A 72089-nucleotide genomic window follows, 5' to 3' on the forward strand; every position below is an offset into this window, starting at 1 on the left:
CCCCAAGTCCAGTCCCCCAAAAATCCCCAGACTAATTCTGTAAACATCAATACTAAATCCTGTAAACTAATTCAACAAATCCTGTCAACATAAAACTTTCAATTCTGTGTGGTTCCCAATAACTTCCACTTTAACCACCACTTTAACTACCACATTAACCACTTTAACTACTTTGACTGGGACCACTTCTAGACCTTTGACTAGGACCATATCTAGAAGATCTCTAATAGCTTTTCAAAACTAAAAACTAACTATAACTACATTAAAACTTTGTAAACAGAAATATGTAAAAAATATTCGATTTTTTTTTTTCAAATTTTTTTTTCGAAACTTTATTTTCAAAATTTTTATTTTCCAAAAATTTTTTTCAAAATTTTTCTTCAAAATTTTTCTTCAAATTTTTTTTCTCCTTCTAGATACTACTTTTAATTATTTTGAATTATGTAAACCTTACTACATAACTCTGTAAATAGTTTTGTTTAATCCTATAACCCGGTAAAAAAAAAAATTCAATTTTAAAATTTTTTCAATATTTTATTTTATTTTTCAAATTTTATTTTTTTAAAATGTAAAAAAAGAATTCGAATTTCTTTTTCAAATTTTTTTTTTCAACTAATTCTGTAAACATCAATACTAAATCCTGTAAACTAATTCAACAAATCCTGTCAACATAAAACTTTCAATTCTGTAAACAACAATACTAAATAATGTAAACATCAATACTAAATTATGTAAACTAATTCAACTAATTCTGTAAACATCAATACTAAATCCTGTAAACTAATTCAACAAATCCTGTCAACATAAAACTTTCAATTCTGTAAACATCAATACTAAATCCTGTAAACTAATTCAACTAATTCTGTAAACATCAATACTAAATCATATAAACATCAATACTAAATCCTGTAAACTAATTCAACAAATCCTGTCAACATAAAACTTTCAATTCTGTGTGGTCCCCAATAACTTCAACTTTAACTACCACTTTAACCATCACTTTAACCACTTTAACTACTTTGACTGGGACCACTTCTAGACCTTTGACCAGGACCACATCTAGAAGATCTCTAACAACTTTTCAAAACTTAAATTTAAAACTTGACTACATTAAAACTTTGTAAACAGAAATATGTAAAAAATATTCGAGTTTTTTTTTTCAATTTTTTTTTAAAAACTTTATTTTCGAAATTTTTATTTTCCAAAATTTATTTTCGAAATTTTTATTCGTAATTTTACATCAAAATTTTTCTTCAAAATTTTTTTGTCTCCTTTTAGATACTACTTTTAATTATTTTGAATTCTGTAAACCTTACTACATAACTCTGTAAATAGTTTCGTTTAATCCTATAAACCGGTAAAAAAAAATTAATTTTAAATTTTTTTCAATATTTTATTTTATTTTTCAAATTTTTTTTTTAAAATGTAAAAAAGAATTCAAATTTTTTTTAAATTTACATTTAGATACTACTTTCAATTATTTTTGAATTCTGTAAACTTTATCACATGACTCTGTAAATAGTTTCGTTAAATACTGTAAACCGATATCAAGCAAAAAATATAGCTAGTACCATGTAGAAAGAGAGAGAATAGATATCAATAAATAAAACATATATGGCCCAAAATATATCACATTTCACCCAAAATTTTAAACCGAAAGAAATATCCAACGAAACTTTGTTCGGCTCCAATCTGGCAAGGATATATGGCCCAAAATATATCACATTTCACCCAAAATTTTAAACCGAAAGAAATATCCAACGAAACTTTGTTCGGCTCCAATATGGCAAAGATATGGCAAGTTATAAACTGAGTTTTACAATCTGACATTCTAATGTATATAGCGAACACGGTTTATATAATTTGGCAGGACAATACAATTGTAAAAGTAAAATTAATAAGATACAGTAACATAACAGAAATTTGAGAAATTACATCTCGAAAAAAGCATGAGAATATATGGATTTACTATCCAAAGGCTATTAAAAGTCTTGTTGTAGTAGTAGTATTTAGCCAAGTGAGCCTGACTATAAATCAATGACGCCTCCAACTCTCCTCCCTGTAATTCAAAATTATCTACATATTCATGTCACAAATACTAAAAGGAGTATTTAATAACTAATTTGGTTCCTAAATTGGTTATGAATCAGTTGGTTCCTATATTGTGTTCTATTTAATAACTAACAACAAAATGTATAGAAAAGGATAAAAGGAGTATAATTCAAGCAAAGCACCTGATACTGATAGCGAGAACCTTGGCAGAGCAAGGATGACTAAGATTAACAGTGTTGAAACCTCAACCCTGGATCGAAATCGGAAGCTGCTAACAGCCAGAGACAAGTGACATTCAAACCTTTTAAATGGATAAATGAAATTAATACAAAATTAATACAAAATTCTACTCCAAGGCCTTCTTTCCACTGAGCTGTTCTTTAATCTCACAAACGAAAACTTGCTGGTTATTTTCTAGTCCACGTACCAAATTCCTAATAAATTGGCAAGTTTCTATTTTATGCATAATACCATAGACTCACTCAAGAAAAACAATGAACCAGGATGAAGAATAAAATATTAAAAACTGAGGTTTCGGAACTAGTACTATTCCAGTCAAGTTTAGTAAATAAAAAATCTGCACAACAAAAAAATTACCAAGCCCTTGACTTTTAAATTTGGAATGGCAGCTCTTGGTGGGGCTCGTCAGTGCGTACCAATACAAAGGCCAGTGCAAACAGTGCAAAATTCGAGGCGAAGTTTATTCACAGTGCAATAAAGAGTGCCGGTGCAAACAAAATCTCAAAGAATGACGAAGTTGTAAGAAATCTCACAACGAGGAGCAAACTGCACCTGAAATCAGTCTTCAAGTACTACAAAGAGCAGTTCGGCAAATAATTAGAAGAGGTCAGTAAATAATTTTGAATTTCTCTCTATTTCTTGTACCAGACAGGCATGACCAAATTCGGTCCAATGTCCGGTTGGAGCCATCCGATCCGCATCAATATTCGTGCAGACAACTTCGAAATTAGCACGGATCAAGTGTGCATGAATCTTGATGTGGATCGGACAGTTCAGACCTGACATCCAACAGAATTCCCTAGTATGTATTGCTGAATTATGGTAGATTCTTTTGGTTAGATTTCAATCAATCAATATTGGTTCATTTGTCAACAAATCCTAGCACGTGCAAGCCAGAAAAGATCTAAGTTGTTACTTTTCAGTTCTATCATAATTACTTTTTAATTATACTTTTATCTTGCTAATAGGATTTGAGCAGCGATCCTTTAGCACAACAAACAGTCCTGTGCTTGGATTCACCTGCTACATACTTCAGCCATCTCTTCTATAACCAATCCTGCCTCCTCAAAGAAATGCCTCAAGCGGAGGTCTGACAAACGGTGATGTTGATCGGGAGGGGCGAAGCGGAGCCAGGCGAGGTCGAAGCCATTGAAGAGAACTTGTCTTGGAAGAGAACTCTTTGGCAACCGATAACATCCATTTTTTGTCTACCTCTGACGGGTTACCCTTGAAAGCCTCACCACTGATGCATCTACCTGATTTTAGAAAATAATTGTTAATAGTATAATCAATCTGTACAAATTTTTATGGAAAAAGGAATTGTTGAGAGAAGTACAGACCACTGCATACTTGATATCTCGTTGAGGCATTTTCACAAACACCTGATATATGTGTGGTGCTTTTATAAGTGTGTATTTGTCCCTCATTTGAAATTTGAAACACACCTTCAGTTGACAAAGAAGAAGAAGAAATAGCAATAAGATCATCCACCAAAGAGAAATACAATGAGATCACATCACCAGACGACTCGAACAACAATGAGTCAGACGAATCTCACTGTATCACCACTTCTCAGCAATGAGTCAGATGAACAACAATGACAAAAAGTGAGAATTAGTTGATCAAATACATGAAAACCGGAAAGCATAATTCAAGGTGGAGAAAAGAAAGGTGATCCACTGATGCTTCAATCGAATCTGATACTCCCTCAGCTGCTCAGACAAGTTCGATCGCGTTCATCACGCGCCTTAGAGTGTTGGTCCTGCTGGTATGAGGCAGCGTCCTCCATTGGGAAGGGTTTCCAGATAAGAACGGAGAGGAGAGGAGAGGAGAAAGTGAGAGAGGAGGGGTAAGGAGCTGTGGTTTAGGCCTTTAGAGGGGTTATACTCTCACCGGAGAGGCCGTCGGAGGTTCGGTGACTTGTCGGAGCGGTGGCCATTGGATGGGAGGTCGGGTCGAATCTCGATGGTCAGAATTTTGAGGAGAGAGCAACAGAATCGGTAGTCGAAATTTTGAGGAGAGAGCAAGAGAACGGGAAAAAAAATCAGAGAGATCGGGTTTTAAATAAGGAAGGTCGGGTAGTTAGAGTTCGACAGTTTGAAACGCGTGAAAATGGTGGGCGGGGATTTTCGGGGGACTGAACGACGGGGGATGATACCTTTTGGTCAACTCTACGGGTGAAGGCATTACTTTTGGGCCGCAAATGAAAATAAATCTACCACTAACGAATCCGGCCTAAGGCCCATTATCAGCCTAATTATTTTCTTTTGTAATCCCGGCCTTCCTCTTTTATACTATTCACATTTTAACTCTTTAAAATTTCAGAATCAGCCCAAGTCATGTTAGCTTTCTTTCAAATGAAACTGAGCACAGAAATACAGAATGAGAATACTGACGTCTTACCGGTTCCCAGAATCCCAGCATCGTAATCTCCGCCCGCTTTCGATACGCCCAAGGCCAAGGCTCCCGCGCCAACATATCCCCGAAAGCTGAAAAAAAATAGAAATTCCCACAAAACCCCGGTCTCCTTCTTCGACCCACACACCTCCACTCTCCACCACTGCCACCTCCAATGGCGAACCTCCTCCAACTCAACGTCCGCTCCGTCTTCATCCCTTCTCTCTCCTCCCGTCGCCACTCCCACTCCGCCGCCCCTCGCCGACACCATTTCCGCGTCGAGGCTAAAGTCCGGGAGATCTTCATGCCCGCTCTCAGTTCGACAATGACCGAGGGCAAAATCATTTCCTGGCTCAAATCCGAGGGAGATCGCCTTTCCAAAGGCGACTCCGTCGTCGTCGTCGAGTCTGACAAAGCTGACATGGACGTCGAGTCCTTCCACGACGGAATCTTGGCGGCTATCGTGGTCCCTGAGGGAAGCTCTGCTCCTGTTGGATCTCCGATTGCTCTGCTTGCTGAATCAGAAGCCGAGGTCGCTCTAGCCAAGTCCCAAGCCTCCAGTTCCAGTTCTTCAGTTTCAGATCAAAAGACAGAAGCTGTGTCAGCGCCAGTAGCAGAGCCGGAACCAGAACCAGCCATTTCGACTCCTCCAGTGTCGTCTCCAGTATCCTCTCCAGATGTGAAGGTTGCCTCAACTCATCCTGCGTCAGAGTGTGGGAAGAGAATAGTGGCTTCACCTTATGCAAAGAAGCTCGCAAAGGAATTCAATGTGGATTTAGCTACAGTGGTAGGATCGGGGCCCATGGGGAGAATTGTGGCAAAGGATGTTGAGTTGGCTGCAAGTTCAGCTGCCGTTAGTGAAAAACCAAAGGTCGGCACTGTTGCGGCAGCTCCTGCAGTGCAATTGGGAAGTGTGGTACCATTCACGACAATGCAAGCTGCAGTTAGTAGGAATATGTTGGAGAGCCTCTCAGTGCCTACATTCAGAGTTGGATATACCTTTACTACTGATGCCCTTGATGCTCTTTACAAGAAGGTAAGTTACTTCTTGGTTTTTTTATACCTGTCAAAAGTATACGAGCTTCTTTGTGGTTATGGATTGAGGTATGTTGTACCAATGCAGTAGGTAAATTCAGCAGGTACTTTCTTGCAAACAATTTATCCAGGGAATGAATGTATAACACAAGATGCCTGAGGTCTAGAATTCGACATTAACTAACAATTGGTATATTGTACCTGATAGTGGCACTCACTAGGTAGATGGATCTATCTGCATCACCTTTAACTGGTTCGGCCACAGCTTTTCATATTATCTTACGTCTTTCGTTGTTCAAACCATAATACTTGTCTCAATTAGGCCTCTTTCTGAGCAACTGAGAAAGAAACCCTACTATCAGATGATAGAGGATCATATGGGCCAGGTTGGGTCTGCATAACACCTGTCAATGGGCATGCATGTACAGTTGTACACTGAATGGTGAAATTCCAATTGCCAACTATTTGAAATCAAATAGCATTAGTATATTGTTTATCTCTTCCTTCCGAAAATATTAAATGCTGGATTTAATGTTTGTTGATTTGATCTGATACAATGCAGATTAAGTCAAAGGGGGTAACGATGACGGCACTCCTAGCGAAGGCAACTGCAATGGCACTAACACGTCATCCTGTGGTGAACTCAAGCTGCAGAGATGGGAAGAGCTTCACGTACAATAGCAGCATAAACATTGCCGTGGCTGTGGCCATGGACGGCGGCCTCATCACACCTGTTCTTCAAGATGCTGATAAGGTTAAATTCACTATTACCCATCATGGCTTTGCTTTCCTTGGTTACTGATGGATATTTTTGGGTTTTTATCTTCCAAAATTAGTTCAGCATTTTTTGTACGGATGATGCTAAGTGCTAACAGCTAAATGTTGGAACAACGGTTTAATCTAGGATACTAATGAATGTGGGATTGACACTTTGGTATATTTCCTACAATTGTACTAGAATTTAAGAAATGTCCTTGTTTATTTAGCCCCAAAAAACAGTTAAAAGTGATGCATCTGAAAAAATGTATTAGGGAGCACAATTTTATTAGTTTATGGCTAGAGTAATTATTTAGGTATATAATGTTTCTTAATAGTACATTTTGGTTGTGGTTGTTGGATTGGATATTGGTTTGACGTTTACCTAATGTTTTGAATAGTGATTAGTGGGCTGTCTGTAGTGAGGTCTCAGTAAAGGCTTTTGCGGGCTATGTGGGCTATAGTGGCTGTGATATAGTGGTTTACACTAAGAAAGATTTACCAATGGTGGTATATAAACCATGTATGTCATAATAAGTAATCTAAAATCACACAAATATAGTAAGAGAATAGAAGGAGGCTAGTAAGATGGACTGAGGGAGAGGTGGGTTTACTCCGGCCATTGTGAAATTGATTATTAGATTGGTTTAGGTGAACTCTGTACAATAATTTGATGAATATGTAAGCTCAAAACTCCATCTGTTTTCCTTTCATGAATATTGGACTGATTATAAGTGCACCAAAGGCTACTTTTATATATCAATATCCTATTTTATTATATCAACCTAATTATAAATTTGAGCATAAAAGCCATAGAGAAAGCTAAATTAAAGGGTAAATTTCGCTGGAGGTCACTAAACTTTGTTATTTGTCACGAATTGGTCACTCAACTTTGATTTGTCCCTTTTGAGTCACTCAACTTTGTTATTTGTCCCAATCAAGTCACTCAACGTTTTCCATCCAAATTTTTAACGGAATATTCCTATTCCGTCCAAAAAATTAACGGAATATACCCATTCCATCCAAAATTTTAACGGAATTAGCATATTCCATCCAAAAAACTAACGGAATTAGCATATTCCGTTAAAAATTTGGATGGAAAACGTTAAGTGACTTGATTGGAACAAATAACAAAGTTGAGTGACTCAAAAGGGACAAATCAAAGTTGAGTGACCAATTCGTGACAAATAACAAAGTTTAGTGACCTCCACCGAAATTTACCCTAAATTAAATATAAAAAAAAATGACTGTGATTGCATGTAACTTTTCATATTAAGTAAATTACTTCATCACCAGCTGTGAAGAACTTGCCACCCAGTGTTTGGAAATACCTGGGCTGGGTTTAGGTCTATTTGGTTTCAAGGAGGTAAAAAAAAAATGGAAAATTACATTTGAAGTAGAGAATATGGTTGACATTATAGAATGTATTATTTTCATCGCAGTAATTTACGTCCTGTGTGCCGTCTGTAGGTATACAAAAAAATACTTTGGCACTAATGACATACTATAAGTTAAATACCATTTGCAAAATGACATGGATGATGGTAGTGCTTATTCTGTGGTCTTTTGGGATTTGCAGCTTGATATATACTCATTATCAAGGAAATGGAAAGAGTTGGTTGACAAGGCCAGGGCTAAGCAGCTCCAACCTCAGGAGTACACCACTGGTACTATTTATTTCTTCTTTTGCAAAAGAACAGCTCTTGTGTTTGCTCAACATGTAATTTCGGTAGAATGTCCTTGTAAACTTTTTAAATCCTTTGAAACACTGAAAGCATCACTAATGCTCCTTTCCCAAAGTGAAATCCCAAGCTACCGTCATCTTCATTCATGGAAGCAAGAATGATGATAAAGGGCAGTGTTGGTCCTTTTTTTTTAAAAAAAAAAAAAATTTGAAGGAATATATATCTGGTTTTTCAAAAGGCAGATATGTTTCTAGGTTTATTGACTTGACTTCTTATTGATATTTCTCATGTTGGCATGGGGATACTAGATAGTAATGCTTCTTTATTTTGTAAGGATACTCCAGATATTGCTTGAATTATGCTGAGATGAATTACCACACCTGATATAATATAATCGGTAATGTAAGCTAGTCTTCTAATTATTTTTCAATGTTGATAGGTACATTCACTCTATCAAACCTCGGGATGTTTGGTGTAGACCGGTTTGATGCAATTTTGCCGCCTGGCACTGTAAGTGAAGTTTCATAAAACTTTTATCTCCAGTAAGATCCTGCTCCATTTTTCTTAAAGAAATATATTCCAAATCTCCTATGTTTATTTTTATAATTGGGCCTATTGCAGGGAGCAATTATGGCTGTGGGAGCCTCACGACCAACTGTTGTCGGTACAGAGGATGGCCGGATTGGTGTAAAGAATCAGATGCAGGTATGTCGTATCCTATGCCACAATTTAGGTCTTTGTATAAGTTTATTGGGCATTATACCTGTATTACCTATAAAACAACAAAAGTTCTTCTCTAAAAATAACTAAAAAACAACAAAAGTTTGGTATATATGAAATTGTCTGTTTAAATAAAGACTTAGCCGTTTGTATGGACATCAGCTTTGTACAAATAAAAAGAACTTGTGTCTTTTACCTGCTTTAGCTTTGTCTGAACCGGAGTTTGGTTTTAACCTGGTTTAGCTTTGTCTAATTCGTACTTTACCATAATTAATTCTTGAATTAATCAACTTCATTATAAATTGTGCATGAAAAATTGCAGGTGAATGTGACAGCTGACCACAGGGTTATTTATGGGTCAGATTTGGCTGCATTTTTATACACCCTTTCCCAAATAATTGAGGATCCAAAGGATCTAACTTTTTAGGATGCTTTTGCATTCTTTCTCTCAGTATAGAGTCCTAAATGGTGGGGATATATGTATGGTTCTTATTTATTTTGTACCACCTCTTCAGTCTCCACTCTTATTTATTGTGCTACTTTTCTTGTAAACTTCGTTCCTGGGTCCTCTGTATTATCATCTTTCTTCATTGTGATGTTTAATCTGATTTGCCATTTTTAGGATCACCAATTTTGTTTTCTGGATTGAATAAAGATATAATAAATGGGTATTTTTTTGTGGTCGTGGAGTTTTGACTTGCTAAAAGGCAGTCGGGGACATCACTGTAGTGGCATTTCATAAGTGGGGTCTAGTGATTGTATAGGTAAGGTACAATTTAGTAAATTATTATCCAGTTTCTCTGTTTCCGATTCATAGTTTTAATCTTCAGTTTAGTTAATTTTGTAATGAATTTGGAAAAAAAAAATAGCTCTTTCTTTTTTCCCCTTTATCTTTTTTCGGAAAACGTCCTGTATAATAGAGCAATATTACATCAATTGTGCTTTCAGAATTTGTCAAAGGTTTAAATAGTGTTTATCGTGTCATAGCAGATTGATTAAAAAAACAGCGTTATGCTCAAATAGCGCCGCTATAGTGTTGATAGCGCCATAGCTTTTATGGTCTGCAAACGCTATAGCGCGCTATTTAGAACCTTGGAATTTGTCAATGGTGAGTAGTGTACAAAGTTTTCTGAAAAGCGTTTCCAATTTTTGTTTTTCATTGCTGATACTATCAGGATTCAGTATTTTTACCATTGGATTGTGATCAAGGAGCTTAAAGAGCTCTGTATTTCCTATATGAACATAAACGTCTTCAGCATAAGCATCAAATTGATGGTCTTCAAAATCGGGATTTGCTAAACACATTTTCTAAACATTAAAAATGATTCAATTTGCACTCCTAAATCCGGAGACAAGATTACTAAAATTAAATACATATTACAATCGGGGACCGTGGGGCATTCAATTTAAATTAGATAGCCAAGAGATTCTCTCTGACATGTTCTGATCCTTGTGAACTCGTTCCCGTCCCAGATTTTAGGCTGCTACAATACCAGTGGGACCTTAAAATCACAGATAGTGATGTCAGTGCGTTCTCTATGCTCTTTAGTGATCAAAAAATCATGCGTACGATGTGCAAGTGAACATCACAAAAATCCCAGATTCGGTCCCACATCAGGCATCTCTTGATTTTGGCACGGACCCAAATAAAGACGATGTACTTTGGATCCAGCCGTGATTCGAACCCTCTCCGAACCATCCTTTTCCAGTTTTCCCACTTTCTGAAAAGCACTAAACAGGAGGTAGCATTAGCAGTGACCCAAACCTTCTTCTACCTCTTCTTTCTTTTCTTTTCTTTTTATTTCCCCACAGCTTCTCCATCTGTTCGTTTTCAAAAAAGCATCATTAAGATCTATATCACAACCACTACTTGCATATCCTCAAATTCTACACGAAACTTCTCTAATTTCTCCACCTCGCAACAAAAGTTTCTTGAGGTTGTTATTTGTCTGGGTTGGTTCAGATTGTCATAGGTTCCACTCCTTCGTTTGTTCAGGTTGCCTTCCTCAAATGCCATTAGGTGATATAGACTAATCTGAAATATCAATAAAAACAATGTAGAGAGGTTTTACAACTTGAAGCAGTTTCACATTTGAGTATGATACCTAGTAAAGAAACACCTGAAAAATATCAGCAGCGAATCTGGTAGAGCTCAATTCGTAGTTTCGTACTGACATTTTATTGTCTTCTAGAACACTATTCTACTTATTTGATTTTAGTTAGGACAAACATGAGAATTTTGGGTTTGGATTTATAGCTTTAACATATTTTAATTTGGGTGATGTCAATGTAGATCTGTAATTTTCAACTTGCATGTTATTCAGTGGAGTTGTATATTTTTGCTGTCAATTGACCAGTCATTGTCATGTTATACGTCATTGGGTTCCCACATTTACCAGAAATTAAGATGATCAACCTTATCGAATGCATATCCTCTGCATTAACTCAAAAAGGAATCTTTTGAGTTAATGAATCTCAACCATCTGATTTTCAACGGAGCCAATCCGACCCCTGCTTATGATATAGGGGTCCTTTAATATTAGTGCGGATTTAGTCTGTATGAATCTTAAAGCAAATCGGATAGTTAATATTCATTAACTCAAAAGATTCCCTTTTGAGTTAATGCAGAGGATACGAATTCAACCTGATCAACTCAAAAATATAGCAAAATAAAAAATGAAAATAAAATCTGGGAATCAATATCTCACTTTCTTTTAATTCATTCATTACCAATCTACATGGATCACATCTTACCCCCAAAGCCAAATAGTGACAATAAGATCAAAAGCTATAGAGCTAAGTGCTCAAATTGTTAAACAACAAGAAAAGAAAAAGATTACAATTTGAAAAAAGTGAAACCCTTTTCTATCTAATGGATGCCATTCATGTGCTGAATTAATGAGTCCTCATGTGGTAGTTTATTTGAACGGCTTGTAGACCTTAAGGTCTTCAATGACTCCGGCAATGGACCCCACTGTGCCCCCTACAGAAATTACCAAACATGCAATGCTAAGCATTTGTAAGCAAATCCAACGGGTACTCCATTTTGGCACCTTCCTTTGCGTAATGTACATCTCCACCGGGAAAAACACGGTCAACGGCCAAAAACTAAGCGCACCAAGTAATCCAACAACATCATTGAAGAAGGGTAACAGCATTGAAATGACAGTTGTCAGAATAACAAAAGATGTGCGCCAAATGAGCCTGAATAGGCTGAGTTTGATTGGCCCTACAGAGAACTCCTTGGCAATGAACTTGGAATCGGGCCACCGAGCTATGGCATGTTTCTCAATGAATGCAAAGAGTGGTTGGCAGAAGACCTGGTACGCACCGATCAAATGGATCACAATTGCAGCATTGGCTATGTCAAGCAGCCAAAATGGGTTGTAGAATCCAAACCCTGTAAGAAGATTGCTTGGTGCCTCATCTCCAAAGGCAGCATAGCCAAAGCAGCCACAAAGGAGGTAGAAAGCTGTAGTTACTGCTACGCTGATCAGAGTTGCCCTTCTCATGACTTTGGACTCAGATGGCGGCGGCGCTCTTATTGTGTCCTGGGAAAAAAAATATGACACGATAATTGATTAGACTGCCAGTCCAGATTATGTTGAATTAATTTTATGTTAAAATTGTTATACTGTGAATTAAAGGCAATGTTAATGCTAAATTATTGTCATTGTTATTTCAAGTTTGTGTTACTTCAATACTTCTTTTGCTTGGTTTTATTATTGAAGAGAGAACAGAGAGAAAGCAATTACCTGAATCTCAATCAAAATTATTGAGTAGGAATATGCAAAGGCTATGTCGCCAAAAGCTTGTAGGCTGCGATATATTTTCTGAGCTTGTGTCACTGTGCCAATACTGACACCAGTAAAGCTACCCTTGATGCCTTTGTTTGCTGTTTTCAAATAAACATGAGATAATTTATATTATTACCATCTGATCAATCAATTATTAGTTGGTAAATTTTGTTAGTATTATCATCAAATTATCCAATTCATTTTTTATATTTCCCAATTAATCTGTTCATTAATCAATTATTATCAATTCATTTTTGTGTGATGGAATAGTACCTATCACTTGAACCATGCCAAGAGAGAGGCCGATAGATGAGTATGTGAAGGACATGACCGCAGCGACAATGGACAGCCACCAAATTTGATCAAAATCTGGAATTTGCGAGAACATAATTTCCACAACCCCAAAAATTATCATGTAAGGGACGCTTGAGACTTGGCATGGATTCTTGTGCCCCTTCTCATGGAAACAGTCTGATCTCTTGATAGCCCTGTTCAAGTGAACATAAGTTAAATGCCTAAATTTTCAAAATAACATTATTTTCTTTTTTTCAAAACTTGAATGTTTGAACTCACGTCATGCTAATCGAAGCAGCAATTGTGTATCCTATGGCCACGCCGAAGAGATTTGCGTATTGGATAAACCCACAAAGTTTCACCTTAAGACCACCTATTGATCAAAATCAAGTAAATACAAGTTAAAAAATGAAGTAAACTTAATTAAGACTATAATTAAACACAGGTACTTTGCAAAGATGATTTACCAAGGTTAGCTTGAACTGCATCCATGTAAGTATAGTTGCGCTTGCCAGTCATCGGGTCGCCAGAACGGTAACAGTCAGACAATAGAGTTGATGTGTAGTAAATAACAAAGGAAAAGAGGAACATGACAGCAGGGCCCGCAACCCAGCCGAGCTGTGCTATGGCCCACGCTAATGATAGCACACCAGAACCAATCACAGCAGTGATAATATGAGCACTTGCAGTCCAGACAGTTCCTAAAATAATAAGAGCTTGTAAATTTTCTAATTTTGGCTTCTAAGACCAGACAACTATAACATGAGTTGTCTTACTGTTTCCAGTAACTTGCAAATTATCTTTTGATGATTTTAATACTGTAATTAGAAATTTAGAACATATTGCAATTTTCTCTAAAATAAATTAAGCATAATCTACCAGCAAGTGATAAACAAAACTATACTAAAATAAAACTACTGTGATCCTTGGTTAAAATCTAGTAAATACAAATAAATAAAATTTACATGTATTAAGTATTAACAGCCAGAGAGAAAGATTAACTAAATATTTACCAGTTCTTTTCGGTCGACCGTCATCATCAAACCATTTTGAGTCGCATTGCTCGAGAGAAGAAACCTCCATGGGTGGTGGATAGCTCCCATTTTTGGCGTAATAACCGTTCTTTTCAGCCATCTTTTGTTTTTCCCTTTTTCTTTCAGAGAAAAAGTGTTTTTTTTTTTTTGAAAGAACCAGAGAAAAAGTGTTAAGGTGAAGTGAATTGAATACAGATTAAGCTCACAATAAATAAACTGAGACTTGAAACTGTGAGAGATAAGGAGACAAGGTGTTTCCTGGAAGTTAATGAACTAGAACAGGGGAGGTATCTTGGGATGTGAGGAGAGATGGATGACTATTATTGAGTGAAGGAGAAAAGACAAGCTAGAGAGATAGAGTGTATTGGATTGGCACTAGGTGACTGGGGATCAAGCTTATTTATAGACTGGGGAAGAGAGAAAGGGTGTTATAAATTATTAAAATAGGTAAAAAGTAAGGGAAAAAAAACGCACAGTGTACACGGAGGAGAGGTCAACGACAGAGGTCTAATAGCCAAATCAGTCTCTCTCCAGCCTCCACTATCTGCGTGCCACCTTTCATTACATGGCCTTATCTTTCTGTTCTAACAGCGTGGTGTCAAGTGAAGTACTGGCAGTCTGGTGCTACTGATACAGGAGTAAAGGACCACCTCGTGGTTAAAAACAGAGGTATAATTAATGGTTGTATAATTTCAGATGTATAGGTAGAGTAATTAATTATTCATGTTTATAAAATATGATGATTATAGGTCGAATTTAATAAGTTCTCTTGGCAAAAATGTCTTTGTTTGCTCTGTTATGGTTTTGCTTTTTCTGTAATATTTTTCTGACAAAGCGTTTTATTCTACACTGTATCTCTGGATCAGTGCAGGTCTTTTTTTTTTTTTTTGAAAATCAGAAAGAAAAATATATAAGATGAGAACTCAATGAGAGAGCAATAAATGAAACAAACGCCTTCCTCGGTTCCTCGCTCTCTTTCCTAAATAAAAATTAATTTGATTAAAACCAAAATAATTGAACGGTTTGAACATCCCAGATAGCTTTGTGTTCACCTATTAATATATATTTCTTATCTGTTATAACAATTATCAATTAAAGATAAAGATGTTATAAATATACATAAATGTGCACAAAATAATTATAGTTTAGTCTACATAGATAATAATAGTTAACTGAAATAACAAGAGGTGTGTGATAAAATCAAAGAGATAATTTCGTGATCATAAGAATTATCATTTTATTCCTCTTAAATATTGGTGCTTATAAAAATTCTCTTTTATTTCGCGCTTTATCTTACTACTAAAAATAAGTTCAAGGGACTTGCTTGCAGACTTAGTATCGTTTATACGAAATATATGAATATATTAAAAAAAAAAAAAAACAGTAGCTCACTTTGTATATTTTTCATACATAATATTTAATATCTAATATAGTGTATAAATAATTTATGATCAACTATAAATATTTTTCTAAATACAGCTAGGCTATGGTAATATGCATATTATAAATTGGCCCATGTTATGGCTCCATTTTTTTTTTTAAATTCAAATAGTTGATCTAAACAACCAAACCGTTAAATATAATCTCTATATAAAAATATTTTTGAAGAACAAATTTGTACTATTTTTTAAATAAGTAGTATTTTTTTTGGATAATCCAAAATTTCTAAAAAGATTGTTTAAAGATACTAGAAAATATAAAATTTGATATTCAAGTGCATTTTCACATAAAAATTATGATTAACGGTTCAGATTAATTATTAAAATTTTTAAAATAAAAATATATAGTATAGATCAAACCATAATATGCATATCACTCCAGCTTCCCTCTTTCAAATATATAAAGAGGAGGGATCCACTTACACTCTTTTTTGGTGACACCGGATTACACCCTATATTTTTAAAGACCAAGCAGTCAATCTAAATCGTTCAACATGATGGATATATTAAAATGTGTTTGCAAAATTTTACATTTTTTTTTGAATTTTTTTTACTATTTATTAAGATGGGTACAAAAATTCAATGGTCTGAAAACAACGATTTTGTAAAATACTTAATAAATATTAAAAAAATTCAAAAAAAATGTAAAATTTGATCTGGAAGCACATTTAAATATATACATCATGTTGAACGGTTTGGATCAACTGTTTGAACTTTAAAAATTTAAGGTGTAATTCGGTGTCATTAAAAAAGAGTGTAAGTGGATCTCTCCACTGGCGGATCCACATATAAATTGGGATAGGCAAGTGCCTGCCCCTGGATTTGAATTTTTTATTTCGACAAAATACTAATTGTTAAATGTGCCCACCCTTGGTCTAATGTAGTGCCTACCCCTGATCCGGATTAGTTCAATTCTTGAACCTATTCCTTTTGGGTTTTGGTCAATTCTACGTATTTCATTTTTTTTGGATCTGCGATACTCTATTTCGTAAATAGAATGAAAGAGAACAAGAAATGTTTAACAGTGGGATCTATTATTACAATTCTAAGGAGATGGGGTCAGCCGAACTTTTTGTGCCTTTTATTATTCATTACTTATATTTCGGTTAAATTTTTATCTAAGTTTTTACTTTGATTTGCTAATTGGCTAAGGACAATCTCACTTTGAATTGTGCCGAACGAAATTTTAATTAACTTAGGAAAAATATTTCAATGTTGTGTCCATCAATTTATGATTATAACAGATTTTATAATAAATATAGTTTAGAGATCGAGTTGCAATTTTGTATCCGATAAGTTAATGGGTTTGAACCTGATTAGTGCCCAACCCCGACAAAAATTGGGGGGATACATCTAATGAAAGTTGCCTACGGGCTGTTTCCCTGGATCTCTCTTCATATATAAATACATCTAATTTTTTTTTTTTGGGGGGGGAAACGGCCCGTAGGAAACTTTCATTAATTCAACGGTTTCAACCATTTGTTATATGAGCATAGTGTATTAATGGTCGGGCGGGTACGGGTGCCCCGGGTATACCCGGGACGGGTACGGGTAGGACGGGTACAAGGGTATTCGGGTACGGGTATGGTCGAGTATATTTTTCAAAAACCATACCCTACCCGTCCTATACCCGTACCCGTGTACCCTTGACGGGTAGGGCGGGTACGGGTATTCTTTTTTTGTTTTGCTGTTTTTTTTTCCGGTTTTTTTGTTGTTTTTTTTTAACAGTGTCGTATAAATGTTATTACGTATTTATAATTCGACTTTTAAAATATGAATAATTCAATATCAAATAGTGTGTGTATATATACATAAAATTATCAAGTCACATCTTTATAATTCCTAAATAATTAAAATTTGTAGCTTATATATATAAATTATTCTTGCCAAAAATTTGTATGTTTAGTCGGCTAAGTACAAATGTATTTATTTATTTCTTTACACGAGTCATTTTATTTTATTTTTAAATTCTCATTCTAATTATTATTGCAAAATCAGATCCGTCTCGTTCTCCCCTTTCCGAAAAGTCGAAGAACGCGTGAATCCGACACTCGTAGCCAAAGTTATAGATGTTTGAAGTTTTTCTTTACAGTAGAACTTTGAAAATTCATAACTAATTGTAGAAAAATTCAAATAAATTGAAATTTGTGTCAATTCTGTGTATTTTTTAATGTTATAATAAAAAGTGTTATGTAATTCTAGTGTATCACATTTGTGTCAATTAGTGATATTTGACAAATTATTTAGTTTCACTAAAACTAATATTTGAGTTTATTTTTGTTATCTTTTTTCTTCTACTCTTAAACTCAACATTTTCATTACTTAATTTGAAAATTGTCAAATATCACTTAATATTTAATCAAATAAATTCAAAACAAAATATTAGCAAAACAATTAATTTCCATCATTGAAGAGAGCAAAGACAGAGATTCAGGCATAAAAGTGAATTTTTTCATTTGAGAATTAGAATATTAAACTATTTTCAGATTAGGACAATTGATTTTGTCTAAAAGAACTATTTTATAGATCAAAAGTTGATCAATTTCTAATATTTTTTTAATTTTAGGATTTTTTTTTCTGTTTTTTTTTAACAGTGTCGTATAAATATTATTACGTGTTTATAATTCGACTTTTAAAATCTGAATAGTTCAATACTTCAATATCAAATAGTGTATATATATATACATAAAATTATCAAGTCACATCTTTATAATTCCTAAATAAATAAAATTTGTAACTTATATATAAAAATTATTATTGCGAAAATTTGTATGTTTATTCGGCTAAGTACAAATGTGTTTATTTATTTCTTTACACGAGTCATTTTATTTTATTTTCAAATTCTCATTCTAACTATATAGTTTCATAATTTATTTATATCTTGAAATTTTTAGTTTACATTTTAAATTGATAATATATTTTGTAAACGTTCATTTTAAATTGATAATATATTTTGTAAACATTCATTTATTTTTAATAGGTTAAATAAAATATAAATAAAAAATATCTTAAATCAATTACTTTAAAACAATAAAATATAAATTAAAAATCTAACCTATTTAAAATAAATCCAACATTTTTAAAAATAAATCTAACCTATTCAACATAAATCTAACATATTCAAAATTAAATCTAACCTATTCAACATAAATCTAACATATTGAAAAATAGGTCTAACATTTTCAAAAATAAATCTAATCTATTTAAAAATAAATCTAACATTTTTAAAATAAAATCTAATGTAACATATTCACAAAAATAAATCTACCATCTTTTTTTAACCTATTAAAAATAAATTCGAATTTCAAAAATAAAATCTAACCTATTAAAAACAAATCTAATTACTTCACATATTCAAAAACATAAATTAAAAAACCAATTTTTTTAACCTATTAAAAATGAATCTAACATATAAAATCAAAAAACAGAAATTAAAAAAAAAGAATTTAAAAAACAGAAATTAAAACAGAATTTAAAAAACAGAATTTAAAAAACAGAAATTAAAAAACAGAAATTAAAAAACAGAATTTAAAAAACAGAAATTAAAACAGAATTTAAAAAACAGAAATAAAAAAACAGAATTTAAAAAACAGAATTTAAAAAACAGAATTTAAAAAACAGAAATTAAAACAGAATTTAAAAAACAGAATTTAAAAAACAGAATTTAAAAAACAGAATTTAAAAAACAAAAATTAGAAAACAAAAATAAAAAAACATATTTAAAAAAAAGAATTTAAAAAACATTAAAAAAACAGAATTTAAATGGGTTGGGGGGAATTTTGAAAATTTTGAAAATTTGAATTTAAATGGGTACGGGTACCCGGGTAGGGTACAACGGGTAAACGGGTATGGGCACGGGCACAGGTACACGGCTACGGATATGGTCGGGTACGGGTATGGTCGGTCCGGGTATGGTCGGGTATTTGCCCAAAAAATCGAGTCCGGCCCTTTTTTTGTCCATGCCCGTGTACCTGAGTAACCGACCTATACCCGGGCTCGGGCACGGGTACATGGGCGGACAGGGCGGGCATGCCCTAGGCGGGCAAAATTAATCTTCTATATGAGCAGTGTACTGCCGTACTGGTCACTGGATCATACATAAAACTCATACCTAAACAAACTCAAACCTAGAAATTGCCGAGTCCCATGAGTGGTTCGTAATATATAAATACATTTAAAAATGAAATAAAACAGTGTAGTTATTATTTTTCTTTTACTAACAAAAGTTTCTCACACGTGTTACGTATAGGAACAAGCCAGATTCGCATCCCTGTTCGTAGGTAGTTAGGTTCAGGGGATTAAAAATTTAAAATGAACAGATCTGTCGAGCAGGTGAAGGAAGAATGAATGGAATTCGTATCCTCTGAGATATCTCAAACTTTGAGTGACTTTATGGAAAATCGCAACCGTTTAAATACGTTCTGCACGAATCTCTAAGCACACATAATACTGACCCCCTACATCATCCCCGAATAGGCACCGGACACGTCGGTCACGCAAAAGTTGAGATATCTCAGAGGATACGTACTCGAATGATGGTAGTATGGTACACGTGTATAGCCACGTGGCAAAGCCTTATTTGCACCTTACTATGCTCTTTTTCGAACTAAACTCAAAAAGTTATTTTGTATTTTTAAAGGCTATACAGTCTATGAGAGACCTTCAGTCGGGATTTTAGTTTACACGGAGAAAACCAAGTAGATTTATACTGGGAGTGGGAGTTGTATAACAAGAACCCCTGCGACAAATTACCATGAAAAATGTGAAGAAAGAGAAGATTTATAAATTAAATCATGATATGTTTTAAGAAAAATTACGCTAATGGCAGTTGATCTTAAATAATGCCTATTTGAAAGACATGATGGTCAAATTTTAACCTTTTGCTAGTTTAAAATAAAAAACTGATTGTAGACTTGTAGTTAAATTCAAATAGTAATTTAAAAAGTAATTGGTGAAGTGTTCAAAGGTATCTGAATCATTTTTTAATGGATTGGATTAATATCGATTGAATTAAACAAGTATTTCAATAATTATATATGTTTAAGTGTGAAACAAAGTAAATCTTGATTCCATTTTCAGAAATGAAAGACGTTTTTGTAATGAAATTGTTTTTATTAGTTTTAGATAGATAAACTATTATATCAATCCTTTGTTCCGAAATTTTTAAAAATACCATAATAAAAAAAATAAACCAAATAACGATCGATTTCTGAAAATTCTAAAATTATCCTGACCTTAACTAGCCGTAGCGGACCCCCGGACTGAGGAGCTCAGCCTCTAGATGCGGCCCCATAACAGATTTCTATAAAACACGTTTCTGGAGAGATAAATTCATTTCTCACAACAACAACTCTCTCTCCTGGATCAGAGATTCTGAACTATACGTTTTTTCTCTCTTTTTCAATTTTTCATTTTTTTCATTTTTTTCAGTAGAGTAGTAATTAATTTAGTTAATTTACAATTTTAGGTTTCTTTATATACTCAGACCAAAATTGCTGTTATGGTATCTGTTTACACTGGTGGTGAGATTTTAACAGGCCCTAATGGGGTTTTTTACAGTATCGAGCCTATTCTGTGATATTGGTAATCCCGGGCACTGATTTGGTGGTCCTGAAATAGATTATTGGTCAGAACCTGGAATTGAATCAGGGTCGATATGACCTTGATATTCAGGTCAAAATAAGCATGCCCACTGGTTCAACACAAACCTGGTTCCAACTATTTCCTGTTCAGAATGATGGAGTCTAGCAGGTACTGTACAACCAGACCCTGATTTTTCTTGGGGTGGGTACAAGGTAATTGAATTATATGTGGAGGTAAACCGAGTCTAGCTTCCCAACCCCCTTGTGAGGTTAATCCGGAGTGCTAGTCGGGTTAACTCAACATCCTCAAGTCCGGTCCCTTTCCAGATTGACATGCCTTCTAGTAGTCAAGTCACAGTTCAGGAGAACCGACTGTCTAGTAGTCCCCCCTCCCCCCCCCCCCCCCGGTCTGTCCCGAGCCCAGCCTGACCAAAATGCTAGTAGTAATTGGACCGCTCATTGAGATTAGCCTTGTGATCCGGATGAAACCGAGGAGACAGTGGATCCGGAAATACAAGAGGCAGAGGAAAATTAGAGGGATGTTGATCCTAAGTGCATGAGCAACCAAAGTAGCCAGGAAGATACCAGGCCTGTACTCGGGCAGAGAAAGTTCAAGGTTGATCACGGGTTTTGGATAATGGGTCGCGGATTTGAGCACCCGGTTGCAGCTTTCAATGACACATTAGGGTTTTAGGAAGCAAATGTGGGGTTGTTTGGTAGACATGCATAATTTGATGATGAATTGTCAGAAGGACAAACCTATAACTCAAAAGAGCAAATGAAAGCTGTAATTTGCAAGTTTCACATTCTTTGTAATAAAGATATTACAAATACGCACAACAACAAATAACGGATTAGGTTCAAGTGCAAGGACAGCAGATGTGGTTGGTACATATTAGTGAGGGCCACTGGTTACGGTACACAATAGAAAGTATCCAGGTGCCCAACAAAACATTCTTGTCACGTGGATGCGACAATAATAGATCATGCACATTTTTCGGCTGCTATGGTTGTCGATTGCATCGCCACGCACATGAGAAATGATGTGGATTTGAGTATCAATGTTGTCAGAATCGTTTGTGCACAAACGTACAACAGTCATATTATCGTGTTCTCATGTTCTGGCAATGTGTCGTCTTCAAGACCTCAACCCTGGTAGGTTTGTACATTACTACTACCACATCCACCACTGATCAACACATTGAGGGGTGAATGACATGTGTATGACAATTAGTTGGATTGGCCGAAAAACGAAGACTACTCGAGATGTGGCTGGATTTACTACATAATATAGAAGGAGAGGACACTAAGCTGGCCGAGATACACAGGAAAGACAAAACAGAGCTGCTCGAGATGCACAAGGTAGTTAATTCATCTTTTTAAATTCAATTTCAACTTTTAAAAAAAATATTGAGACTTATTAATAACAATATGTCTTTGTTTGACAATTTTCAGCTTGAGAGGCAAGCAATGGAAATTTATCTAGTAGTCAATTTTATGTTTTGATTGCATTGCTTGTTTTTTGTAGTATTTCCAAGAATATTATTTAGGAGTACTTTTATTGTAATGAATATTTATTTCATGTTTATTTCATATTTGTTAGGTATACCTTAAGTTAATTAAGCATAATATTATTATATTTATTGCTTCTTCATTTTTTAACCCAACATAATGACATTTGACACATAACGACATTTTTCTAAATCAAACTACTTATAACTTCTCAGAAAAAAAAAAAAAAAAAAATTCTTAACACTACTTCAAACTTCTAAATCGAATATAACAAAATCAAACTACTAATAACATCTTAGAAAAAAAAAGGGAGGGCCGCATCTAAGGGCTGAGGTCTCCAGTCTGGGGGGTCCGCTGTAGCTAAGGGCTGTTTGAACTTTGATGGTTTAGGGTTTAGGCCATCTCTCTCCATCTCTCTCCGGGGGTCCGCATCTAAGGGCTGAGGCTAGGTTAATTTTAGAATTTTCAGAAATCGATGGTTATTTGGTTTTTTTTTATTATGGTATTTTTAAAAATTTCGATCCTTTGTTCGTTGGATTTTTTATGCTACACTTTTTTCCTTTTTTTTCCCAAACTATACGTGCCCGAATTTATTTATAAATTTGCCAGTACGAAGACATTCGATGATCAAATTATCTAATGAATATTTATTTAGGAGTACTTTTATTGTAATGAATATTTATTTCATGTTTATTTCATATTTGTTAGGTATACCTTAAGTTAATTAAGCATAATATTATTATATTTATTGCTTCTTCATTTTTTAACCCAACATAATGACATTTGACACATAACGACATTTTTCTAAATCAAACTACTTATAACTTCTCAGAAAAAAAAAAAAAAAAACTTCTTAACACTACTTCAAACTTCTAAATCGAATATAACAAAATCAAACTACTAATAACATCTTAGAAAAAAAAAGGGAGGGCCGCATCTAAGGGCTGAGGTCTCCAGTCTGGGGGTCCGCTGTAGCTAAGGGCTGTTTGAACTTTGATGGTTTAGGGTTTAGGCCATCTCTCTCCATCTCTCTCCGGGGGTCCGCATCTAAGGGCTGAGGCTAGGTTAATTTTAGAATTTTCAGAAATCGATGGTTATTTGGTTTTTTTTATTATGGTATTTTTAAAAATTTCGATCCTTTGTTCGTTGAATTTTTATGCTACACTTTTTTCCTTTTTTTTCCCAAACTATACATGCCCGAATTTATTTATAAATTTGCCAGTACGAAGACATTCGATGATCAAATTATCTAATAGACTAAGAGTACCTAGTGTCTACATGCTACATCCGACATGACCTAACTACGGGTACTATTATATTGGGTCACTTCTCACTTGGGTGAATGGGTTTTGTGTCCGAGGAATCACAAAGAAAAATAAATAAATCAAGGTGAGTAGTGTGACTAATGATAGATGTGTACCTTGATTCAGTGCTCATGATTTTCAATGAGCGGTCCCTAATTAACCGAGCAAAAGAAGAATAAATCTGTTACATGAATCTCTGTTCAAACTCTGTTTTTATGACTATTCTTTATTCAGTTGCTATTTTTTTGACCAAAAATGAGCAATAAACCGATCTTTTAAAGATGCTGCTGGATTAAGAATTGCAAAATGCATGTACCGATTCCTTCTGTCGACTGGGTTCGAACGGACAATAAATAATACCAATTAAGTGTAGGGACCTTCTGTCCGTACCGATATTTTATAGTGCAAAAACGTCTGTTTTGATTGTATATTTTTTATTTTTTTTACTTTTAGTGTCTTGTCTCTTTTATAGTGTTCATTAGCCTGAAACAAAAAATCATGAGTAGCTCGATCGTTCGATTATGGCTCAGCTCGTGGAGTTCAAGTTTGTTCCATCGATCTCAGCTCGATCTAATAAAGAAATAGTTTTTTTCAGCTCATTCACTATGTAAGGAATGAATTAACTCGTTGCAAGTTGAAATAAAATTCCTTTTTGATTCGTGATCTATGCTCAGCTCCTATCATCAAATTGCCGAAATTTATGGTCTATATACGGCCGGATCATAGCATGAACGAACTGACTCGTTTCGACTCATGATTAGCTCAACAAAAATTAAGCTCGGGACGACTCATCCTGTCATGATCACAAATAGAAGCTTTTCCTAGCTCGATTTGGCTCGGCTAGTTGCCGGTTCTAGTGTTCCCTTCATAAAAAACTTGAATAAATCAGTGATCGAAGAAGGTTACATCGTTGAGAATAGGGGTATTCAAACGGTTCGGTTTTATCGGTTTTGGACCGAACCGAATTAGTTCGGTTTAAACGGTTCGGTTATTTCGGTTTATTGGATCGGTTCGGTTGGCTTTTCAAAACCGAATAATAACTTCGGTTCGGTTCGGTTTGAAAAATTTCAAAACCGAAATAACCGAACCAACCGAACTTTCATATAATATGAATTTGATCGTAACCACCCCAGTTTATTTTTTAATACTCCGATTTATTTCTTAATCAATTGCTTTAAATACTTGGTTTATTTCTAAATATCTTAGTTTATTTCTTAATATACCTCGGTTTATTATAAATCAATTGTTTTAAATAAAAAAATTAATATATTTCGGTTTGAACCGAACAAACCGAAATAAAACTTCGGTTCGGTTCGGTTCGGTTCGGTTCTATTTTTAAAATCGAATTATAACTTTGGTTTGTCAAGTTCGATTCGGTTTCAACCGAACCAAACCGATGAACACCCCTAGTTGAGAATGTCCCATAATTTAATGATTAAAAAATTCCTCAAACTTGAGCATTCTCATGCAGTGTTGTAAAAGATAGCCGTTTAGGCTGATTAATTTGTCGAATAGTTGTTAGTGGCGACAAAATTATTACGAAAATTTTCAACTAATAGATCAATTATTTCTGATTATGACCAATTATATTTAATTAATCACATGACAGTACCATATCCATCCGACAAACGCATACCGTTATTTACAACACTAGTGTCATGCATAAATTACCATTTGTCACTCTAAAAAGAGCAAAACAAGGCATGACTAATGTTTCTTGCTTCATTCTCTCTCCCTACATATTTTACAATGCGTTCATATCTATTCTCTGAGGTCCTGTTCGGTGGATGTATAGGAATGGGATTGAAAAAAAATTTAACTAATTTTTACTATTTACGTTGGAAAAAATAATTTTGTCTGAGTGAATTTTTTTTCCCCACGTGAACAATAAAAGTTTTGATGGAGCCGAACAGGAACAAGAGAAATGATAACATGATCGAATATCCTACAAAGGAGAGAAAGGAGAGAAAGGGGTGTCTAAACCCCCTTTACTGTTACAACGTTAAAATATATATCAAGATTGGTTCTACAGTACAACCGATCCAGATGACCTCTTATTTGGATCGGTTCTTAGTAATAACCGATCCAGATAGTGACTATTAGGATCGGTCGTAAAACCGATACAGATTTGTTTGGTATCTGTATCGCCCTGATCAGAATCGGTTGTGAACCGATACTAATATACGTATATAACCGATCATGATTCTATTTTTTCCAATAGTGGTTTCAAAATCTATTATATAGTACAGAAAATTATTTAGAAAAAAAAATATTATTTTGCAGAATTTCAAACTTCTGGTTCATCCAAAACCATTACCGTGGTAATCCGACAATTACAGATTGTGAAGTGTTTGTTATGTATTATTTTTAAGTTTGTTTAATTGTAGGGATTATATTGGATATCATTAATGTTTGTTATTTATTAAATAGTCCTTTGGGATTTTCGAACAATAAAAGAAAGTTTTGTGCTATATTATTGGCTACAGATATTGGTAGCGCAGTTTTAGTTTCATACAACGCACTGGTGATAGAATCAAAACATCACTGCAAATGATTTGTGTATTGTATGAAGCCAAAACTTTATCCATATTATTTGCTCATTTATTTTGGTAATTTGGAGAGAGAGAAAAATAGAAAAATATTTAAATGTGTTGCAAACACTCCATATATTTCTGTGTTAAATTTGATTAAATTTCAGACAGGAATTCCTACAGAGTTGAGTATCCCTTTTGCTCTAATATTACACATACAAATATGGGGTTCAATGGATTGGGCTTGTGGAGCAAGGAGAGGATATTGATGATATATTGGATGATTTGATGCAGATGCAGATTATAAAATATAAAGGATAAAATTGTTAATTTTTAATTCGTAAGTTAATTACTTCTAATTAATCTTTAGGTTCTTCTCTGACTAGATGTGTGTAGCTAATTGTACGTTAATTGGTGTTGTATTTTGATTTAATGTTTTTTGTGACAGTTTTGTGTGTGAGTTAGGGGCGGGGCCGCGGGGGTCTTTTTAACTTTTTGGAATATTAGTCATAGTACTAACTATATCAAACTATGTATATTTTATGCTGTCGTGAAGAAATAAAAGCAGATGCTCCACTCAGAATTCTATTTTAAAATAATTAAAAGTTATTTCATCTTAACTAATAACCCTATTTTTTTTTTCGAAAATGGAGTTATATTAAAAAAAAAATAAACAGTAATGTTAATCAAGAATCACATACCACTTAATGTTGGAGCTAATATTTTGAAGAAATATTTAATAAATCAAAGTACTGATCTAATCTTCTACAACTATTCTATATGAATTGAGTTTAAAAAAAAAAATCAACCAATTAATCAATCTAATAATTTTTACAATAGATTGCTATGAATACTAAGCACACCAAGATTTTATAAACAGTAAAATTAGAGCTAAGATTTGATGAAAAAATAATTCGAATCTATATATAAACAAGATTGATGCAATTTTTGTTAAGATTTGAGATAAAAGTAAATAAGAATGGTAGGGCCGTAGTCCGCATGTTACAAGATTTTTTTTGTTTTTTTTTAAATTGATCATATGTTTTTAACAATAATTGATCAACTACATAAATGCAACATTGTGTCGTGGGATAGTGCCTTTCTTTTACTGTGTTTGAAATTCTTGTTGTATGATAATTGATCAACAGCATAAATGCAACTTGAATTTGATATTAAAATTTAAAATATATATAATATCTTGTGGCATCAAAAACTTGTGACCCTAAAATCTTTCTCATTTTAATAACCTGTGACAATCATATCTAGCTCATCTTTTTAACTCTTCTTAGCTGCTTTTTGGCCCCACTCCGGGGTATCTAAACTAGGTATTACATTTGACACTGAAAAATGAAAATGCATCACTAACAAATAAGGTTATAGGCAAAATGTGCGCACATGATCATGTCGAAAGGCGTTTAGATAAAATTCTATGATCATATATATAATTTAATAACCAATGGGTGTTTAGTGCGCAGTAATACTTTCTTCTCGATCTTAATGTTTCCCAGACATGGGGAATGGAGTTTATTAGAGAACTATAATATTCTTGGTTTATTAATTTATTACATGATAGACTAATCTGAGAAATTCTTTTAGAAAGGCTTGACCAACTTTGCAAACAAGAATTATTCTTCAAGTTCAGTGGTTAACATTAAAATTAGATTCGACGGTTTATGGCAAATCTATTTAATGACCGTCCACGTGGCAGAACGAAAGATACTAAATGAGAGCAATTTTATCTCCGCCTCATGTTTTTTTGTCTAGCCTCGATGACGTGGCATATCCACTTGTACCTAGGCATTCAAGTTCTTTAATTGATTGATCGGTTCAAAATTTAACTGGTTACTTTTGTTAACTAGGCAAAATTTTCTTTATGATTTGATCATTTCTATCAATTTAAGTAATGATTTTAGTTATGTATATACCGCTAGCCATCATAACATCTAGATACATATATGCTTTAATTTTGGACCGATCAAGAGCTATGTAAATTTCTTATGCTTTAATTTCAATTGAAACTCAAAACTTATGCATTTTTTTTTTTAAGTAGCAGTGCTAATATAAGACAGACTCGTACACAAGCCGATATAATTTTGACCTTTGTCAAAAACTACAAAGTTATATATATATATTGTGGAGATTGTGCCTCCAGATTTCATTGAGATAGACATCAAACATGTCAGTTATGACAACTTTACAAGAAAAAAAAGGAAGAAGGAAGAAAAAAAAATAGCGTCAATGAGATTATGAGAGTGAGAAAAAAAAAGGGGGAAGAATAAATCATTGAATTCTGTAGAACGTGACGACTCGTCCTTGCTGCGTGATATCAAATCATCTGACAATTTCATTTCTAATTTTTATTATTATCAAATAAGTTGTTTTTTTGCTTCTTCTCTAAAGATCTTCTTCTCCTCTTCCTCTATATTATGAAACATATGATATGTTGGTATATACCTTGTGTTCTTATGCTTCGAGACTTGATTATATTATTTGCATGTGAAGTACTGACAATTGAACTCAACTACAAAAGTTGCAATGGCCAACAACTTAGTAAGGAGTCTGGCTAATATGACGTCGTTATTATATGACACTAACTTCAAAATTGATTGAATAGATTTCAAACGACTAATCTAAACCGTTCAAACTAATTTACTTTTATGAGTGATGCGTTTACATGCAAACTTTTTTATATTTTTGAGTTATTTTAGTATCAAATCAAGCGGTAAAAAACTTAAAAAATGAATGTATTAAAATTAACTTAAAAACTCACACATTTGACCACTTGACTTGATATCAAATAAATTTAAAATGTTATAAATTTTACATGTAAACGCATAACTAATGAAGTAGATCAGTTTGAACGGTTTGGATTCACTGTTTGAAATCAATTCAATAAATTTTAAAATTGATGTTATATGAACTAAAATAATATTGATGTTATACTAATCATACTCCTCAGTAAGGTCTACAGTTGGAATTGGGACGTCAATTTTTTATTCGCAATGGAAGGTCAATTTATATTCAACATGCTTTAATTCGCTTAAAATTGAAGATGTGTCGAGTCATTCTAATCTAGTCATGGATCGAGTCAGATCACAAATGAACGAGAGTCTTTCTTTCAAAATATTTTAGTATTTAATTAACGGAGGAGCTGATGAAATATTTATATATCTGTTCCTATCATACAATATGAGATGAGCTACTATCATATAATATGAGATGAGCTACACTCTATAGAGTAAAATGCATTGGTGCTCCATGATACTATATTTTTATTTTGAAAATTCAAATGACCGATTCGAACCGCTCAACATGATCTCCATATTGAAATGTGCTTGGAGACCAAATTTTACATTTTTTGGAATTTTTTTTACTATTTATTAAGCAATTTTAAAAATTGCTGATTCGATGGTTCATAAATTTTTACTGTTTTTACTGTTCACAACAAAACAGCAATTTTTAAAATTGCTTAATAAATAGTAAAAAAAATTCAAAAAATGTAAAATTTGGTCTCCAAGTACATTTCAATATGGAGATCACATCTAACGGTTCGGATCGGTCATCTGGACTTTCAAAATAAAAATACGGCGTAAAATACAAACGCGTTTTACTCCATGAAATAGCATAGCTCATCTGCATATAATATTTATTTTAACATATTCAATATTGTCATGCACCTTAATATTTTTGTGACCGATTTGATTAGATATGGCGAGAATATAAAACAAAATTTTCCGTAAAAAGTGCATTCAAGTCTCACGTGCAGGACTTCTTCTATGCGGATCTTGTCTGTTGAGTTATTTTGAAATTCGTGCTAACTCAAGTGAAGACAGAAGCCACAAAACAACAAATTCTGTTGATAATATGTTGTTTTCTTATACAGCGGTGCGTGTGGCGTAATAAATAAAATATTTAAAGAAACAACACGACAACACAGTTTAAAATTTGAATAAATGATGTATTAATGTTCAGCTGACACATGTACTGTAAGCTGACCTTCGACACGTTCTAGTGCAAAAGAGGATTCGTATCCACTGAGATCTCAAACTTTGCGTGACATTATGGAAAATCCCAGCCGTTTAAATACGCTCTGCACGAATCTCGAATTGCACATAATAATGACCCCTACATCACCCCCGAATAGGCACCGGACACGTCGGTCACGCAAAAGTTGAGATATCTCAGAGGATCGTACTCTGCAAAAGAGGAAACACTAATTCTGTATTTATCTTCAGTACCTTTACAAAGGATAACGATTTTATTTGTTGAGGAGGGTTCAAATGCCTCCATGTTTTTGTGTCTCCATTATGCTTTCATCTCTCTCTATCATTTTCAAAGTTCAAACAGTCGATTCGAACCGCTCAATCTAACCTCCATACTAAAATATGTTTGGAGACCAAATTTTATATCTTTAGGAATTTTTTTACTATTTTTTTAGATAGATACAAAATCAGTAAATCTGAACCATCTAAAAACAGTATTTTTGTACCTATCTAAAAAAATAGTAAAAAAATTCCTAAAAATATAAAATTTGGTCTCCAAACATATTTTAGTATGGAGGTTAGGTTGAGCGGTTTGGATCGATTGTTTGAACTTTGAAAATGATGGAGAGAGATGGAGGCACAAAAACATGGAGGCATTTGAACCCTCCTCTTATTTGTTTGGCAAATCTCGTCTAACGCGCTGGCATGATTTTTGATGCATGAAAAATAACAAATATTGTACAATTGAAGTGTGAATCATGTATGAATTTTAAAAACAGAAAAAAAAAATTCGAATTAAAATTCAATTTTGCTAGATTATCTAGTAGAAGTGTTATTTCTGAAAATTAATTGAAAATCATATTTTTTTTATTAAAAAGAATATATTTATTTTGTATGTTATTTATACTTACAATAACTATCAAATGTTTGATTTTCATGAGTTAGATAAAAATTTCGGTAGTTGTTATGCTGCCTCTACAAAATATATTTTTTTACTTGGCAAATAAAATATTGTGTATGTTTTGATCGTCCACAAATCCGTAAAATAACAAAATGTTTTTTTTTTCTTTTATTTGAATCCATAAAAAGTTCAGTTTACAAGAAAATTAGAGGCAAACAATTAAACCGGTATATATTGAAGCTATATTTTAATTATTCAGCATTGAGGACCAGGCCAGGCTTGAAAATCACTTAAAATTTCTAGTTGAATGGCGTGTAAAAAAAATTCTTTCTTCTCTAAAACTCTTCGGTACCTAGATCAACAAGATATGATTTGATACACAAAAATGATGGTAAGACCTGTACAGAAAATCTGAAAAAGCACCACGTTTACATTTGTCTGGATGCGTCTAGAGGTAGTGTGGGAAAAATGGCACGACGGAGCCGGCTCTGTCACGGAACGGTACGACACGTGTTATTGTTCTGTGCCGTGATCACCCCTTGATATTTTGGTCACAACACGTAATCACGTGAGTCACATGTAATTAAGATCGTTAGGTCTTAATCAAATAGTGAATTTTGAAGAAACTAATTTAAATTATGAAAAAATAGTTAAATGTGAGAAACGTGACTAGTTAGATTTGAACACAGCACGTGAATAGTCACAGCGTGATTCGCGTGCCGTGACCACCCCTTGATATTTTGGTTACGGCACGGCATGGGTCACAGCGTGGCACGGCACGAGACCAAAATCACGGCATGTAAGTCACGGCACGGCACGTTTTTTCCGCTCTATCTAGAGGGAAGATGATTTACTTTATTTTACGTTGTCCGGCAAAGTAATTTTCTACTTCAACCATTCAAAATATTTATAGGAATTAAATTTGAATGAATTTCTTTTTTTTGGTTGAAAGTATTTTAGCGATTACATTGATTCAACAATTTAAAAATTAGTTATTATATATGTTTTTTTTTAAATTAAAAAGCATGAAAATCTATGCATTGAGTTATTTTTAAAATTATTTAATTTGTTACGTGAGAAAATAATATTTACATGAAGCTAGAGAATATGAATTGGTCTATTCACGCTAGAGAATGTGAACTTAAGACCTTTTATCCTTAAAGAAGAAGATTTTTCATCCTCACTTAAGAATGAAAGGTTTTCTTCTTTACAAAATTGATGTCGTCTTGAGAAATGCATAGCCGAGAGGCATTGAATCAAACCGGACTGGGACAGCAACTAGTCAGAGAGAAGAAAGAGGGCACTAAATCAAACTGGACCAGGACAGTCACCACTCAGAGAGGAGAGAGAAGGAAAGAAGAAGAAAGAGATGATAAATGAGACAACTCGTTGCAATCTCGTCATCGAAAACATCCATAAAAATGCGTAACTTATTCACATATATAGTTATAGTAGATACTACGGAGATGGAACGAATTCACAATAGAGGCGGAACTAGAAAAGTTTGATAGAGATGATTGAAAATTAAAATACACAAAATGTAGTGAGTGAGATTTGAATTCAAATCCTCTCAACCACAAAGAAAGTTTTAATCAATATGCTACAACTAAACATTTGTTATTTAAAATTTTAATTATGTATTTAGAAATTTAGTTGTAGGAAATGTCGGTCTGTTGATTGAACTAGAATAGGAAGGTTAATCATAAAAATAAACATTCCTTGTTATGTTTTTGAATTTTTTAAAGTTTTTTTTTTTTTTAGTTCAATCTAATAGGTTTTGAACCGAACCAAGTAATATACATTATGTATGTAATTTTTGATTTTTTTTAAAGTTGGGTTTGAACGTGTGACAGGTTTATAAAATTTCGATAAGTTTAGTCTAATAAGTTTTAAAAAAATTTAAATCGAACCAACTGATCAATTAAAACGGTTTTAAAAAATAAACCGAACCAATCCATTTAATTGGAAAAACCGAAATATTTAATCTAAACTCTCTCAGTTCAATTTAAAACCAATTGAACCGGATCTGATGAACACTCCTAACACATCACTAATGAAGTAAATTCGTTTTAATTGAATTCGTCGGCCAATCTTATAGATATTGGAATTAAGCTCATCTAGAATGAGTTTAAAAATAAAACAAAAATAATCAACACATACCCATCATAAAAAACATTTAGACATTTTTCTATTCAAATTTAAAAATTAATAATTTTTTCATCTAAACTTAACTATTTTTATTAATGTATATATTTCTCAATTTTACCACATGAAATTATAATCTACTGAAAATAAAAAATAAAAAAACCAAGTAGACAATTTTGCTTCAGTTGTCATCCACATTCGTTAGTAATTGAATTTTTGTTAGAGGGAATGGGGCGGTTCAATAAGAATTGAATCGAATTTGATCGAAACCATTCGATTAACTTCGCACAAATATTAGTACAAATTAGACAGTCTTAATTAGATTTTATTCCGAATTTATTCCAATGTTTATTGGACCGTCCCAACTTCTTGTTAGAGATGCATAATACATGCGGACAAGAAAAATTTACTGTTAAAAAAAAATCTCCTTATGTGATTAAAAAGAAACAAATAACATGAGAAGTTAGTAAATTAATCAAGTTACTATTACGCACTCAACTTCGATCTGCTATTCTGCTTTGCCAATTTGTCGTACCACTGTGGCGGAAATAACAAAAAGGTGCGATTGGAGAAGGGTAACATTTTTCTATCCCTATCACATGCTCTTATCTAGACTTGGCACATGAAAATATCTTCACGCATTAGGTTATGTTAATAATTGATGTGATGACATGTTAATATGTTATTCGTGTGGGAATCTAGGATTACATTTTTCGGTTTCTGTTTATTTTTTTTCGTGTGATGTGTAAGAGAAAATAACTTGGGTATGTTAAATAATTTGTCGGTCTTACAATTTTTAAAATTTTAGCTTTTTTAATTTCAAAATTAAATGAATTATTTCAACTTTTTGGAAAGACATGACAAAATATGAGCGGATGTGGATTGGGTAGTTCTGATCCGACCCACTGGTACACCGATCCGATCCGATCCGATCCGTTTATTCAAAGGAATAAATAATTAATGCGCGCGTGGGGACCACAAGCGGACCTTTGCACCTGGTAACCAATCATGCACATCCCCTTCCAAATAATCCAATCCATGATCCATCCAGTCAACGGATTGACCCTGATTAACAAGCAGTAGAACTATGAAGTCTAAAGCAACCTTTTAGGCATGGCAAGGGTCAATAAAATAGGCCGCGTTAGTCGTAAAGTGCACCGTCTAATAATATAAAACGGGCCGATGTCACTTCTAAACGAGTCGTGCACTAGTAAGAGTCGGCGTTGCAACTTCTATTTGCTACATGCGCGCACTAATCCCCGCGTACGCAAGTCTTCTCTGATAGTAACCTCATTGTCTTTTTTCGTTTTTTATCATTTTTTTTGTCTTATTAATTGCTTCTTTGTTTGTCTCAACCCAACATAAATTATTCTCTATATATTTGACTGAAAGAAAATAACACATGTTACGGATTCAAAATTTGAAATTTGTCCCTAATTCTGAAACATATGTAGTATGCATGAGATGGTTTACCAGCATTCTAATTACCTTTTTTTTATATTTGTATGTACATTAATTTCTACGATTTTGCATAGAAAATCAGCAATCATCTTAGTAAGAAAAATCAGAATTCTACAGTTGGAGGTAAAGAATAATGATATCTTTTGCGTAAGCGCACTATTTTCTTTGTTGCCTGTCACTGCTGACTGTGATTTTGGTCTTTCTAAGCGAAAGGTCAGTTATATTCTCGCTGGTAAGAACTAATGATAATTCATAATTCTTCCAATCAAAATTATAATCAAGTAATTTAGTTCTGACTCATTACTCATTAATTCATTTAAACTAGAATGGTCAATTATATTGTACGACTTATGAACACAACACCGATAGATAAAAAGTTATTGACACAAATTTAAATATTTTGATTTTTAAGTTTTAAATTTTCAGTCATTAAATTTTTTAAATAAAGATATAACGGAGATAAAAAAAATAGAATAATTTGAACTCTCCTCTTATTATATTATTATTTATTTTTTTAAAGTTAGTGGAAAAATCCACTGAGATGTGTTGATATATATAAAAAAAGGTACTTACAAGTGTGCTACACGGACCAATTGATCTATGTAGCAAATAGTAAAACAAAACGGATTCTCATATTATCATATTATTTTGTCATTGCTATTATCATTAAAACAGTACTTTCGGTCCACTCTATTCTAAATAAAATTAAAATATCCAACTGAATCTTAATGATTTACAAGATAAATCAAAATTCGGAGTTATCTTGGGAGAAAGTTTAATATCTGACAAATAAATACGATATTTTCCCACGTGTCTTATAAATTGACGATTTCTTTTCATTTTTTTTGTTTGTGGAGAAATAGCGAAATGTTTCGGTTCCATGTACCGGGATGCTATTTAATCATTATCTCTAAAGATCTACGCGCTTTAAGCACTCCAACAATTTATGATTGGCCACCTCGAAATGAAACAAAGGCAAATGATTCGAATATATTCGCATTTACAAGTTTGGATTTCTTGCGACTTTAATAACATCACACCGTGTGGCATGTTGGAAACAATGAGCCAGAAAAATGACTAAAAACCTCAAAATACCACCTTATAGGGCTATTAGGCTATCATTTATGAGTTATGACTTATGACCAACATCACGGATCCTGTTCCTCGGATTTAAACCATGTGAAGCTATGCATAACGTATAATGGTCTGTATTATAAATTAATATTTTTATTTTTGAAGTCCGAAAAATTAATATGCACTATTCAACATGATATTTATATAAAAATATATCTATAGATTAAATTTTATATTTTTTTAGAATTCTTTTACTATTTTTCTTAGATGGGTAAAATATTCACTTCATTTAAAAAATTTAGACCATTCAAAAATAGTTATTTTTAACCTATATAAAAAAATAGTAAAAATATTATAAAAATTGTAAATTTAGTCTGCAAGTACATTTTCATATAAAAATCACATCGAACGATTCAAAACAACTATTTTAACTTTAAAAACGGAAATATTAATATGTGGTATGGACCAACTTGCTATATGCATAGTACCATAGCCTCACTCAATACATTTTATTAATTTTATTATGTTATTTAGAGTTTTCCGATAGAGTCAATAAATTAATATGATATATTTATTTTAAAGTATATGGATCGAATCGAAAACGTTAACATCACAATATAAGTTGGAAGTAATAACATAAGTAAAGACATATATATACGGATAGGGGTGAAAACAGAGCGGATAGTGGTAAAACTATATCCATATCTATTTTTAATTTTCCGGATACAAATCGGATAACAGTTGGATACAAATACGGATACGGATCATAGATCGAATATTTATTAAAATAATATAAAAATACTAAATTTCATTTATCTAATTATAGTGATGATAACATAATTTTTTTCATAATATATATTAAAATATATGATATATCTACTATTTGAATACGGATAATTGAAACGTAAAACCATATCAGTATCTATATCTACACAGATATTCGAATATCGGATATCCACATCTAATTTTTCAAATATGGATCGAATATTATCCATACCATTTTCACCCCTATATACGGGTCTTATAAATATAATGCCGAAATTTTTATTAATATCCAAAAAAATATGAAATTTCAGAAACTATCCAGCTTTTCAAGTTATTTCAAAATCTATCGAGACGGCAATTTTTTTTGCTGTTTTAGACTGAATTACCGCAAAAAAAATTTGCAGTTTGAAATTTTTTGCATTTTAAAAAAAGAAGAAAGAAAACCGCAAATAAATTGGTGATTTCAACTTTGTTTTGCATTTTTCAACTTTTTTTTTATTTAAATAGAAATATTTGTAATTTATTTATTTTTTATATTGAAATATTAGAAATATTTTATATATTTATTTAAAAACAGATGAAATACTATATAATTTGATTTATTAGAAAGACGGTTACAAATAACCCGGATCAACATTTTTCATGCTGAATTTTTTGCGACTATAAGAAAAATTAATATATTTCTTTATGAGTTATTGGAAAAAAAATAAAAATGCTTGGATTCTGAGTTATTGATCCCAGTTTTAAAGAAATATATTTGTAGCAGTCTTTCTAATAAATCAAATTATATAGTATTCTATCTATTTTCAAAGAAATATATTAAATATTTCTAATATTTCAATACAAAAAATAAATAAATTATAAATATTTCTATTTAAATAAAAAAAAGTTGAAAATTTCATAAAAAGTTGAAATCAGAAAAAAAATTCCTTTTTTTTTTTTAAAACGCAAAAAATTTGAAACCGCAATTTTTTTTTGCAGTTTTAAACTTAATTAATGCAAAAAAATATTGCGGTTTGGGTAGATTTCAAAAAAAAAAAGAAAAACTTGAATAATTTCTGAAATTTCATATTTTTTTTTTTGGATATTAATAAAAATTTCGGAATATAATGGCTCTATCATATGACACCTACATATTCGCAGTAAAATATCCATTTTGGGTTTGTAGATAAAGTGAAAACGTGAACTAACTATGATTAAAGAGTCTAAATCTTATTTATGTCAATCAATCACATTGAACATACTTTATTATGTTCACGAATCACGAGCCATTTAAAAGGCATTTAATTAGATTTTGAGATAGATAAATACGATAGTTTTTTTCGGATGGTGACATTCATATTACATTATTACATGATGCTAGAGATAACGAATCTTTTGTACAAGTTGGTGGTCCTAAGCAAAAAGCGCCATGTGGCACATACCGGATCTGGTGCCATTTTTTATTCTTACCAATACCAAAACAAAACGGTAAGGAAACCTTTTACGGGGAATCCGGTCAATTGCCTGTCAATTTTAGTAATTTTATTTTTACTGTATTTTAGTTTTCAAATAAAATTGACGGAAGCAACAGAATAAGAAAACAAGACGAGAGAGGAAAAAGAAATACTAGGCGTCACACTTGTTTCTTTCATATAAATATTCCGGTTCAAGCTGACACCAATAAGGGCCTGTTCGGCAAATACTATTCACGTGGGAAATGAAAATTCACTCAGATTGAATTTTTTTTTTCCCACATAAACAGTAAAAATCAGTTCAAAAATTTAGCATTCCTATTCCTATTTTCATTCCTACATGCACACCGAACATGCCCTAAAATAAAAAAGTAAACAGAGAAATTAGACAGACTTATGGAAATGCCACTCGAATAGTTATATACCTTGAGTCCAAACTCCGAACTTTTAAATTAATAACATTATAAATTTAAATTTAAATTCTAAGAATTAAAAACAATTAAAAAGACAATTAGGAGGAAGTTTATCCTCTCCAATATGTATAAAAGATTATCTTCACTCTACGGTTTGAGATTTATTCTCAGTCACTTTGAGATTCGGGTTAATGCAAGGACATTATTATTTGGACTTTGAGATTCATGTAAATTTAAAAAACGGTTCGGATCCACTAATTTTAAAATATTATCTTTATGGTACGGGGGAGGATGTGAATTCCAATTAGGAGAGGTGGGTAGAAAGAGCAAAACCGAGAGAGAAAAACTAGAGGGGATCGAACGCTCTGCTTCATCATTATGATATGCACGAATCTTTATGCGATTTAAAGTTTTGTCCTACTAAATTTTTTTTTTTTTGGCAAACAGGCGAGGAACAAAACAAAAGGTAAAAATAATAATAGATAGAGGCAGAGAAATAGAGGCAGAGAAATATTGCCCATGTTATTCAGAGAAAGATAGAAGTCTAATCCTCTGGTTGTGACTCTCTGTATGAATTTCAAATTAATGACTTCTCAATACAGAGGACGTTGTTTTTTATCACTAAATTAAATTAGTTATTAAAAGAATATCCAAACCAGAGATACTGAAAATTAATTAATTTCTAAAGCTAGATATTTTTCATTCCTTTTGTTCTCTATAAAATATGACTTTGAATATCTTACAATTTAATTTTTGAATTAAAAGACATTAATTAAAAAGAGTTGGTTCATGCTAATTTTTTAGAAATGAGGTTCATACTAAATTTAATTAACATCTTAAGGGGCATTATATGACATGATACGATAATTTGATGAGATATCATACCATAAACAATAACTAATAGTCAGTGGCAAGAGAATGGTTTTTAAATTACATGCTATCTCAAGAAACTTGAACAATTGATAGGCGGAGAAATTAAAAGAAGAAAATTAAAGGCTTATTTGCTCTTATAAAAACCAAGTATCTCTTTCATCAAAAAAAAAAAAAAAACCAAGTATCTCAAAAGCGAGTACTGTAAAAGCCCTAATCAAGCAGTTCCAAAGCAGAGGAAAAGTGTAAACAGAGTAGGTTTTTTTTTGAGGAAGAAACTGGGGTCACGCCCTCATTTTCATTGATTGATAAAAGGTTACAAAAGTTTTGTAACAAGAGAGCAATGGTAAAAAGAAAAATAAAAAGGTGGACTATTCCTAATTCCTAATTCCTAACTGTGCTCATGGTTTAATTTCAAGGTCACCTGAATTACTAGCAAAATAATTTATGAGAAAAACTTTGGTCTGGAGTCCTATTCAAAATTTTATTATAACTTATATGTATTGAGATTCGTGCAGACACAGTTAAAATGCACGGATCTAAATAGTTTTATGAATTTAAACTGTTAATGTGAATCAGACGGTTTATACCGATTATAGATACGGCTTTGTTCAGAGCTCTTCAAATAAAAACATCCATAATTATCGGAACAGGACCGGTCACGTTGGCAGCAGACGATATTTGGTACGATGCTTAGTCGGAGTCATTTAATATGCATCAAGATTCGTGCAGAAAGTTTAGATATGTACATATCAAATGTGTATGAATCTTGACATTGATCAAACGGCTCCGACTAGGTATCAGACCAAATACAATCCGATGTCCATAATTATATTCGATTAAAAAAGAATGAAAAAAAAGGGAAGAAGTTGGCGATATGTGAAGGTTTTTTTGACGATATTTCAAGATAAATCATAAATAAATCACCAAATCCGGCTGAATCATGGCGAAGGCCTTTTTGAACCATTTCAGACACAACTTGTTAATACAAAATTACCATAACTTGGGCCAATACTGACGATATTTCAAGATAAACTCAACTGTGTCAAAAGCACATAGTTACTTTACAGACGTGGCCATAGAATTATAGCATGTGGTAGTTTGTATCAAGAAAGTTAGGTTGTATTTTTATTAGTTTGTAGTTGGTACGAAATATATTAAGCATATATGTATATGCTAACAACCTCATTGGAAGATTATGGCTTATAATAAGCAAGGTAGATATTTTGTTGGAAAGGGAAGTTGTGATTTGTTAACTAATCGTTAGATGTGCATGCTCGAAGCATAAAGAACAATTGGTATCAAAAAAAGATCTACTAAAGCTGCCCAAAGTGCTTTAATATCTAGTTAGATAAGGGTGAAATTAAAAAATTAAGATTGAGAAGATTGATAGATAAAAGGGATATAAAGAAAAAGTTTAGCTCATCCAAAATCCAGTGAATAGCAATCAAGTCCGTTCAGGATAGAATTTTGAAAAAAAAATGAGATTCATTAGTCTAGTGTAAGCTACTAGTATTGTAGCATTATTTTATATAAAAATCATAAATTAAAAAATAGGGTAAAATAAATAATTTCAAGATATAGAGGGGTTTAGCTCCTTTTTCCCTCTACTTCCTCTGCTTCTAGAGTCATATTATGTTAAAATGAATACTAAGATATATGAGTAGAGTTAGACTTTTGAACAGTGGAGTTCAAATACACAGTAATCAATTATATAAAATTTTACTGCAAAAAATGAAGATCAATTTTCAAGTGAAACAAGTTTGGTATTAAAGTGTAAACGACACAGATACATATCCGTTCTGCGGTTCTGTCCGCATTTGTAATACGGATACTTGTTAATAAATAAATTATTTGTATCCGTATATACTCTATAACTAAAAAAAATAGAATTTTTTTATAATACAGATATCTAAATTATTCAAATTTAATTAAAATGACAGCAAATATTATAAATTTTTTGTTTGACATCATCAGCAGTTTCTACCTCTGTGGTACCAAATTGATCTTATTGCATTAACCGGAGGTGCTATTATTATAGTATATATCAGCTTAGCAATCAATGTCTTTTCATTTGTTTTACTAGTTCTTTATTAGATTGCTGTAAAAAGGTGTCGAATTTAGGGATTGCACTGTGGAGCAAACTATCTAGTTAACTGTTTATCTGAGTGTGTTCATTGTTGTAAATCATAATTTGGATTTAATTTCACTGAAGATATAGCAGAATATTATTGATTCTAACAATCTGATGATTTTTTTCTTGTCGATCCTAATCTTTTTTGCAATAGTATAATATTTTAAATAATTTGACAATATATTTATTTTCGTAACGCATCTCTTCTTAAACCATACCGACCTCACATATTCAGAGGCAGATGCATGTAGGATGAACTATTCATTGTAAATATCTTTAAAAAATAGTAAAATAATTTCAAAAATTATAAAATTTGGTCTCCAAGTATATTATAGTATGGATATTATATTAAGTAGTTCAGATCAATAGTTTGAACTTTGAAAACGAAGATATAAAACATGAGATATAATCAGGTATGAAATACATGACGTGTTAGAACCCTCCTTATTTATGTATGATTTTCTATATAATTTGTAATAAAATGTCATATATTAAAATTGGTTCTCATTCTCAATATAAAAATGTTTATGATTGACATCCATTCACTATTGAACTCCATACTTTAAAAATCTGGTTTTGCCCCTCACATATTCAAACAATTAAATTTGAAGAAAAAAAATCAGACTAAAAATATAGGTTGCATTTGGATCAACCAAGAATAGAGCTAATCTTGGGTTAGCTCCACTATTCTCAATTTCTGTTGATCCAAACATAAATTAGCAATTTGGGTTAGCTCAAGAATAGCTCTATTCTACTAACCCATAAAAATGTTGGGTTAGCAAGAATAGCGCTTCTGGGGTTAGTGATATTAATAAAATATTTGATTCATCTCAATTAGAGTTAGTTTAAATATTAAATTAGTATTAAATAAAACATCTGATTAGTATTAAATATAATATAATATTATATTAGATTAGTATTAAGTAAACTATTAGTTTAAATATTAAATTAAATATAATATTATTTTAAAATGTAGATTAGTATTAAATAAATATAATATTAAATAAAATGTTAGATTAAATGTAATATAATATTAGTTTAAATGTTAAATGTAATATAATATTAATTTAAATAATAAATGTAATATAATATTAATTTAAATAATAAATGTAATATAATATTAATTTAAATATTAAATTAATATTAAATAACTATAATATAAAATTAGATTCATATTAAATAAAATATTATATTAAATATAATATAATATTAATTTAAATATTTAATGTAATATAATATTAGTTTAAATATTAGATTAGTATTAAATAAATATAATATCTGATAAGATTAGATTATTATTAAAAACATATTATAAAATATAATATAATATTACTTTAAATATTAATATAAATAAAATATAAAATATCATATTACTTAAATTTTAATTTAATATAATATTAATTTAAATATTAAATGTAATATAATATTACTTTAAATTTTAGTTTATTATTAAATAAAATATTAGATTAAATATAATATAATATTAATTTAAATGATAAATGTAATATAATATTAGTTCAAATATTAGATTAGTATTAAATAAAATATTAAATTAGCAATAAATAAATATAATATTATATTTAAGAATAATTATTTATGTACTCGCGCTACAGTACCGTGCTACAGTACCCGGACTTAAAAAATAATGTGTTATAGTCCTCATTAATTATTATTCTAAAAATATATTATATAGTCTCAACTAATTATTATTCTAAAATTCCAGCAGTACTCTTTCTCTATGGTCCCCACTAATTATATGGTTCCCCTTTCAAAGTCTCGGCACTAATTCCGCGTTAACCTTTCTCTAACAAAAATAGTTGATCTCATAAAAATAAATACTTCAGTGCATAGATATAAATACTTTCTGTGTCTAAATATTAATACTTTTTGTGTCATATGTAAAAAATACTTAGATATTTATAGCTTCGTAGATATAAATACTTAGAAGACAAGATATTAGCACTTAAAAAAGTAAGATGTTAATACTTTGATGTGTAACTTGTTATGATAATCTCTTTTCGAGTTCTCCAATCATTCCCGCGTCAACTTTCCTCTAATAAACATAGTAAAAAAATACTTGCAAGTGTAGGTATAAATACTTGTACGGCAAGGTATAAACACTTTCGTGACGACGAGCCGGAAAGTACGTCATCATGGATCTCATTTGAAAGAGAAAATTGCATAAATATTAATACTTTAAAAAAAAATTCAAATTGTGGAGTTTTTGTAGTTGCCATAGGAAGTTATATTTATACATTTAATTTTTGGTGGTCCCCGGGTACTGTAGCGCAAGTAATGTGCGGGTACTGTAGCGGGGTACAGTGCGGGTATTGTTATCTTGGCGCTACATAATCCACACAATAAATAAATGTTCACATCATAAGTATAAATACTTCTGTACATAGGTATAAATACTTCCGTTCATAGGTATTAGTACTTTAGGAAAAAAATTTCGAATTGTGCAGTTTTTGCAATCCCCACAAGAAGTTATATTTTAACATTTAATTTTCGGCGGTCCCCCCTGCGGGTACAGTGCGGGTACTATTATTAGCTCCCTATATTTAAATAGATTAGTATTAAATAAAATATTCAATTAGTATTAAAAATATTAGTTTAAATGTAATACAATATTAGTCTAAATATTAAATGAAATAAAATATTATTTTAGATATTAAATGTAATATAATATTAGTTTAAATATTAGATTAGATTAATCACTATTTTATTTATTCTCTCCATCGTTATTCCAAACATACAATCCAAACGACATTTTTACTAACCCGAATAGTCCAAAGTTAGTGCTATTCTCAAACCATTCGGATTAGCACTATTCTCAACCACTAACCCAAAAATCGCTATTCTTACCCTAATCCTTGCTCCATCCAAACGTACCCATATAATAAAATGGTTAAACATAGGTCTATGATTGCTTTTATCAGAATTAGTTAGTGAACATCACATTCACAATTCATTGAGCGTACGTGTTTAATCATTTAGTTTGCTTGCTTGTCTATTTATTTTTTTTTTAAGTATTTTTCAACCGATTTGACTATGAGTTCAGTCCAAACTAGAGATGGCAATGAACCGAGCTAGAATAGTTCATAAAAAGTAAGGAGCCAGCGCAATAGTTCAAGTTAAAAATTTGGTTCATGGCTCATTTATATTTGGACCGAGCCAGAAACAAATAATCTTTTTTCCGAACAAACCGTGAACGAGCTAATATTAAAGTTCGAACTAAGAAAATAGCTCATGGCTCACTCGTTTCAGACCTAGCGTTAGGAAACCACGGGCCACGGACTTATTTATCAATCCTCAAAACTAATGAACGCATTCATTCAGAAAATAGACAATAAAATTATTAAACTTACTAAAAAGAATTCTTGAAAAATTAAAAAAATTCAAGAAAAGGTCGCGATCGAATATAATTTGGAACACACTTCTCAAAGTATTATGCCAATGAAGAAAGTAAATTTACTTTAGAACTCTAATACACGGACTAACCCAAAAAGTCTCGATGTGACAACCTTGGCATCATGTACATGCTTGTTTTTTCTAAGGTCTGCGACGACTCAAAACCGTAGAAACTACACCTAAACTCTGATCTACTGTGACAAAGATATTTTAGCTTTAGGGCCTGTTCGGCGGAGGCTTGGTAATAGGAATAGAAATAGGAACTGGAAATTTTGAACTGAAAAATTACTGTTTTCGTGAAAAAAAAAAAATTCAGTCTAAGTGAATTTGTTTTTTCCCACGTAAACAGTAAATGTCGAACAGGCCCTTATTCATATCAAAATGCTCCAGAAATTTACGATCTTCCATGAACTTCAAATTTGTGTGATTGTGTCACATTTCCTGCTAAATTTACTCAAAAGTAAACATTGATAAACACTGCTCCGTAACCAAACAAAAACGAAATTTTTTTTGCAGCCAGCTAGTGAACTATTTCAGTGCAATTCGAAGTACTGAACATTTCACAATATGGCGCGAACTGAATATTTCGCAACTATTGGTTTTACTTTTTTCTCTTCTCTTTAATTTTTAGCAGTGAGAGATTTTACAAGTAGTTCAATGTATACGATACTATTTTTGTGTAATAAAAATACCTACGTTAGAACAAACTTGTAATTTACTCTGGTGTTAAATAAAATCGTCTAAGAACTTACAATCCAAAAAAAAAAAAAATCGAAGTACTCAATAGTACTCGTCGCATGCCTTGTCATTTCTATCGGCCTTTTACATGAAATGTCAAAAAATAAATTGATATTAGTTTCTGATATTATGTATTTCTTCATGGGAAAAGGAAATTGTATATCTAAACATAGTTATAATGTTAGTAATAATTTGTTAATGCAAATTATGGTTCTTGTTGATCCTAATCTTTTTTACGGTTTGAGATTTAATCTTAACCGATTTGGGATTCGGACTAGCACCGGAGCAGTATTGTTGGGCTTTAAAATTTGTGCCAAGTTAGAAAGAACGATCCGGATTCATTAATTATAAAAGATTCCTTTTCAGATAATAGAGAGGATGTGATTCGATATCAAACATGCAAGCCTCTTTTAGTTTGTATTCGCTACATCTCCGGAAAATCCAGGACTTGATTATTTTATTGGAGGGAAGGAATCTGTAATGCTTTTCTTCTCCATACGCCAAGCCAAAGAAGATAGAAGAAACGACAAAAGTTGCTCAATCCTTGCGGATTTGAGATCGCCAATGTTTGATTGTGAGGTATATTAAAAGTTTAAAACTAATCCCTATTAAACAAGGATTTTGGGATGGAAGTCAGAGTAAATTCGGTATGACTTTCTATTAGAATCGTTTTATTCACATTCAAATTTACACAGATAATTTTAAAATTCTTGCCGATCATGTTGCATGGATCTTGATGCAAATCATCCGAAATTTTTAAAAATATCATACCTCAAAAAATGATAAACCAAAATATCACGTTTTCTGAAAAATTCGAATTTTAACACGGCCGCATTTCCTAGATGCGGGTCACATCTAAGGGATGCGGATTATAAATAGTGGCCGCATCCCCTAAATGCGGCCCAATTTTTTTTTTCCCTCAGTTCAATTAAACAATCCGAAATATACAACAATTCCATTAAAAAAAAAAGTTTGACCTGTGTTGTGTAACAGACAGAGAAGAAAAAGGAAAAAAGGGAGAAAAAAAAAAGTTTGGTCCGCATTTAGGGGATGCGGTCACTATTTATGATCTGCATTCTCTATATGCAACCCCAGAAAGGTAGCCGCATCTAGGGAATGAGGCCTTGTCAAAATTCGAATTTTTCAAAATATATGGTTATTTGAGTTTTTTTTTTTTTTTTTTAAGAGTATGGTATCTTTAAAAATTTCGGTGCAAATCATATTGTGTGAGTCTTGATGCGGATCATGTTGGACCGACCCACTTTTATTAAATAACTGTTAGAGAGCTATTAGTTGCAAACTTAGATTGGTTAGCCTTATTAAATAATAATATAAAAATAGAGTAATTATGGAACCTCCATTTTTGAAGGAAAAATGTACTTTTATTCACCCAAAAAAATGTATTACTTTTGTGTATTGAGTAATAAGCTTTGGAGTAATTTAAATATGTCGTTCATCATTTGAGATGTATGTCAATTTGTTGTACAATTTGAAATTGGTTTACTTATCTATATATTAAAGAGTAAAGATATTATTCTCTTAAGTTCTGCCCCCCTAAGAGTTCCCTCCTAACTAACTAATTATCTTCATTCATATTCAAAAAAATAATGCATCTCTCTCACCCCACGTCACGCTATCTTCTCTAATCTTGTTCCCTCACACATCACCGCTCCTTCGCTCATCCAGTTGCGATCGCCGACCACAGGAAAGCGTGGTGCACCGTTGTGTTGGTTGTAGCAATAATCTTTTTCGTCTATTTGACTAATTTGCAAAACATACAATTATTTGAATTTTATGATTTCTTCTATTTTAGATCAATGCAGGTTCAAGCCAATTGGAATTGCAAAGTAGATGGCTTGAACTGAAGAAATCATGAAGACATTTATCAAGAGTTTAATTTGTAATATTTTAAACTTGATAAAGTGCGTTTGATGTTGTTTCAACAGGATACAAATGTTGGTAACGTTGGTAAAACGTTATAACGATTTAACCTGTAAAGAAACACCAAGGAACGACTTGATCAAAACTCAGGAAATATTGTAAAACGTTGTAACGTTTATTGAAAATGTTGTAACATTTTAATTAAATTCCAAGTTTCAAAAATTCTGTTTTTGAGCAAGTTTTTTTACAGTGCAAATCATTACGTAACGTTTTATAAACGTTGGTAACGTTTTGATCGATCTCACAGAAAAAACAAACCTAAATTCAAATTGAGCTAAAACGTTGTAACGTTTTAAGTCAAAAAGCACCTTTTGGAGCTGTTTCCATAAATAGGGCTTAGGGCTTCTTTCCCAAGGTAACACAGCCGACCCTAACTTTCTAAAAAGCGATTTTCTGTGAGCTAAAGTTTCTCCATTGTTAATTGAGCTTAAAACTTCAATATCTCTCAAACAACCTCAAACTCATTTCACTAATCTTGAGCTAGATTAGGTTACAGTGAGATTTAGAGCATTTCTCTTGAGAATACAAAATTTGAGACTTCATTCTCTACTCTAGTTGGTTGTAAGGGCTCACCGATTCACAAGTTGTATATAAGTAGGGCCTACGATGATTGGCTCCTAGCTTAAGTGGGAGATTATTAGTTTGTAATAATCTAGAAGTCAATAATACGATAAATTATCATAAAGCTTTGTTCATGAATTGAATGTTTATATCATTTTGTTGCCTTGAGTATTATTGCATTTATGGATCATTTCGAGTTCATGACTGAAATTGTGAAACTCCATAATATAGATGATATATACTCTTAAAAGGTCACTGACCAAGGTAATTAGCAGGAACACTAATTACCGCTATAAGGTTAGTATGTGAATTAAAAGATGGTTAAGTTTTACAAACCACCTGACACGAGATGTCATTTTAATCACATAGATACATGTTCTAAGAACATGGTATTTGACAGACCCCGAATGAGACATTAAATAGAATTGTGTTCGTGTCATTTATGTTTTCATTCAGTGTCACGTTCTAAAGTATGAGGTATTTATCGTTCCCACTGAGAAATATGTATGTGTGATTGCTATCTACCGCTGTCCGTAAAAAACAGTCATAACGGTAGCATTTCCATATGTATAGCTTAGCTGAGGAAGTGATAGTCTGCCAAGAATACTATTTGTCCCTCGTATCTCTATATGAGCTATAGCATCACTGGGCCCCTTGGTAGAGTTAGATTATCTGCATGCGGTATAATTACAAGAGTAATTATATTTGATAATCTACTCAAGATCAAGAAAAGATTCAGTTAGCAAGGATGACACACATCTACCTTGAAACTGATCTGATAGCTACTAGACAAAAGAACAGACACAAGTAAATAGTTTACTAGATCGTGATATTGTACAGTACAGCATCATCTGTGTAATTGGATGGTCATGATGTGTTGCCAGATACCACTCATGATTATAGAAGTTAAAACAGTTTTAACTCTGTTTACCAACATAACACAGATCCTATTGGGTCACACCATATAGGAGCTACTCGGAGAATCTTACTGATTAATTATAAATTGATTATAATTAATATTAAGAAGGTTATAATTAATTATACGTGATATAATTAAATTATAAATGTCATTTAGAATGACAAGCAGAAACAACGGTTAATTTATAAACGTACACGTTGTATAAAAGTTACCGAACAACAACCGAAAAGAAATATAATTGTATATGACAATTATATATATTTGATTTGGATTTTAATTTGTTAATTATGGATTTGAATTATGGGTTTAAAAGCCCAAAAATAATCAAAGCCTTAATTAAAATTAAAAGCCCAAAGTCAAAGCCCAAAATCAAAGCCTTTTACTATTCATGCCTTAATGGGCCAAGGGCAAAATGGTGTATTTTGGTCATTTCACATATTAAAGCATGAGGTGTCAAGGTATTTTGGTAAATAGATTTGTTTTGAGGGGTATTTCGGTCTTTTGCGAACCTCCTCAAAACACTATAAATAGAGGGGTGAGGGTAGAGAGAAAACTTACTAATTCACGTGTTAATCTGATTACTTCGTTAATCGGTTTTTCTCTCTTCCCCGGTTTCGTTTATTACGAGATTCGGAAAAATATATTTTTGCAAACTCTGCCGTATTTCTTGTTTTGCTTTTAAGTGAAACGGAATAACTTGGAGTCTTAAATATATATAATATGTCCCTTTTCGGTGCATAGTGTTTCTGCAGAATTTCGCGGTTTATGGTATTTCTGGCAGAAGAAATAAACTGCTCTCCGGTTAGTCCTGGTGGATAACCGATAGATGTATCACACGTGTGATACTCCGAGTCGATTCCTTCCCTGGTGTAGCTCTTCTCGCTCGGTCTGCATTCCAACTGTGATTTGGAAACAAGATATAAACATGTTATATTAATCTATTTAATTGATAAATAGATTTAAAGTTTTAGAAAATCAATTATGGAGTAGATCTGTAAATAGGATTAAATGGATCTTCCTAATTCATTTAATCCGTAGCTTAAGGTAGATGTAAAAATGTTTGTTTTACTCTTTCCGCACCTTAAGCTAAATCAATGAGTTTGAATCGTCAAAAACCCAACATGTTAGTCGTTCCCTATATTAAAAACCCTCCTCTCAAAAAAATCTATTAAAAAACCGTTATAATTCAATAGTTAAAAATTTTCAGAATTTTTGACGGATATTTGATTGATTTCAAATTGGTCCAAAATACATCAATATATTAATAAATGTTATATAACATCATATGATTTAATTTTTTATTTCAATAAAATTATCGTAAGATACTGTGCGTAGATGTATATTAAGAAATGAATTAATGGTATTGTGGTACATATACCCTAAATTTAAATAGGAAAAGATTTATGAGATGTTAACAAAAATCAATGTGAAAGACTTAACGGTACAAATAAACAAAGTGATCCGTAGTAACAACAGCTTCTCAATTACGGTACGAGATTATTTTTAGATTATTGGGAATTAGTACTGAAAAAAGCATTTATTTCGTATTAACAGCGCTGTTTGGGATTCGTGCAATGAACGAGTCATGTATTTTTATTTTTATGTGTACATAAAACAAAATTAACAATGTAAATATCTTTATCCATCCAGAATGTTAGAGAAACGAGAAAAAAAAATAAGTTCACATGGCACAAAAGAGAAAAAAAAAGATTCCAAGTAAAATAAATAATGGAAGAGGGAATAGTGTTCGATTTGATAGATTATGATGGGCAAAAAGTAAAAAAATAATGGAATCTCCAAAAGTAGTGTGATCAGTAGGCGATCATTAGGGGAACCCCACTCTCCATTTGGTGATTTGAAGGCTTTATCTTTTTAGTTCCCATCAAATCTTATCAAGCTATTGTAGAGTTCTATGATTTGCAATCTTTTCTATATTGTTATTATTGCTTATTTGGTCCATGCTTTCAATTAAGTATCACATCGAGGTGTTCTACTATTATTTTCAGTTATCATATCAATATGACTATGAGTCCAGGTGGTGTTGTTTTAGTAATTACAAGATTTTTCAATAATACATGTATTATATTTGTTTTAGCATACTCTACATTATTTATAAATTTGTCTAATTGTGCATATACACACTTTTTGTTCAATATTAGTAAATTTTTTTTACAAAGTATCATATTTATTTACGAAAATCACAATGTTTTGATATATTTTTGTAGTTAACTGATTAAAAATTATTGAACCATTTTTTTCTTAGTAAAGCTTATCGAGATTTTGTGTGTTCCATAAACAAAAAAAACTTATAGAAAGTATAATGAACAATAGTTAATACAGAAGATATTGTAAATAAAAAACATAGTACAGTTCAACTAACAATAACAATAAATAAATTTTAATTGAAAATATATAACAATGAGGTAGGGCATCACCACCATTTTCAACATTGTTCCAACAATAATACATGCAAATAGTCTTAAATTTACTCTCAGCATGACCAAACTCAATCTGATGCTTATGTCTCCTTTAAGATTTGTGCACAGTTCAGATCATCCCATTCTACCTAACAATGCCTTTGTAGTAATACACATGATATCAATTTGGAGGGGGAGTGAGTTTGTATCCTCTTCATTAACTCAAAAGGGAATCTTTTGAGTTAATGAATTTTGACCATCTGATCTGTTTTAAGATTTGTGAGGATTAGATCTGCACTATTATTAAAGGACTCTCTGTGTTATAGACAAGGGCTGGATTGACTTCTTTTAAAATCAGACGATTAAGATTCATTAATCTTTTGAGTTAATGCAGAGGATACGCATTCGGAGGGAGGAGGGTTTGCAAGTATAAAGCAAAAGAAAATTTTGATTTCAATGCAACAGGGCCCATACATAGCATTTGGGGTACGATGCTAAGATGGACCGTCCAATGTGGCAATGAACCGGGCCCATTTTTCTCTCTCTATCATAACACTAACATGGCGGTTTTAGATAGGAGAGAGAAAGTCCACCGTAGGCCCTTTCAATCTTTCATAAAGAAGAACATGTGTTATCTTATTTCCACTCAGTCAATTCATGCAGATTCTCTCTGATGTTAGAGTATACATATAATTGTGTTGTGACTCAATTTTGGTTGAAATGCATGTTATACGATAGTGACAAAATATCCGAATTATACATGAATTATATCCATTTAATTCTTTTTTGGGGTGATGCCTAACCGAACGCCGAATTATTCGGTTGACCGAACTTTGACCGAATTAAACCCAAATAATTCCCAAATTTTACGAACTTTTCCTGAATTTCACGAATTATTCACGAATTTGTCCTGAATTTTTCCAAGAACAATTATTTTTTTTATTTTTTTGTTTTTTTGCTTCCTTGCAGGACTGAGATTTCTGATCCGAATAATCCCAAATCATTCCTGAATTATACCCGAATTATATCCGAATCACGAATTTTTTATCTTGTCGAACCGAACCTGAATAATTCATTTGTCACTGTGTGTCATACTAACCACACGCATTTTTAGTGCTTCTGTACCAGGAATCTTCATGTTTTCTTTTCTTTTTCATTTGTATTTCTTTGAATTTATTACTGTAAATGTAATACGGGCACTACCGAATTCTTGGAGCTTAAAAGCTCGTATAAAGTTGATGTAATGCACCAACTAACGGTTTTGATTGAATCCAGGGTTGGCCAATCAATGTATTTGTATATGGGGATGCCAATTGGCTGTTAGATCTGCGATTGCTATCGAATTACATATTTTTCCTGGCCAAGTAGTAGCAACATATTTTTCTTTTTCTTTTCTTTATTTTCCGTCTAGGATACATTGCAATTCAGCAAAATAATTTTAAAATTTAAAATATGACAGGGAAGAAACAATCTATTATATTGGCCTATTCAGCGAGAAGGAATAGGGAATAGATTCTTTATTTTTGCCGAATAAAATAAGAATTGATTGGAATTGAATTTGAGCTTTTGCAACTGAATCCTTATTTTTTACAAATAGGTACCTCCTATGTTCTTATACGAGTTAGTATTTATTCCAAAGAAATAGTGAAATAGAGAAATTAATAATTTTCAAGAGATAGAACTGACGTAAGTTTATTGCTACGAGCCAATATCGTAATCATCTATTCCTATATGTATAGTGTGCATAGGTTTTAATGCAAGTATTATTTGTCTATTTTTAATGAGTTTCGATGAAACATTGAATTGCATTCATATTGTTTGATAAAAAATATAATCAATCTGTATGGTCAACAATGTATGACGGTATTTTTTTTTCTTCTAAATGATACTAAGATTATCACGTTAATTTATCGTTAATAGATCCCAACTTTTTTTTGCTAAGAAGTTACATTTCTTTTTTGAAAACTTGGTAGCGGCTATCAAGATAAGAAGTTACATTTTTTATAATAAAGGGGGGATTTTACGTATACCCCTCAAAAACTTTGAAATTACGTATTTCTTCTTCTATATTTTAAAATTACATAATTTCTCCTCTAAACTTTCAAAACTTATAAATTTGCTAATCAACTTGACATCGAGGAGAGGAAAAAGGAGAGAGGAGGCTTGCCACTCATTTTATTTCCTTTATATTAAAACTCATTTTAATGTTATATAATTACCCATTTTTATCTCTTAATAAAAGCATACAAAATTGTAACTTATTTAAGAAAAACATGGCTCTTACAAGATACCCATAGGGGCGGCAATGAGCTGGGCTCAGTTCAGACTCGTCATGAGCGAGTTGGCTCGCTGGGTCTGATTGGACCTTGTTTTAAGAAGAAATTAAATTCTACAAACTGTTTGGACCGAGCTAGACAGTATAAAATGTACACAAATTGAGACAAATTCACAAAATGATGCCCAGTTAAGCTAGCTCGCAAACTGGCGAGCGATTATGCCCCAGCTTGAACTCATTAATTCTGAACTGAGCTTTAGCGAGCGAGCTAGGCCCCAACTTGGTCCAGTAACGAGTGAGTCACGATCGAGCCACAAACTTTTTTGCCAGTCCTAAATACCCATTATACCCTTACTCTTTATAAAATATCTATTTTGCCCTTGAAAATTAGATACCCATTATACTCTTTGTAAATACTCATTTTGCTCTCAAAAGTTGATAAAATATAAGATCGACATATTTCTTAAACAAGCTACAAATTTTCATACTTTGGTGAAAGGTAAAATGAGTATTTTAAATTTGAGAGTTTTGAAACTTCGGAGAGAAAATACATAATTTTGAAGTTTAGAGGGACGGATTGTGTAATTTTAATTTTTTTGAGGGATATATGTGAAATTATCCCTATACAGAAGGTATCTAAAGAGAATGTGGAGGTACAATCAAGTCAGGTGTGTATTACGAAACAATTTGTATTACATTTTTAAATTGATTTGTCAAGTATTACAAGAGTGTAATTTTTATTTTATTTTGTTTCTGCTCAATATTCGTCATAGAACAATTACATACTTTTTGAAATATATAGTATTTCTTAATTATAAAAAAAAATATAAAATTAGAAACTTGATCTTTATCTTATCTAGAAAAAAAGTGAAAATTTTACCCATCAAAACTTTCAAAATTGTCAATTTATCCATCAAATCATCCTATTTAGTATTTACTCCTTTAAACTGAACTTCTTTTCTTTTATCTCCATTTCTTCATAAATATATTTTTTGTGCGTATAGTGTAGATTAAATGTAAAGAGCGTCGGTTAAAATTGTCGCTAAAAGGAGTTCAAAGTGCGATTTTTTGTTTTTTCCCCTCAAAAGTCGTAGATCTCAATTTCTACTTGTAATCTTGTAAAGGTTGAAATGATTGCTGGAAGAGTCGAGTCAACTGTGTCAAATCTTAATTCCCCTTGCATAGGGGGATGGTTGCTATGAATCTAGATTTTGTTTTCCACGATCCAATTGAACGATTAAAAGTGTAAACATCAAAATACATATGAAGTCAAGTTTAAAAATAAAAATAAAATTAAAGTTAAGATATTTTAATGTATAGCAGATCAAGATAACTACATTGAAAATTAACAATGGTAATTGTATATTGCTGTAAAGTATAGATAAAACATTCAAATAAGCAGCAAAAATTGTAACCTCGATTGTTATAAATTTACACCAGACTTAGTCCACCAAAAGAATACAACACACTTCCCTTGGTGCACTGCTCCCGTTTGTATATCTTAAATTTATTTTAGTTACTTTGATATGAAATTTATTATTCATACTAATGCTTACATCTATATTAGGCTAATGATTGTTATTTTTTTTAGGAAACTAATTTTTATTTATTTAGAAATGACATTTTGTTATCTAAACTGATATTATATTATATTCCAACAATAAGTTTTTTTCTTGTATGCATTGAGGATTATTTTTTGAGTAAGGTTGGAGGTCAAGCCACTCAACTATTTAATATTCACAAGAGATTTTTTTATCTAAATTTCAAACCTGTGATCTCCTACACCGCTACATAGAATAAAACATTTCTTTTGCCATTAGACTAAATGTTAGTTCTCATAGAATGAGAATTATAATTCACAAATTGTCTCTAGTCATTAGATCCAGCGACATCTCACACGAAAAATAATATTTTGGTCAATTATTCTAGACATGATTCTTAACGCAGAAGAAACTTACATATACATAGAATCACAATAGCGAAGTTATAGGAATTTATATTAGAAAAATTAATGGTCATGATGAGTATGGTAGTTAATATTCAGATTAATATTTTTTCAGATAATTCATAAAAAAACATATTTGTTATAAAATATATTTATGTGGATGTTCATTCTATAACTTTCAATATTAATTATCCACTACCTCCACTATCTCCACTACTATGGACATTTATTTTCTCTTTTATTGTAACATCTCTTTCTAGCCTATAAATAGAGGCTTTGTAAATAGAGAATAGTGGACACACATATTATATACAATAGTGGAGAATACAAGTTTGTTGTTGCTCTCTTTATCTCTCTTGTTATTTACTTACTTTTGTTGCAACTTTATATTAATTTCACAACACGTTATCAGCACGAATTGCTCGGAAGAAGTTGCAAAGTAATCATGTAAGTAATTTGTGTGATTAATTATTATATCTTTCATTAATTTAAATTTCATTTAAATTTTTGATTATATTTGTTTTAGTTTATAAGAATCATTCCTTGAAGTGAATGATGAAATAATAACCTGAAGTTATTATCAAAACTAAATGTTTATCAAGAACCTGAAGTTCATATTACATTAATATAATAATAAGAGTAATAACCTGAAGTTATTATCACAACTAAAATTTTATCAAGAACCCGAAGTTCGTATTACTTGAATAAAATAATAACCTGGAGTTATTATTAGAATTATTTACAACCTGGAGTTCTATTATAAATTTTAGTATAAAATTAATATAATAACCAGCAGTTATTATAGGCCACTGGATGAATAATAACCTGAAGTTATTCTCAATTAAAACCTGAAGTTTTATTAGAAATTTTCATATAAAATCAATATAATAACCAGAAGTTATTATAGGTCATCAGATGAAAATATAACCCGAAGTTATTTCAAATTAAATTATACAATTGTGCAGCCAAGCAATTTAATAACTAGAAGTTATTAAATAAAATATTTTATTATAACCTGAAGTTATATAATATTAACCTGAAGTTATTAATACATTTAATTTATTTATTTATTCATACAATTTACGTATTCTTTTATTTATATTTATTTATCCCCCTTTTCATAATATGAAGTTATGATATTAATAACCTGAAGTTATGACATTGATAACCTGAAGTTATGACATTGATAACCTGAAGTTATGACATTTATAATTCAAAATTATGGCATTCATAACCCGAAGTTATGGCATTAATAACCTGAAGTTAATGCGTATCTATTTTGTAGTACATATGACAAATCTCACAAAGTTTGAATTTATCTCATTTTTCATTTATCATAACTTGAAGTTATGGTAGTAATAACCTGATGTTGTAAATACATATTAATGAGAAAGAAAAACGTCCTGAAGATGTTTGTTTCAGATGTGGGATGATAAATCATTGGTCGCGTACTTGTCGTACGCCAAAATATTTTGTAGAGCTATATCAAGCCACAATCAAGAAATAAGGGGAAAATGTGGAAACTAACTTTACTGAATATGACTCCAAAATGGATGTCATGTGGATACACATCTTGATGTATCAGATTTCTTCCATAATGTCAATGAAGAAATATATATTATTACTTAGGGAGAAAATATAGTATAAAAATTTATATTTATGTTTAATAAAAGTTTAGTTTACTTTTTAATTTTTTTTATGAAAATGAATAAAAGTAATTTATTTTTGCATTTTAAAGGAAAATGGCTGACGCAATGATAAGTAATGAAGATTCATGTCTGGTAGACAGTGGAACAACTAATACCATATTGAAAAGTAAGAAATACTTTTCACTATTGTATCTTGGTGAGACTAATATTCACACTATATCTGGCACAAGTAATTTAATAGAAGGCTCCGGAAGAGCTTGTATTTTGTTACCTGAAGGAACAAAATTAATAATAGATGATGCATTATATTCAAGTAGATCCAGAAGAAATCTACTAAGCTTTAAAGATATTCGAAAGAATGGTTATCATATTGAAACTATGAATGAGAAAAATTGCGAGTATCTTCATATCACATCTATTAAGAATGACCAGAAGATCATAATTGAAAAGATGCAAGCAATGTCATCTGGATTATATAGTACTTATATAAGTAAAATAGAATCAAATATGGTTGCTAACCCGAAGTTAACCGTTACTAACCAGAAGTTAGTTGATCCAAAATTATTTACATTATGGCATGACAGATTGGGTCATCCAGGAAATATAATGATGAGGAGAATAATTGAAAGTGCAAATGGGCATCCCCTAAAGGACCTGAAGATCCTATTATCAAAAGATATGACATGCGAAGCATGCTCTCTTGGAAAACTAATTATTAGACCATCTCCAAATAAAATTGGACCTGAAGCTCCTTCATTTTTAGAAAGAATTCAAGGAGATATATGTGGACCTATTACACCTCCATGTGGACCGTTTAGATATTTTATGGTGTTAATTGATGCATCAACACGCTGGTCACATGTGAGTTTGTTAGCAACAAGAAATGTTGCATTTGCTAGACTATTAGCACAAATTATCCAATTGAGAGCTAATTTTCCGGATTATCAAATCAGAAGAATCCGGCTTGATAATGCAAGTGAGTTCACTTCTCAAACTTTTAATGATTATTGCATGTCTATTGGAATTACGGTAGAACATCCAGTGGCCCATGTTCATACACAAAACGGTATGGCAGAATCGTTGATTAAAAGATTACAATTAATTGCTAGACCATTACTCATGAGGTCTAGTTTACCGTCTTCCGCATGGGGACATGCCATATTACATGCCGCTGCACTAATTAGATTAAGACCAACTGCTTATCATAAATATTCCCCATTACAATTGGTCTCCGGAAGAGAACCAAATTTGTCTCATCTAAAGGTATTTGGTTGTGCAGTATATGTTCCAATTTCTCCTCCACAACGCACAAAAATGGGACCTCAAAGAAGGTTGGGAATTTATATTGGTTTTAACTCTTCTTCTATTATTAGATATTTAGAACCATTAACAGGAGATGTTTTTACAGCAAGATTTGCTGATTGTCATTTTAATGAATCAGTATTCCCAAATTTAGGGGAAGAAAAACAAAAACTGGATAAACAAGTAACTTGGAATTAATCGTTATCTTATCTTGACTCCCGAAGTGGTCAATGTGAACTCGAAGTTCAAAAGATCATAAATATGCAAAGAATTGCAAATGAATTGCCTGATGCATTCACAAATACGAATAGAGTTACTAAATCACATATTCCAACTATAAACGCACCCGCTCGAATTGACATTACAAAAATATCTAATGAATCTAATGTGCGTAGAAAACGTGGAAGACCACTTGGTTCTAAGGATGTAAATCCACGTAAAAGGAAATAGCAGAATAAAGCAGTTGGTCCAACCCCAGAAGAGGTTGATGGTAAAACTCCTGCAGAAGTCAATAAAACCCCAGAAGAGGTTGATAGTAAAACTCCTGAAGAAGTATATAAAATCCCAGAAGAGATTAATGGTAGAACTCATGAAGAAGTTGATAAAAACCCAAAAGAGGTTGATGAAGTTCCAGAAGAAACTCAAGTACCAAATGAATATGAGATTTCTATAAATTATGTAATAAATGGTACTATATTAAATAGAAATAAAACACATGTTGATGAAATCTTTGCATTCGCTATAGCAAGCGATGTTATAAACGAAGAAGATAATGTGCCAAAAACTCTAGAAGAGTGTAGACAAAGAAATGATTGGCCTAAATGGAAAGATGCCATACAAACAGAATTAAGTTCATTAGACAAGCGGCAAGTATTTGGACCTGTAGTCCAAACGCCCAATGATGTTAGCCCTGTAGGTTACAAATGGGTATTTGTCATAAAAAGAAATGAGAAAAATGAGATTGTGAGATATAAAGCAAGGCTAGTGGCACAAGGCTTTACACAAATACCTGGAGTTGATTATGAAGAAACGTATTCACCTGTAGTGGATGCGATAACTCTCAGATTTCTAATAAGTCTCACAGTTGCAGAAAATCTAAAAATGCGACTTATGGATGTTGTAACAGCCTATTTATATGGTTCACTTGACAGTAATATATACATGAAAGTCCCAGAAGGATTGAAAATGCCTGAAGCATATAAGTCAAAACCTAGAGAGATGTACTCTATAAAATTAAGAAGATCTTTATACAGACTAAAACAATCTGGTCGAATGTGGTATAATCGACTGAGTGAGTACCTTCTAAAAGAAGGATATAAAAATAATATAATTAGTCCGTGTGTTTTTATTAAAAGATCAAATCTAGGTTTCACAATCATTGCAGTGTATGTTGATGATTTGAATATTATTGGATCTCCTGAAGAGATTGAGAATACTGCAAAATTAATGAAGAATGAATTTGAGATGAAAGACCTTGGTGTAACAAAATTTTGTCTCGGCCTGCAGATCGAACATCTAAAGAATGGAATATTTATCCATCAATTAAATTATGTTGAAAAAATATTAAAAAGATTAAATATGGATAAAGCTCATCCTTTGAGCACACCAATGGTTGTACGATCGCTAAATGCAGAAAATGATCCTTTTCGCCCACAAGAAAATAATGAAAAAGTGTTTGGTCCTGAAGTACCATACTTAAGTGCAATCGGGGCATTATTATATCTTGCAAATAATACGAGACCCGATATCTCATTTGCAGTAAATGTGTTAGCAAGATACAGTTCCAAACCAACCAGAAGACATTGGAATGGAATTAAACAAGTATTTCGGTATCTCTGCGGAACTAGAGATATGGGGTTATACTATAAAAAAAGATACAAAATCCAATTTAGTTGGATATGCAGATGCAGGATATTTATCAGATCCACATAAAGCACGATCTCAATCGGGATATGTATTCACCTATTGTGGAGCTGCAATTTCATGGCGATCGACAAAACAAACTCTTACAGCTACATCTTCAAATCACGCCGAACTGATTGCCTTATACGAGGTGGGTCGAGAATGTGTTTGGTTACGGTCAATGATTCAAAATATTCAAGAAGAATGCGGACTTGAAAACATCAAGGTAAATCCTACTCCGCTATATGAAGATAATGCAGCATGCATTGCACAAATCAAAGATGGATATATCAAAGGAGACCGAACTAAACATATTGCACCAAAGTTCTTTTCGACACATGACCTACAAAAGGAAGGCGTAATAGATGTTTGCCAAGTCCGATCAATTGACAATCTTGCAGACCTATTCACAAAATCTTTACCAACAAAGGTTTTTGTACAACTCACGAAGAAGATAGGTCTACATCGATTGAAGGATATTCAATGATATCAAATTGAGGGGAAGCATTATACGCACTGTACTCTTTTTCCCTTAACCAAGTTTTTATCCCAATGGGTTTTTCTTGGTAAGGTTTTTAATGAGGCAGTACATGGTCCTGAAGTATCATGTTGATCCTGAAGTATCATGTTAATATCGATCCTGAAGTATCATATTAACAGCGTATAATGAAAGATGAACATCCAAGGGGAAGTGTTATAAAATATATTTATGTGGATGTTCATTCTATAACTTCCAATATTAATTATCCACTACCTCCACTATCTCCACTACCATGGACATTTATTTTCTCTTTTATTGTAACATCTCTTTCTAGCCTATAAATAGAGGCTTTGTAAATAGAGAATAGTAGACACACATATTATATACAATAGTGGAGAATACAAGTTTGTTGTTGCTCTCTTTATCTCTCTTGTTATTTACTTACTTTTGTTGCAACTTTATATTAATTTCACAACAATATTCTTATTAAATCATGTGTTGAATTGGATTGGGAAGACCGCAATCCTTCTCCATTCCTTCAAATTCTCTGTATTGATTGACATTATGTTCGAATTAGTAAAGATTTTAACAAAGCAGATTAGACTTTATGCGGCGCTCAAGTCATTTACAGAACTATTTTAATTCTATAGTTTGTCCGCTGCATAAAGTAAAAGCTCCTTTGTTAATACGGTTCTGACTACTCAAATGAACTTAGCACTTTACGTAGACCGGCTTAATACTTCAATTACCATCACATTTGGTTACCGTTAAAAGGCAAACATATCGAGTAAAATCACTATGTAGACAGAAGTGGGAGACTATTACTAGCACTATAAAGAAATTATGCTTTTCTCGCGGTAGAAATTTCTTCACTCAAGATTCTTTGATTTTAAATTTAAAAAAAGAAAAAAAAATTCTTTGATTTTTCTTGTGAAAATTTAAATAGCGTGACCTTGTAAAAGTGAAATTAACCCATACTAGATGGAATTAAGTTGAAAGGATTTTAACTTTGCCAAAAATCATGGATGGAATTAAGGAACAAAATTATCACATAGGTCATGTTAGATTATGAAGCATGAGGAGATGTAAAACAAGGAGTAAGATGAAATAATGACGGAGTAAATTAAACTCTCTCTTCAAGTTATACGAACTTATTTCACATTTACTCTGTCTGTGGAGCTATAATATATATTTATTCTCAACATCTTACTCCTACATGCATATTAATTTAAGCTATGACTTAAGTTGCTAAACAAAATGTATACTTAAGAAATAAGATGGAATAATAAACTTAAATCTTTTTATATATAAATAACAACTAAACATGACCACTGGCAAACAAAAGTGAGAAATAAACAGAAAAATAAATACATTTTCTGTCACGTGCGCGCGCTCGTGTGTGAACATACTACAAGCTAATTCGTCTTTTGGCATATATGTGTCTTAATCAGGACACAGCGTCAATGCCCAAGTTGATATGTCATCTATCAAACTGTTGATTTTTCCAACATGTTTACACTTTTGGGGAAATTCAAATTAGTAATTAACAAAATAATCATCCCTTTCTGAAGTAGGTAGATTAAGGTAGAAAATACACAATTTTTCTGGAGCAAGAAAGAAATGTTGACATTCAAACATAATCATTAAGAGCTTAAAGCTAATTTAGACTTTCCGAATTGTTTGAAAAGAGAGAACATTTGAATTTTGTAAGCAATTTAAGTAGCAACAAATGAAAAAGAACGTTCCGTTAAAAGATGCCAACTGCTCTCTTTTTTTGCAACTAACAACCTCTGTTTTCATTACTTGCAATGTAGCAAACAGAAGAATAACTATGTTTCTTTCTCTTACCTCACCAAACGTTCAACTCTTTACCAAACTTAAATTTGTGATAGAAAAATATTATTAAGTATATAAAGATCACTATGACGACAATTACAGTAACATTGATAACATGATTATTTATTTAAATATAAAACTAACTAGATGCGTATCCTCTTAGGGTCATTCTCTGGTACATTCACATCTGTGTCATTTCTTCCAACCAATCTGGCAACCTGAACAATCACGAAATTATCTGATTCGTCAAAATATAAGCAAAAATGGGCCGTTACAGGCCAAGCCCATAGAGGTAATATCTAAATTGAAGTATAAATGGCCTTTTCATTTGGTTTCATTCCGAGTAAAAACTTTTGCACCTACCACATGGCCTTTAAATAGTCTACTTCAATGATCTCAGAGAAAACTGAAACTATGTAATCTGGTAAGTGGTAACCAAGCAATTGCATTAAATGTTTTAACCCAACAAAGCAGGCAGTTATTTAGTTTTTACATTCTTAACACTTCTCCTCAAATGTGATTGCTTGTTTCACAGATACATCAAAAGCAAAAATATTTGGGAGGGATTAGTTTTTACATTCTTAACACTCTTGTACCATTTTAACCAATCAATTCCGCTAAAAGCTTAAGATGACACAGTACACGGTTATTTCGATTTATATTCTCAAACACCAAGGACTTTATAAGTGAGAATTCGAAGTTCTAATTTTATTTGATTAATCTGTGTTCATTCTACCATAGGACTGGTAGAATGAACAATCTGACATGATGGTTTATTCACAATATTTTAAAATAAGCAGCTCACATTTTCATTTGGCACGAGTGCATATCTTTCAGATGGAGAAACCCAGATTTTTCCTGAAAGACGACAGGAATTGATATATAGAATGTCAAAAGGTGAAAGTAAATTATAACAATAATGCAATTATTGTCCTTGGTGTACCAACCAGATATAGGAGTTGCAGTCGAGGACTCTAATTTCTCACACTGGGACCCATCTGAGCTCAGAGCTTCAATTATCTTTGGTATATATCTGTGCAGAAGACAGTTTGAAAGCAATTAAATTATTTATATAACAGAAGCTAACTTTGAATGTAAGAAATGCATACTCTAATTATGGAAGTAGACTGTGTACCTGTCAACTATCTCCCCATGACCAAGCTGTCCACTGGTACCTCTACCCCACGAAAACACATTTTTTGTTTCAGTAAGAGCTATTGTGTGCCTCCACCCACATGCTACTTGAGTTATTCTCTGCAATTACAACACAAGGGTGACAATTTAATACTACAAATAATGGTAATAAATGCAGCAAGCTCCCAACTTCTTTTTGGTAAATTATAACATTTAAGGCCTATCCTATCCACTGTGAATACATGTGGGTTGTGTGAACAATGTTGTACTGCACTAGTACAATGCCCAACGGACTGGTGTTGACATTTAAGTTAAATCATACTTATATAAATAAAGTGTTATTTTTTTCATAAAGAAGAAACCTGATTATTGGGAAATTTCACTTGTACAGGGGAGCAGTGGTCACTGTTATCTCCTACACCTACCTGACCAAACTGCATCATAAAATATCCATAGAAATGAACAATATCAGTGTGAAAATAAAAAAAAATCCAAATGATCTGCAAAATAGATTATTAACAAGAGCAGGGGTACCAAAGATATAAAATAAACCTTATTCCAACCCCAGCCATATAGTATTCCATTAGACGTGAGAGCCATTGTATGTCTCCAGCCACCAGATATCTGAAATAAAATTACAATTTATATAATGAGCTCAAGATTGAGATGGAGCGTAACAGAAATTAGGGTGTTAATTGGGTAATTCTTTGATGTTTGTAGCCTGGTTAAGCCTTGATTGTACCTCTTTAAAATAATAACCAAGTGCCACTATATGAAACTAATAACAGAAAATGAAAGGACCTGCGATATGCAATGGTCACTTAGGGCTTCTAATTTATGAGGTGTTAGATGATCTTCAAAATCACCCTGACCTAACTGCCCATATTTGCTCCAGCCATATGTGTACAAGCATCCTGTATAGGAGACGCAAATAGTATGCCTCCATCCACAGGCCACCAGTACCATTTTTTCTCCCTATAAACATTGCCGTAGCATGATCAATGTAATTAAATAACAATGAGGAACACTTGAAATAGAAAGAAATAAAAACTGAATTCTTTGAGTAGTTTTATTTCTTTTGTTCTTTTAATAGCAAGATGGAAAAGTTTGAGAAAAAACAGAAGCATTGCTTTGTTTTTTCCACACTGTATTTATCCCCGTGTTTTTTTTTGGAAAAAACGAAATAACAAGATGACTGCTCAAGTTATATGTCTCTGTACCATTGTTTTTTTATTAATCCTACAAAAAAAAATGCTCCTCTACATGGAAATAGATAGAAAAAATAAATAATATATACCTCAACGGAAGAAACCTTTACAGGGACTAACCGATCCTCTCGGTCACCCAATCCCAAATTACCATAACGCCCCCAACCCCATCCATAGAGCTCACCATCTTCAGTAATGGCAGCTGTATGCTCAGCACCTGCCGCCACCATTTTTACAGAAATACCCTCAAAAGCTTGAACAACTTGGGGAACTAAAGAGTCCTCAGTTGTTCCCAGCCCGAGCTGCCCGTTTTGGTTGCGACCCCAACTTCTAACCTGACCGTCAATAGTCACAGCCAGGCAATGACTGTCACCACATGCTATTTGCTTTATTTTCAAGCCCTGTAATACCTTGATAGGATGAGGCGTAAATAAATCACTGGAATTACCATGACCGAGTCTGCCAAAATCACCCCAACCCCAACTGAAGACTTGTGACTCAATCTCAGAGTACGCAATGGTGTGGTCAGCTCCGCATGTCAGAGACACTATCTTTGGGCTATCAAGGGCAGTGACAATTGTCGGCACAAGCCGATCTTCAGCATCTCCATGGCCTAATTGCCCATCTTCGCCCCTTCCCCAGGAGCATATGACATTGCCCGCTGTAGAACATCACACGCAAGGTGCTTTAGATTGTTTGATTTTGAATTATTTACTGCAGTACTAAATTGTCTGATTTAACTTGGTAAGTGTGGGCAGCTAAATAGTACACATGCACACAGAAAAGATGTCTATGAAGTAATTTGCCAAACACTTTTTGGATGCTCTAAGAAGCAATATGACATGAAAAATAAGTGCACCTTATACTGCCATTTACCCTACATTATTTGGCCAAATTAATCCTAATTAGCTCTCAAACAACTCTTACGCTACTTCTTTCTCTCACTCAACAAGATGCTCCTCAGCACTCTCTTTCGACATAAGGAAAGAGCCCACCTGTACAATACATGAACACAGTGCAAGAGAAAGACATGCAATCTTGTAATTTAAAGCCATGGCCAACGTATCCATTTTTGGCAAGCTTGTTGGGGCTATTAATCCAGCATAATATATTTTTTTGAGTGAAGGTTGGAGGTCAAGCCACCCAACTATTTAATACTCTTGTTATTATAACAAAAGATTTCCTCTATACGGATTTCGAACCCATGATCTCTCATACAGAGACTATATCCCTTTGCCACTAAACCAAAGACTAGTTCTCAATCAAGCATAATATATCAACAATCAGTAGTTAAAACCAAATTGTTCAAATAATTTTGAAAAACAATATAAAATTTGAAAAAAAAAATTGATGACATATTCTGTTAGGAGTTGTCTGGCAAATCTAGAACAGTGAAAGAGTAAAGTGGAATAGTTGCCAACAGAATTGGAATTGAATTAAAATGTTGGAATTAAGTTGAAAATTTGCAGCACAATTTAGTCCCTTCCTTATTTTATTCCATTTGGATGAAAATGACTATTCGTGAAATAATGGAAAAGTGTTTATGGATCAAAATAAGTCTAGTTTCATTATTCCATGTTAGTGGAATACAATTGAAATATTGCACAAAAGAAGACTGTCATCTTTTTCACTTTTCTAATTTCTCAGTAACCCCTACTGCGCACTCTAATGATATACCACATTTCATGCTATTAGTACCACATGCTTGCACATGGAAGTTCATTTACAATTGTCGAGTTGGGGAAGCTTTCTCACCATCCCCTGTCAAGAAACAAAAGCCTAACAGCACGCTACACAAACAACTACATTGGAAGCACCACAAAAAAAACATAGCTACTTAACTAGTAATAGACAAAGACAAGTAGTGCTTACAGAGAAGTGCCACAGAGTGGCTTGCACCTGCCGAGACGAGGAGCACTTCGTGAGGTGGCTGCCGTTCATTGGAGCCGAGATCAATCTCTTCAATCCCTTGTGCCATTTTTTCTTCTCTCTCTTTCTCTGTTTCTCTCTCCGTCTTTTTCTTCTTTTCCCCGGGATCTGTGTTTGAAAAGAAAAGCGCAGAGGGAAGGCATTATTTAGGGGGTGCAAACGGGTTGGATATCCGAATATCCGTGCGGATACAAATATAATTTTTCGTATCCAAACAGTAGATATATATTATATAATTTAATATGAATTATGAAAAAAATTATGTTATTCACTATTATAAAAAGCAGATATCCGTATCTGTATCCGATTAATATCCAATCTGTATTCGTATCCGTCTAATATCTAATCCATATCCGTATCCGAAAAATAAAAACGGATACGGATATAATTTTACCACTATCCGATCCGTTTGCACCCCTAGTACGGATTATTATATAGACAGGAAATTTCCACATGTGACCTTGAGTACAAAGCATTCTCGCTACAATGCCCTCTTGTAATATGCACAATGTATTGATTGAAATTTTCTCCGAGAATCAGGAACAAAATGAACATTTTTCATTTTTTTATCCATTTAATTGGGTAAAACCGGAAGTTTAGTTTCAAAGTTTCTTAATTCCGTAAGATATTGTTATAAATAAACCTTTTTTTATTGATGAAATAGAGTTACAAACTCTTCGCTATATTTATGTCTATACAATATTGTCGTTACTTTTTAGAAATAATTCCAATAGTTTATAATTGCTAGTTGGATTTAAAACAGAAGCGGAGGGAGTAAGAATTAACGAGTCAATTGATTTCCATTTTTTTTTTTAAAATTTTGTATTTATATATAATTTTTTATATAATATAAAGTAAAATACTACAAATACTATAAATTGACTCCCATTCGCAGTATAAAAATTTTATATAATTAATTTCCATAGTCAGAAAGTCTAGCTCCGCCTCTATTTTAAAATGAACTGTATCTTGACTACATTTGTAAAAGTAAAACGCACATCAATTTATATTTTATTAGCTGTAATCATCTTGACTGTTAATTTTGGATCATGATAACAATCCTCGCAGGTCTATCCCCGCAAAAAATCCCACACAAACTGCCAAAAAAGTCATGGGGGAGACCACTCAAATCATTAATACTCTGCAGAAACTGTTAGTATTTAACTTGAAGCATCAAAGTATTTATCGTGGATTTGCAAAGTATTAATCCCTATGCAATGATCTCTATTTATGACTGAATAAATCAATCCATTAATTGTCCCCGCACAAAATTTTCTTTTTTTTGAATTGTCCTCGCACAACTGGGGACCACTAAATAAACAATGCCGTCATAAATATTTGTCAGTTATCCCCGCACAAAATTTCTTTTTTTTTTTGGATTGTCCCCGCACAACTGGGGACCATTAAATAAACAATCTCTCACCCAATGATAAATATTTTTCACACATAATGATAAATACTTTATGTTACATAGATAAAAACTTCTCAGACATAATTGTAATTTTTCAGTAAAACATCAATGATAAATACTCTAAGACATAATGATAAATATTCTATGTTACATGGATAAATACTCTATGTTACAAAAGATAAATATTTTATGTTACATAGATAAATATTTCTCAAACATAATTGCACTTACAGTAAAACATCAATGATAAATACTCTTGGACATAATGATAAATACTCTTATGTATAATGATAAATATTTTATGTTACATGGATAAATATTTTATGTTACATGGATAAATACTTTATGTTACATAGATAAATACTTCTCAAACATAATTGCAACTTACAGTAAACATCAATGATAAATACTCTCAGACATAATGATAAATACTTTATGTTATATGGATAAATATTTTATGTTACATGGATAAATACTTCTCAGAAATAACAAATAAACATTTATTAACGGTGATTGTTATTAGATAACAGTATAATTAATGCGGGAATTGTTATTAGAGGAAAACATAATTAATGCGGGGATTGGTATTAAATGACAGTCTAATTTAATGCGGGGATAAATGGAAATTTTTAGTGAAATAAGTGAGGGGATATATGGCAGTTAAGGAAGAGAGAGAGTGCGGGGATAAATGGGGGGGACAGGGGTGGGGGAATTAGTATAATTATTCGTTAATTTATACTTGGACTATAATGGGATATGCTAGATATTACTGTAGGAAATTTCAACCACAATTGCCAGTAGACAACTGTATACAAAATTAAACATGAACTCTATGTAAATTATAACGATAATTGTAAATCAAATTTAATTATTTAAATCATACATGATTTATTTTATATGGAATATTATGCATTCAAATGTCATGCTACCTTAGGGGGCACGACGAAAAAATAATGTCTTTGCATCTGTCTGACAAACAATACAAAGTCTACTATAAAGCTCAGTAACTAATTTTTTAAAAATATTTTTTTACAATGACTTAATATACAACAAACAATTTTTCAACTAATCCACACAAATATCATTACATATTTACCCGATGATAACAATTGAATCTATATTTCACTAAAAGTAGCTTTCAAACCGTTGGAATTTCTGAACACACGATTTTATTTCCTTTTCCTTTCTTTAAATGATCGATTTTTCAAGTCTGTCACCTCATTAAATATATCATCCAAATCAATACTCCGACCAAACAAAAAAAAAAAAAACTCGAATTATAAAAGAATGATTAGAATTCCACAAATTCAGTTCGGATTTCAATAATTATTTAAAATCACCCGCAAACAAACATAGGATTGAAATTTTAACTGCAACGTCGCAATGATCATTATTAATCGGTACAAAATATTCTTTTTTCCTTTACTCTTGTTTTTTTTTTTTAATGTGTTTAAGAGAGCGAGGTAGGGCTGCAAAAGAATCGAACCGAATCAAACTTATCTTAGTTTGAGTTTGAATTTGAATAAGATTCGAACCAAACTAGTTTGATTTGTTCCAAAACGAACTAATTTCGAATCAAATTAATTGCAAACTAATTTTTTTTCGAATCGAAGTCAATCAAATTACAAAACTACAAATTTTTTTGGCAGCCCTAATTATACCAGTAGTTTATGCATTAGGTTTCTTCTCGCGGAACAAAATTCACACGGTTTCCTTTTACCTTTTACGAATTCACACTGATAAATTATGGGTCAGTTTAAGATTCTCCTACTTTTTACGCTGCTGGATTGATTAAAATCACGACATGGACCTATTTAGATGGAACTTATTCTATTGTTAATTTGTTAAACTGTTGAAACATTTTCTTATTATAAGTTACCATTATATTTATAATTTTGAGCTTAGATATAAATTTGGTTCCTGCATTATTAAAAAATTGATGGTTGAATCCATTAATTGCATTATTTGAAATTCAAACATAAATAGTTCGCGAACCAATTTCGAATGAATTATATTCAGTTTAAATTTGATTTGAATAAGATTCAAACCGAACTGATTTAATTTGTTTCGTAACGAATTAATTTTTAATTAAATTAATTGTAAATTTTTTTCGAATCAAAGTCAAATCGAATTACCTACAAACATTTTGTGCAGTCTTAAAGCGAGGGGCCCATTTAAAGGACTTACGAGGGTCAAAAGAGCGGCAACAACATGCATTAGTGCGACGTTTTTTTTTTTTTTTTTATGTTTTCATTTTTAAATAATTCTCCTGATTTTGTAAATAAGTCCAAAATAATTTCACCTAAAAAAAAATCTGACAGTAAATAATGGTTGATTAAGTGGTTAAAAATATTTAATAGCTTGACATGTCTTAAAAATCTTAAAGCTCAACCATTTTTTTTTATAGAATATCATTTTTTAATTGTACAGAATGAGACCATTATATTTAAAATACAAAAATCATTAAGAAAAATTGATGTCATCTCTAATATTTTGTCCGTTTCGTATTTAATTCTGCCACATTTGGTTTTATTTTTCTGAAGTCAAAATTTGATCTTTTCAATTTGGTTCTTCCATTTGCTCGCCTCAGCAACTGCTCTATTCACACCCTTTCTAATCCGGCTAGCACATTTTGTATCGTGCGAGGATTAGTAAAACAAATAGAGAATTTAAAATTAGTATGTGAATATTGAAATAAATAGTGTTTTTTAGATTAATATAAAAATAATGCTATTCGAATTATTAAAAATAGTTGTTTAGATTGTGTATTTGAAATAATGAATAGTTATAATTCAGAAAGAATAGTGTTAATGTGGTGATAATTAAGAGAAAAGTAGCCAAGCAGGATCTCAAATGAATTGTCAAAACGTGAAAATGATAAAAGTGACGTCAATTTTGTTATTTCGGAACTATATTTGCAGAAGTTCGAAAAGTAATCATTTTCTCTTCCTTCACGCCCAAAAATAACTGTCACGAAAAAACATATTAGTGAGAATAATAAGTTATTTATTTGGATCCCATAGTTATCTTTGGTGATTCAAACATAGACTTATATAAACCCCCTCCTCTCAAATCCATATCCTCTGAGATAACATAATATTTGAGTTTGAATAATTAGACCGTCGAATCATAATTCAGACTAATTCATCTGAAATAAAATGTATGGGACGTCCCCCACTCCCTTTGCATGAGACACTAAGTCAAGTAGATTCTCATGTCTGAATTTTTTTTATTTGTGGAGAAATTTTAAATGAGGTTAAGAAATACTTTTCGGTAAAGTCGGAGTAAGAAAATATACTAAAGAGGTAAGAAAAAAATATTAAGGAGGTTTAATTCAATAGAATCAATATCTTAAGAGCCCAGACAAAAGAAGCAAAATTTAATCTAAACTAAAGAAATATTATTCGATGGAATTAAAAAGTTAGGTGAGGCTTCGAGAGACTTCTTCAGCT

At 32.1% G+C, this 72089-nt stretch overlaps 3 protein-coding genes across 3 annotated transcripts; 1 reads left to right on the forward strand and 2 right to left on the reverse strand.

The window, feature by feature from the left end:
- Positions 1–4669: 4669 nt before the first annotated feature.
- Positions 4670–9683, forward strand: EMB3003 (2-oxoacid dehydrogenases acyltransferase family protein). Its single transcript, XM_078300744.1, has 6 exons — positions 4670–5725; positions 6287–6478; positions 8060–8147; positions 8605–8675; positions 8787–8870; positions 9208–9683. The coding sequence occupies exons 1-6, from the start codon at positions 4865–4867 to the stop codon at positions 9310–9312; spliced, it is 1401 nt and encodes a 466-aa protein (XP_078156870.1). The 5' UTR covers positions 4670–4864; the 3' UTR covers positions 9313–9683.
- Positions 9684–11575: 1892 nt separating this feature from the next.
- On the reverse strand, positions 11576–14299 carry LOC144552754 (amino acid permease 4-like). Its single transcript, XM_078300752.1, has 6 exons — positions 13990–14299; positions 13444–13677; positions 13256–13349; positions 12956–13170; positions 12641–12780; positions 11576–12436 (listed from the first exon to the last, which is right to left on the reverse strand). Exons 1-6 carry the CDS (start codon positions 14108–14110, stop codon positions 11804–11806), a joined length of 1437 nt encoding a protein of 478 aa, XP_078156878.1. The 5' UTR covers positions 14111–14299; the 3' UTR covers positions 11576–11803.
- A 48644-nt stretch (positions 14300–62943) lies between these two features.
- On the reverse strand, positions 62944–67352 carry LOC144552773 (ultraviolet-B receptor UVR8-like). The gene is made up of 9 exons (XM_078300766.1): positions 67170–67352; positions 65387–65958; positions 64891–65064; positions 64642–64713; positions 64452–64523; positions 64091–64209; positions 63903–63988; positions 63761–63813; positions 62944–63173 (listed from the first exon to the last, which is right to left on the reverse strand). The coding sequence occupies exons 1-9, from the start codon at positions 67273–67275 to the stop codon at positions 63099–63101; spliced, it is 1329 nt and encodes a 442-aa protein (XP_078156892.1). The 5' UTR covers positions 67276–67352; the 3' UTR covers positions 62944–63098.
- Positions 67353–72089: the final 4737 nt, after the last annotated feature.

Source organism: Carex rostrata, chromosome 1 (assembly GCF_964058835.1).
Source record: "Carex rostrata chromosome 1, lpCarRost1.2, whole genome shotgun sequence".
Classification (NCBI taxonomy): Eukaryota; Viridiplantae; Streptophyta; class Magnoliopsida; order Poales; family Cyperaceae; genus Carex; species Carex rostrata.

What these genes read in the sequence shown, in the direction of transcription:
- EMB3003 (XM_078300744.1), top strand. Translation starts at nt 4,865, where the DNA reads ATGGCGAACCTCCTCCAACTCAACGTCCGCTCCGTCTTCATCCCTTCT. An exon ending in ACCTCAGGAGTACACCACTG is followed by an intron (nt 8,148 to 8,604) that starts GTACTATTTATT and finishes CAATGTTGATAG; the next exon opens with GTACATTCACTCTATCAAAC. An exon ending in CAATTTTGCCGCCTGGCACT is followed by an intron (nt 8,676 to 8,786) that starts GTAAGTGAAGTT and finishes GGCCTATTGCAG; the next exon opens with GGAGCAATTATGGCTGTGGG.
- LOC144552754 (XM_078300752.1), bottom strand. Translation starts at nt 14,110, where the DNA reads ATGGCTGAAAAGAACGGTTATTACGCCAAAAATGGGAGCTATCCACCA. An exon ending in TGCAGTTCAAGCTAACCTTG is followed by an intron (nt 13,350 to 13,443) that starts GTAAATCATCTT and finishes TTTGATCAATAG; the next exon opens with GTGGTCTTAAGGTGAAACTT. An exon ending in TAATTTTGATTGAGATTCAG is followed by an intron (nt 12,437 to 12,640) that starts GTAATTGCTTTC and finishes TTTTTTTCCCAG; the next exon opens with GACACAATAAGAGCGCCGCC.
- LOC144552773 (XM_078300766.1), bottom strand. Translation starts at nt 67,275, where the DNA reads ATGGCACAAGGGATTGAAGAGATTGATCTCGGCTCCAATGAACGGCAG. An exon ending in TGAAATTTCCCAATAATCAG is followed by an intron (nt 64,210 to 64,451) that starts GTTTCTTCTTTA and finishes TTGTAATTGCAG; the next exon opens with AGAATAACTCAAGTAGCATG. An exon ending in CACTCGTGCCAAATGAAAAT is followed by an intron (nt 63,174 to 63,760) that starts GTGAGCTGCTTA and finishes GTGATTGTTCAG; the next exon opens with GTTGCCAGATTGGTTGGAAG.